Source organism: Ranitomeya variabilis, chromosome 2 (assembly GCF_051348905.1).
Source record: "Ranitomeya variabilis isolate aRanVar5 chromosome 2, aRanVar5.hap1, whole genome shotgun sequence".
Classification (NCBI taxonomy): domain Eukaryota; kingdom Metazoa; phylum Chordata; class Amphibia; order Anura; family Dendrobatidae; genus Ranitomeya; species Ranitomeya variabilis.
In genome coordinates this window covers 1,109,813,564-1,109,885,652 of record NC_135233.1, presented here as the reverse complement: position 1 = coordinate 1,109,885,652, position 72,089 = coordinate 1,109,813,564, and the positions used below count along the sequence as shown (strand labels likewise).

Sequence of the window (72,089 nt, the reverse complement as noted above, 5' to 3'; positions counted from 1 at the left end):
AGAGGTGTGGCCTAAAATTTGCCGCGGCGCACTGCGCGCGCCACTAACTTTGTCCCTCTTTCCCTTCCTCGAAAGTTGGGAGGTATGTAGGAGCTGTGGGACCATCATACTGTGTATATAGGAGCTGTGGGAACATCATACTGTGTATAGAGAAACTGTGGGACCATCATACTGTGTATAAGGGAGTTGTACATGGGTATCTCAGGGTACATTATTAAATGTTAGGTGGGCACTTAAACATTATTATAAAGAGGGGCACTCAGTATTGTGACCATCAAAGTTGCACATGGATTACATTATTACATTCTAAGGACAAAATGTGAAGGGCACATGCACAGGAAATTCATATTTTCTAAGGGGCAAATTTACCATCTAGAGAGCACAGAAGTGGCATTATTACTATGTGAGGGCACAGTGGTGGCAGTATTATGTGGGGCGGTAAGAGGAGCCGTTATTGTACCACCCCCGCCAGGGGGTGATGTTATGGCAGCTAAGATGGTATAACTTCCCACAGATGAAGTGTGTCCCCAGGGTTCCCGGTGTATAGATGAAGATGGTGAATGGTGCAGTAAAGAACGAGGACACAGGTTTGCAGTCTCTTTACCTGGTTTACTGGAGACTTCAGGTATCCACAGTCCAGGGCACCAGATCACAAGTACAGGCAGGGTTCTGCTGGTTTGGAAGCAAATTCAGAGTCCCCTTTACCAGGTGGAGATGAAAGCCTTCCTACCAGCACTTTGGTGTAGTCCCTTACTGCCTGTGGCTTCTATCAAGGTCCTCACAGTTCTCTCTGTCCTCTATAAAGGTGGGACACTAACCCTTATGATAGGTGGTATGAGCCTTTTTACAGGGTCTCTATCACAACCCGGGCTCTATTTGCCACTGTGTCTCCTGGGTATTAGGGCGGACAGGTTAAGTGTAGTCCAGCTGTCCTGCCTGTTTCTGCTGTAAGTCTTGGAACCCCTCACAACCTCGGTCTTCCGGCTGCCAGTATCTGTGCTCTGCCAGGGAGGTAGCCCAGTTGCAGCTGTCCTCCCCAGTTGTCACTCTCCTGTACTTTGCTCTTCTGCACGCTCACTAAATGTTGTTCTCCCTTCCGTACTCTCTCAATCCTGGAGCTGCAGCACCTATGGCTGCACAGCCCCTCACACGTCTCTCAGCCTCAGACTGTTCCAGTCTGCTGGCAGGCACTCACTATCTTTCCCTCCAGACCAGAATATATATATAGGGGAGCCACCCATAAGCAGGATCACAGCTCCCACTTCTGGCCTGGAGTGTGAACCTGTTGTGTGCTTTGTGATTACCTGATAAGATCTTCCTTCGCTTCCAAGCGTGACATCACTCTCCTCATGAGGAAAGCAATGCCACTGTGACAACCAGGACCCTGGGGTGTCACACTCCCCCTCCCGTTAAATCTAGTACTCCAGGACTGGGAAAAGAAGAACAATAATAAAAGGTTATTAAAAATGCAAATTGTCTCTTCAGAGAAAAAGAGGACTTAAACTCTATAGCGCCACCTGTTGGCACTAGCGATCCTACAAGTCACAATCAATATGACTTAGGGTAAAAGCCAAATCAGTATATCAATTAGCAGACACAGTGTTTTGGGCTGTTGGCTCTCGTCAGTGGGAAGCATGAAAACTGATTTGTCTAGGTGAGAGACTCTGGACTGGAGTCTAAGGGGTAAGGTTTCTCCTTGTGGAGAGTGACACACCAGCTCTGGCTTGCCAAGGTAAGGAGGCTTATTCGCCGTGCAATGCTCCTCTGGGAAATGTAATATGCAAATTGCCTCTTCAGAGAAATAGAGGACTTAATACTTAAACTCTATAGCGACACCTGTTGGAAGTAGTTCAGAGCCTCTCACCTAGCTAAATTAGTTCTCATGCTTTGCGCTCACAAGGGCCAACAGCCCGAAACACCGTGTCTACGAATTGAGATATTGGTTTGGCTTTTATCCTAAGTCATATTGCACGACTTGTTAAAGGGTTGGTTGTGACTTGTAGGATCGCTACTTCCAACAGGTGGCGCTATAGAGTTTAAGTTCCAGTCTGCTGTCTTGCACTCACTAACTCACTTTCCCTCCAGATCTGTTATGGACTGGTAATTTAGGAGCGACATGCGACTAGCTCTGAGCAGGTGGTAGCTATACACACTGCAGTTCCTGATCTTAACACAACACTAGAAGTAGCCGTGGGATGTTCCTGTCACTCCCTGGACACCTCGTCACAGCCGGAGAACTAGCTACCCCTAAAGGTAGAAACAGGAAAGCTATCTTGCCTCAGAGAAAATCCCCAAAGGATAGGATAGCCCCCCACAAATATTGACTGTGAGAGGAGAAGGAAATGACATACGTAGTATGAAACAAGATTTAGCAAAGGAGGCCACTTCTAGCTATATACATAGTAAGGAAAGAACACTGTGCGGTCAGTAATAAAAACTAGAAAAAGTCCACCGCACAGATATGCAAAAATCTCCACACCTGACTAAAGGTGTGGAGGGCAAAATCTGCAGCCCAGAGCTTCCAGCTTAGCTAAATAGATCCATACTGATAAGCTGGACAAATGAGCAAAACAAAGTAGGTGCTGAACAATAAAGTCCACAACAAATGGACTGCAAAAGGACAAGCAAGGACTTATCTTTGCTGAACTGGACAGAGTGTCAGGGAAATCCAAAAGAGCAGTGGCTCCAAGCAGGAACAATTGACAACTGGAATTGATTGAGGGCTAGGGCCAGATTAAAATAGCCGAGCCAGAAAGACGATCAGTGGAAGCAGCTGCTAAAGCTAAATCCAAGAAGCAGCTATACCACTCAAAACCACAGGAGGGAGCCCAAGAGCAGAATTCACAAAAATGCTACTTACAACCACCGGAGGGAGCCCAAGAGCGGAATTCACAACAAGACCAGAATATATACAGTACAGACCAAAAGTTTGGACACATGTCATTTAAAGATTTTTCTGTATTTTCATGACTATGAAAATTGTACATTCACACTGAAGGCATCAAAACTATGAATTAACACATGTGGAATTATATACTTAACAAAAAAGTGTGAAACAACTGAAGTTGTCTTATATTCTAGGTTCTTCAAAGTAGCCACCTTTTGCTTTGAAGACTGCTTTGCACACTCTTGGCATTCTCTTGATGAGCTTCAAGAGGTAGTCACTGGAAATGGTCTTCCAACAATCTTGAAGGAGTTCCCAGAGATGCTTAGCACTTGTTCGCCCTTTTGCCTTCATTCTGCGGTCCAGCTTACTCCAAACCATCTCGATTGGGTTCAGGTCTGGTGACTGTGGAGGCCAGGTCATCTGGCGTAGCATCCCATCACTCTCCTCCTTGGTCAAATTAGCCCTTACACAGCCTGGAGGTGTGTTTGGGGTCATTGTCCTGTTGAAAAATAAATGATGGTCCAACTAAATGCAAACCGGATGGAATAGCATGCCGCTGCAAGATGCTGTGGTAGCCATGCTGGTTCAGTATGCCTTCAATTTTGAATAAATCCCCAACAGTGTCACCAGCAAAGCCCCCCCACACCATCACACCTCCTCCTCCATGCTTCACAGTGGGAACCAGGCATGTAGAGTCCATCCGTTCACCTTTTCTGCGTAGCACAAAGACACGGTGGTTGGAACCAAAGATCTCAAATTTGGACTCATCAGACCAAAGCACAGATTTCCACTGGTCTAATGTCCATTCCCTGTGTTCTTTAGCCCAAACAAGTCTCTTCTGCTTGTTGCCTGTCCTCAGCAGTGGTTTCCTAGCAGCTACTTTACCATGAAGGCCTGCTGCACAAAGTCTCCTCTTAAAGGGAACCTGCCACCCCCAAATTCGAAGAGGAGTTAAGCTCACCAGCATCAGGGGCTTATCTACAGCATTCTGAAATGCTGTAGATAAGCCCCCGTTGTATCCTGAAAAATGAGAAAAAGAGGTTAGATTATACTCACCCAGGGGCGGTCCTGCTGCGGTTCGGTCTGATGGGCGTCAAGGTCTGGGCCTCCCATCTTCTTACGATGACGTCCTCTTCTTGTATTAATGCTGCGGCTCCGGCACAGGCGTACTTTGTCTGTCCTGTTGAGGGCAGAGCAAAGTGCTGCAGTGCGCAGGCGCCGGGAAAGGTCAAAGAGGCCCAGCACCTGCACCCTGCAGTACTTTGCTCTGCCCTCAACAGGACAGCGCCTGCGCCGGTGCTGCAGCGTGAAGACAAGAAGAGGACGTCATCGTATGAAGATAGGAGGCACCGGACCGCAACGCCCATCGGATTGGACCGCCCACCCAGGTGAGTAAAATCTAACCTCTTTTTCTCATCTTTCAGGATACATTGGGGGCTTATCTACAGCATTCCAGAATGCTGTAGATAAGCCCCTGATGTTGGTGGGCTTAGCTCATCTTCGATTTTGTGGGTGACAGGCTCCCTTTAACAGTTGTTGTAGAGATGTGTCTGCTGCTAGAACTCTGTGTGGCATTGACCTGGTCTCTAATCTGAGCTACTGTTAACCTGCGATTTCTGAGGCTGGTGACTCGGATAAACTTATCCTCAGAAGCAGAGGTGACTCTTGGTCTTCCTTTCCTGGGGCGGTCCTCATGTGAGCCAGTTTCTTTGTAGCGCTTGATGGTTTTTGCCACTGCACTTGGGGACACTTTCAAAGTTTTCCCAATTTTTCGGACTGACTGACCTTCATTTCTTAAAGTAATGATGGCCACTCGTTTTTCTTTACTTAGCTGCTTTTTTCTTGCCATATTACAAATTCTAACAGTCTATTCAGTAGGACTATCAGCTGTGTATCCACCAGACTTCTGCTCAGCACAACTGATGGTCCCAACCCCATTTATAAGGCAAGAAATCCCACTTATTAAACCTGACAGGGCACACCTGTGAAGTGAAGACCATTCCCGGTGACTACCTCTTGAAGCTCATCAAGAGAATGCCAAGAATGTGCAAAGCAGTCATCAAAGCAAAAGGTGGCTACTTTGAAGAACCTAGAATATAAGACATAATTTCAGTTGTTTCACACTTTTTTGTTAAGTATATAATTCCACATGTGTTATTGTGTGAATGTACAATTTTCATAGTCATGAAAATACAGAAAAATCTTTAAGTGAGAAGGTGTGTCCAAACTTTTGGTCTGTACTGTATGCAGCGCCCCAGAGTCCTGGTCGTTGCAGTACTGTGGCTCCGCCGCTAAGGGGGGCTATGGTACGTCTGATGGCACTGAAGGAGTTCACCTGACCAGGTATCACAGACACCAATACACTTCATAGTCTGGCCTCCAGGGGGAGCTAAGGGCGCTATGTATTAGGCCACTCCTCACAATCTGGTAAAACTGGGGGTTGGATAGAAAGTTAGACAGAAGCTGACTGGGTTGGAACCAGGCAACATCCTGTGGCAGAGGGTGTCGCAGGGGAAGATTCAGGGTGGTCCCTGTCAGGGGTGGGATCCTGACAGAGGCCTAGCGAAAAGGACAGAACGTTAAGGAACCGCGCCTGCACTACATCGCGGCGGTATCTCAAGAAAGGACAAGAAGCGAGGTTTATTGTGGAGAGTGAGAAACGAGATCAAAGCAAAAAGGAGATAACACCAGTAGGAGTCGTGCCGTGAGATCGGCAACTTCCTACTGAGGCGCGTAGCCGGTGGCCAGAACGCCGAGGAAGTATTGGGCTCCAAGCATTACTTCAAACCAACGGCAGGACAGTTAATTATAGGTTGGCTGTCTCACCTAAATCACCTAAGCAGACATAGGGGGCAACTGTGGGAGAGAGGCATCACTAGGGTCCCAGAAGAACTCCAGGCCTACCCATCATACGGGTGCGTCCTATCCATATCATCTGGGGGACGGAGAAGAACATCAGAACAGACATAAGTTGTGGGAAAGAACATCAGAAATAGACACAACAGTTGTGAGGACTATCCCGTGGTACTCAGCAGGGAAGAACTACAACACACAGGAGCTAGAAGGTAGGCACAGATTTCCACCTGCAAAGGGAACTCTGGAGGTGCCATCGGACCGGCCGGTCTCAGACCGTACTCTGGATTGAGGATCTTGAAGCCTTCAGTAAAGAGGTAAAGAGACTGCAACCCGGTGTCCTCGTTATTCATCGCGACCTGCACCACGCACCACCACCTACACCTTTCACTGGACGCCCCTTAGCAGGGTCACGGACTGGGTCTAGCCACCGTGACCACCCCAGGACTGAGACAGAGAGGCCCGGTACCGAGTACCCCACGGCCCTGCGTCTGGGGGCGCTCCAAACTTGGCGTCACGAACAGGATCTACTTAAGCCTGAAGAATCATGTCATGTGTGCCTTGGAACTGTGATTTATTGTGCTTGGACTGTGACTTATTGCAAGGACTGTGGATTGCCACTTGCCGCCAGAAGTTCCCGCCAAAACCGCCGCCATCGCAGCGCTAAGGGGAGCGCAGGAGAAGAAGAGGGGCGTGAAGTGGGCGTAGGCAAGTTGGAGAGCGCGAAAGACAATGGCCGCCCAGTCTAAATATTACTGCATCCTGAGGACGTGTCCGTCAGCGGCTGAGGTCTGCCTTCTTATCCTCTATGGAGGGTGGGGACAATGGAGACGGGACCGGCCCCGAAAGAGAGCGCGGGAAGGAGACATCGAGGAGGAGGCAAAGATGGCGACGTCGGAAGCACCGCATGGGGACGACCCGACCCAGCACGATGCTGCATCACCCGTAACCGTCCCGGATTCGCCATCGCTGCAGGGACTGGCCCTCACGGAGTCCCCGCTGGGAGGACTCAACTGGCCGCCATCTGAGGAGTGGGTGGCTGCAGCTGAGGCCCGGCGGTTAGCACGCCGCCGGGAGGCCGAAGACCGTGTGATCTCCCGGTTGGGCCAGCCTGTGGAGATCTGCCTGTCTCCAGTGTCCCCCGCCCTATCCATCCCGACCGCGGCAGAGCGTGAGCTGCAGACGCAGGGCCTGAGAATCCTGCCGGCGGCAGAACACCTGCGGCGCTTGATGACAGCGTGGAGGAATAGGCCCCAACCTGCGGCCCAGGTCGACCTGACAGGTGCTACAGAGGTCCCACCGTCGCACTGGGGTGTAGTGGTTTTCTTCAACTCCCGGGAAGGAAGGGGAGTTATCCAAGAGATTGGAGAGTCGCTGCAGGTCCGCGTTGACCGGAGGGAAGTGGAACCTTGCGGTGGAAAGTATGATGAGGACCGCGACTTGGAACCCGGAGACGCTGTGACCTATACCCGGTGGCGGCAGGAGGCCGGCTGGATGGCCCGGGGCGTTCAGCGGTGTGCCACTCTCCAAGTTGCTGCTGGGACTCCGGAAGTCGAACCCACTGCGGAAAAGGTAGCAGGATCCTCCGCTGCGGACCACCAGAATGTCCCGACCCACCGTGTGACTGTGGGTCGCACCCGTTCTCGGCCGAGACGGGTAACCCAGGAGGGGGCGCCACTGTTGCCTGGTCGGGGAGTGGGCTTTCCCAAACCACAGAGGGCCACTTGCCAGGTAAGGCCTAGGAGGAGGCCACCTCTTGATCAGCAAGAATGAACCTTAAAGTTCTGCATACTGTACATAGTTAACTGTTCGACTTCTGTGTTTGCTGCTGCTAGTACCCGACCAGGGTTGTTCTAAAAAAAAGGATCCCTTTGTTTACCCGGGATCCCTATTATTATTTTTATTTTTGCTTTTGTTTTCCTTTTTTTTTTTTTGCTCCGTTACACCCCCTTATTTTGAAAAGACTACCGAATCATGGACGGTGAATGATTCACAAACTGTAATGTAAATAGTTCGCACCCTATTAAGGGTGCCCCTTACTGGTTTTACAAGAAAAAGAACTCTTTGCGAAGAAACTGTTCCCGGAAACAGTACTGGAGTTCCTGCCCTACACAGACTTGCAACTTGAGCAGTTGCACTACCTCAAAGAGACGTGGTTCCCTCTTAAAGGGAATGTTCACCATTTGCCCTTAATGTACAATGTCGCTGTAAAAGAGAGTAAACAGTAATAATGTTTTACATAGAAAGTTATATGTAGTTAGTTAGTCATAGAAATTGTTTGATAATGTTGATAGAAATTGAGGACAGGAAGTGAACCCGTAGGGGTTAGTGGGTGAGTCCTCCTAGGAGCCATAGAGAAGATGGTTCAGTGTTCCTGTGCTAAGAAAAGAGGCAGTAGGCCTGGGCAGATAGACAGGCGGTCCTGCATAAGATGAATCAGAAATCAAGAAGAAAGTGTTGCACTTAGAAGAGAGAAATGAAGAAAAGTTAATTTATATTTTAGGAGTTTTATAGTAAGCCTTTAGTGGATCCAGCTTATACGTCCTTAGCGGCCAAGTTAAATTATTGTTCAGAATTTGCACTTAGTAGAATACCCGGCTGGGTAACAAAAGTTATTTATAGTGTGTTATTTAAAAATATTTAACCATGTTTTGTTTGTAACGTTCAAGTATCCTTACCTCCCATAAAGGGAAGCTCTGTTCAAATTTACTTGTTTATTGAATTTTCAAAATTTGTATGTCTTTTGCTGACATGTATTGTTGTTTTCTTCCCAGTCCGGGAGTACTGGATTTAACCGGGGGGGGGGAGTGCAGCGCCCCAGAGTCCTGGTCGTTGCAGTACTGATGCTCCGCCGCTAAGGGGAGTGATGGTACGTCTGATGGCACTGAAGGAGTTCACCTGACCAGGTATCACAGACACCAATACACTTCATAGTCTGGCCTCCAGGGGGAGCTAAGGGCGCTGTGTATTAGGCCACTCCTCACAATCTGGTAAAACTGGGGGTTGGATAGAAAGTTAGACAGAAGCTGACTGGGTTGGAACCAGGCAACATCCTGTGGCAGAGGGTGTTGCAGGGGAAGATTCAGGGTGGTCCCTGTCAGGGGTGGGATCCTGACAGAGGCCTAGCGAAAAGGACAGAACGTTAAGGAACCGCGCCTGCACTACATCGCGGCGGTATCTCGAGAAAGGACAAGAAGCAAGGTTTATTGTGGAGAGTGAGAAACGAGATCAAAGCAAAAAGGAGATAACACCAGTAGGAGTCGTGCTGTAAGATCGAGGCAACATCCTACTGAGGCGCGTAGCCGGTGGCCGGAACGCCGAGGAAGTATTGGGCTCCAAGCATTACTTCAAACCAACGGCAGGACAGTTAATTATAGGTTGGCTGTCTCACCTAAATCACCTAAGCAGACATAGGGGGCAACTGTGGGAGAGGGGCGTCACTAGGGTCCCGGAAGAACTCCAGGCCTACCCGTCATACGGGTGCGTCCTATCCATATCATCTGGGGGACGGAGAAGAACATCAGAACAGACATAAGTTGTGGGAAAGAACATCAGAAACAGACACAACAGTTGTGAGGACTATCCCGTGGTGCTCAGCAGGGAAGTACTACAACACACAGGCGCTAGAAGGTAGGCACAGATTTCCACCTGCAAAGGGAACTCTGGAGGTGCCATCGGACCGGCCGGTCTCAGACAGCCCTGTTAACCGTACTCTGGATTGAGGATCTTGAAGCCTTCAGTAAAGAGGTAAAGAGACTGCAACCCGGTGTCCTCGTTATTCATCGCGACCTGCACCACCTACACCTTTCATTGGACGCCCCTTAGCAGCGTCTGGGGGCGCTCCACTGCATACATAGGGAAGCCACCCATAAGCAGGATCAGAGCTCCCCCTTCTGGCCTGGAGTGTGAACATGTGTGCTTTGTCATTACCTGATAAGAAGATCTTCCTTCGCTCCCAAGGGTGACATCACTCTCCCCGTGAGGAAATTGTGACAACCAGGACCCTGGGGTGTCACACAGTAATAGGGACACATACGGTAGAGGCTCAGCATTGGGGTATAAGCAGAATGAGGGGTTTGTGCAGGAAATGTGAGAAGTCAGAGGTGTCGTTGTTGCAATCTCTGCAGACGAGTCCTGGGTGGAGAAGTTGTCATGTCGGTCTGGGCCAGATGGAAAAGACGGGAAAAGTGAACGACTCCATCAGAAAGAACATCAGCGGTAAGTCACCATCTGTAACTGTGCTGTGATCTCTAGATGTCCTGCAGCACTGGTACCTACCTGCTCTTTGTGATGAGATTTATTTTCAATAACAGTGCGGTCATCTCCTCAGGTTCCCCTTACCCACCATAGTTATAATCATGGTTACTGTCATGATTCTCAATGGCGAGAGAACATAGCCCAGCATATATGAGAACTAGCTCTTGGAAGATGGAAACTATACTGACCATGAACTAAACCTGCCGCACAACTAGAAGTGGCCGGGTAGCATGCCTACGTTCTTTTATCCCTAGATGCCCAGCGCCAGCCGGAGAACTACCTAATCCTAGCAGAGGAAAAGACAGTCCTGGCTCACCTCTAGAGAAATTTTCCCAAAAGGCAGACAGAGGCCCCCACATATATTGGCGGTGATTTTAGATGAAATGACAAACGTAGTATGAAAATAGGTTTAGCAAAAGTCGAGGTCCGCTTACTAGATAGCAAGAAGACAGAAAGGCACTTTCATGGTCAGCAGAAAACCCTATCAAAACACCATCCAGAAATTACTTTAAGACTCTAGCATTAACTCATAACACCAGAGTGGCAATTTCCGCTCACAAGAGCTTTCCAGACACAGTAACGAAACAGCAGCTGTGAACAGGAACAAAATGCAAAAACACACAAGGACAAAAGTCCAACTTAGCTGGGAGTTGTCTAGTAGCAGGAACATGCACAGAAAGGCTTCTGATTACATTGTTGACCGGCATGAAACTGACAGAGGAGCAAGGTTATATAGCGACTCCCACATCCTGATAGGAGCAGGTGAACAGAGGGGATGATGCACACAAGTACAATTCCACAAGTGGCCACCGGGGGAGCCCAGAATTCAATTTCACAACAGTACCCCCCCCTCAAGGAGGGGGCACCGAACCCTCACCAGAACCACCAGGGCGATCAGGATGAGCCCTATGAAAGGCACGGACAAGATCGGAGGCATGAACATCAGAGGCAGTGACCCAAGAATTATCCTCCTGACCGTATCCCTTCCATTTGACCAGATACTGGAGTTTCCGTCTGGAAACACGAGAGTCCAAGATCTTTTCCACAACGTACTCCAACTCACCCTCAACCAACACCGGAGCAGGAGGCTCAACGGAAGGCACAGCCGGTACCTCATACCTGCGCAACAATGACCGATGAAAAACATTATGAATCGAAAAGGATGCAGGGAGGTCCAAACGGAAGGACACAGGGTTAAGAATCTCCAATATCTTGTACGGGCCGATGAACCGAGGCTTAAACTTAGGAGAAGAAACCCTCATAGGGACAAAACGAGAAGACAACCACACCAAGTCCCCAACACAAAGCCGAGGACCAACACGACGACGGCGGTTGGCAAAAAGCTGAGTCTTCTCCTGGGACAACTTCAAATTGTCCACCACCTGCCCCCAAATCTGATGCAACCTCTCCACCACAGCATCCACTCCAGGACAATCCGAAGATTCCACTTGACCGGAGGAAAATCGAGGATGAAACCCCGAATTACAGAAAAACGGGGACACCAAGGTGGCAGAGCTGGCCCGATTATTGAGGGCGAACTCCGCCAAAGGCAAAAAAGCAACCCAATCATCCTGATCCGCAGACACAAAACACCTCAAATATGTCTCCAAGGTCTGATTCGTCCGCTCGGTCTGGCCATTAGTCTGAGGATGGAAAGCAGACGAAAAAGACAAATCTATGCCCATCCTAGCACAGAATGCCCGCCAAAATCTAGACACGAATTGGGTCCCTCTGTCAGAAACGATATTCTCCGGAATACCATGCAAACGAACAACATTTTGAAAAAACAGAGGAACCAACTCGGAAGAAGAAGGCAACTTAGGCAAGGGAACCAGATGGACCATCTTAGAGAAACGGTCACACACCACCCAGATGACAGACATCTTATGAGAAACAGGCAGATCCGAAATAAAATCCATCGAGATGTGCGTCCAAGGCCTCTTCGGGATAGGCAAGGGTAACAACAATCCACTAGCCCGAGAACAACAAGGCTTGGCCCGAGCACAAACGTCACAAGACTGCACAAAGCCTCGCACATCTCGTGACAGGGAAGGCCACCAGAAGGACCTTGCCACCAAATCCCTGGTACTAAAGATTCCAGGATGACCTGCCAACGCAGAAGAATGAACCTCAGAGATGACTCTACTGGTCCAATCATCAGGAACAAACAGTCTACCAGGTGGGCAACGATCAGGTCTATCCGCCTGAAACTCCTGCAAGGCCCGCCGCAGGTCTGGAGAAACGGCAGACAATATCACTCCATCTTTAAGGATACCTGTGGGCTCAGAATTACCAGGGGAGTCAGGCTCAAAACTCCTAGAAAGGGCATCCGCCTTAACATTCTTAGAACCCGGTAGGTAAGACACCACAAAATTAAACCGAGAGAAAAACAACGACCAGCGCGCCTGTCTAGGATTCAGGCGCCTGGCAGACTCAAGGTAAATTAAATTTTTGTGGTCAGTCAATACCACCACCTGATGTCTGGCCCCCTCAAGCCAGTGACGCCACTCCTCAAAAGCCCACTTCATGGCCAAAAGCTCCCGATTCCCAATATCATAATTCCGCTCGGCGGGCGAAAATTTACGGGAAAAAAAAGCACAAGGTTTCATCACGGAGCAGTCGGAACTTCTCTGCGACAACACCGCCCCAGCTCCGATTTCAGAAGCGTCGACCTCAACCTGAAAAGGAAGAGCAACATCAGGCTGACGCAACACTGGGGCGGAAGAAAAGCGGCGCTTGAGCTCCCGAAAGGCCTCCACAGCATCAGGGGACCAATCAGCAACATCAGCACCCTTCTTAGTCAAATCAGTCAATGGTTTTACAACATCAGAAAAACCAGCAATAAATCGACGATAAAAGTTAGCAAAGCCCAAAAATTTCTGAAGACTCTTAAGAGAAGAGGGTTGCGTCCAATCACCAATAGCCTGAACCTTGACAGGATCCATCTCGATGGAAGAGGGGGAAAAAATGTATCCCAAGAAGGAAATCTTTTGAACCCCAAAAACACACTTAGAACCCTTCACACACAAGGAATTAGACCGCAAAACCTGAAAAACCCTCCTGACCTGCTGGACATGAGAGTCCCAGTCATCCGAAAAAATCAGAATATCATCCAGATACACAATCATAAATTTGTCCAAATAATCGCGGAAAATGTCATGCATAAAGGACTGGAAGACTGAAGGGGCATTTGAAAGACCAAAAGGCATCACCAAATACTCAAAATGGCCCTTGGGCGTATTAAATGCGGTTTTCCACTCATCCCCCTGCTTGATTCGCACCAAATTATACGCCCCACGGAGATCAATCTTAGAGAACCACTTGGCCCCCTTTATACGAGCAAACAAATCAGTAAGCAGTGGTAACGGATATTGATATTTAACCGTGATTTTATTCAAAAGTCGATAATCAATACACGGCCTCAAAGAGCCGTCTTTCTTAGACACAAAGAAAAAACCGGCTCCTAAGGGAGATGACGAAGGACGAATATGTCCCTTTTCCAAGGACTCCTTTATATATTCTCGCATAGCCGCGTGTTCAGGCACAGACAGATTAAATAAACGACCCTTAGGGTATTTACTACCCGGGATCAAGTCTATGGCACAATCGCACTCCCGGTGCGGAGGTAGTGAACCAACCTTGGGTTCTTCAAAAACGTCACGAAAGTCAGACAAGAATTCAGGAATCTCAGAGGGAATAGATGATGAAATGGAAACCAAAGGTACGTCCCCATGAGTTCCTTTACATCCCCAGCTTAACACAGACATAGCTCTCCAGTCGAGGACTGGGTTATGAGATTGCAGCCATGGCAATCCCAGCACCAAAACATCATGTAGATTATACAGCACCAGAAAGCGAATAACCTCCTGGTGATCCGGATTAACACGCATAGTCACTTGTGTCCAGTATTGTGGTTTATTACTAGCCAATGGGGTGGAGTCAATCCCCTTCAGAGGTATAGGAGCTTCCAAAGGCTCCAAATCATACCCACAGCGTTTGGCAAAGGACCAATCCATAAGACTCAAAGCAGCGCCAGAGTCGACATAGGCGTCCGCGGTAATAGATGACAAAGAACAAATCAGGGTCACAGATAGAATAAACTTAGACTGTAAAGTGCTAATTGAAACAGACTTGTCAGGCTTCTTAGTACGCTTAAAGCATGCTGATATAACATGAGTAGAATCACCACAATAGAAGCACAACCCATTTTTTCGTCTAAAATTCTGCCGCTCGCTTCTGGACAGAATTCTATCACATTGCATATTTTCTGGCGTTTTCTCAGTAGACACCGCCAAATGGTGCACTGGTTTGCGCTCCCGCAGACGCCTATCGATCTGAATAGCCATCGTCATGGACTCATTCAGACCCGCAGGCACAGGGAACCCCACCATAACATCCTTAATGGCATCAGAGAGACCTTCTCTGAAAATCGCCGCCAGGGCGCACTCATTCCACTGAGTAAGCACAGACCATTTGCGGAATTTTTGGCAGTATATTTCAGCTTCATCTTGCCCCTGAGACAAGGACATCAAGGCCTTTTCCGCCTGAAGCTCTAAATGAGGTTCCTCATAAAGCAACCCCAAGGCCAGAAAAAACGCATCCACATTGAGCAACGCAGGATCCCCTGGTGCCAATGCAAAAGCCCAGTCTTGAGGGTCGCCCCGGAGCAAGGAAATCACAATCCTGACCTGCTGTGCAGGGTCTCCGGCAGAGCGAGACTTCAGGGACAAAAACAATTTGCAATTATTTTTAAAATTTTGAAAGTGAGATCTATTCCCCGAGAAGAATTCAGGCAAAGGAATTCTAGGCTCAGACATAGGTGCATGAACAACAAAATCTTGCAAATTTTGTACCTTTGTGGCGAGATTATTCAAACCTGTAGCTACACTCTGAAGATCCATTTGAAACAGGTGAACACAGAGCCATTCAAGGATAAGAAGGAGAGAAAGAGAGGAAGGCTGCAGTATAGGCAGACTAGCAAGTGATTCAATTAAGAGCACACTCAGAACTAGAGGGAAAAAAAAAAAAAAAAAAAAAATTGTAGCAGACTTCTTTTTTCTCTCCTTTCTCAGCCAGTAATTTAACCCTTTTTTTTGGCCGGTCAAACTGTCATGATTCTCAATGGCGAGAGAACATAGCCCAGCATATATGAGAACTAGCTCTTGGAAGATGGAAACTATACTGACCATGAACTAAACCTGCCGCACAACTAGAAGTGGCCGGGTAGCATGCCTACGTTCTTTTATCCCTAGATGCCCAGCGCCAGCCGGAGAACTACCTAATCCTAGCAGAGGAAAAGACAGTCCTGGCTCACCTCTAGAGAAATTTTCCCAAAAGGCAGACAGAGGCCCCCACATATATTGGCGGTGATTTTAGATGAAATGACAAACGTAGTATGAAAATAGGTTTAGCAAAAGTCGAGGTCCGCTTACTAGATAGCAAGAAGACAGAAAGGCACTTTCATGGTCAGCAGAAAACCCTATCAAAACACCATCCAGAAATTACTTTAAGACTCTAGCATTAACTCATAACACCAGAGTGGCAATTTCCGCTCACAAGAGCTTTCCAGACACAGTAACGAAACAGCAGCTGTGAACAGGAACAAAATGCAAAAACACACAAGGACAAAAGTCCAACTTAGCTGGGAGTTGTCTAGTAGCAGGAACATGCACAGAAAGGCTTCTGATTACATTGTTGACCGGCATGAAACTGACAGAGGAGCAAGGTTATATAGCGACTCCCACATCCTGATAGGAGCAGGTGAACAGAGGGGATGATGCACACAAGTACAATTCCACAAGTGGCCACCGGGGGAGCCCAGAATCCAATTTCACAACAGGTTACCTGGTTAGGGGCCACAGGTGGACACAGATAGAAAAGGGCTCATGTGCAAGAACAATATATGGGCTTTTTGCAGCCCATGAGCTCCTAAAAATGCAAAATTGCACCTTCTTTAGAGGTAGAAATGGGCCCCCTTATCTCTTGGACCCATGTGCGGCTGCACAGGTTGCACCGATGATTTGTCCGCCTGTTAGGGGCCCACTTGCATGTTTCGCCCCCTGAGCTGAACCCTTAGCTACACCTCTGATTCATATGGAGTCTGCAAATCTCAACAGGGCTTAAACCCAGCTGCACCCTTGTGTTGTAAAATGCCATCTTATGTACCGATATGCTAATGAGCTGATTGGTGCACTTGGGTTGTGGCCCAGTGGTTCCGTACATCTTGGGTATGGCTGAGCGCGTCGGTGGACCCTGCCTCGATATACATTGCAGAAATACTGCCTAAGTAATAAGTGACCATTGTCAGCTTCAGGGAGCTGGGCTGTGAAGGAACAGTATATAGGACGTCCGTCCGGATTCCGGATCCTGGTCATTGTGAACGATCAGGCTGCCACAGAATCCACCTGATTCTCCATCACGTGAGTCTCCACATGAAATGGATTCATCAGAACATTTTATTTCCGCATGAAGTCATCAGGTTTGGTAAAGAAGCCCATTTCTGACAATTAGCATGACCAGCTTTATTGCATACAAGGACAAGGTACAACTCAGCCTGTGGTGGGATGTGTTACAGCTCTGGGGGGCTACGACGACAACGAATAAACAGGATCTGGGTCCAGGTCCGGGAGATAGCTCATCCCATGGTCATTGGTTTCCATATTACCTGTATGTCTATGGTGGTATGGTGCAGCCAGGGTCAAACTCAAGCTCCTTCTGACCTGTAGAAAGACATTACTCTGCTAGTACCCAATTATCTGTGGGGTTTATGGTGGCCCCTAAATTGCACCATCTCTCAGCCTGCACCATCTCTGACTCTCTACATTGTCCTCCTGGAGACGTCACCATTCCCCTCACTCTGCTCTTATTGATTCTTCACGTTCCCCATTGGGGATCCCACCGACATCTGGCTCCCTGTGTGACTACTGGTTGAATTTGTCGTGGGTGGTGGGTCTTGGGCTTGTGACCTTGGCTGCCTATTGTGAGGACACAGATGATCATTATGACCAGAATTGGCATCACTCATGGTGGGCACGAGCCTGAGGAAAACACAAAGATAATTGGAGACTGATGAAATCAGGAAAAGTTCATATTTGGAGACCCATACAGAAAGGATAACCCCAATCATGCCTCCCCCAGGCCCATCAGTCTGTGGTGTCCAGAGCCCACCCTACCACCATATAGACACAGGTCACTGCGGGGTATTGCACCTCCCGTGGTTGGACATTTGGGGAACGCTTCTTCTAGTTTGGGTAGTGGATTCACATCAGTTATTTCCCTACTGAGTCAAATATGATGCGGTTCTGTTCTGCCTGATGCTTCTGGTTCTGAGTCTTTGCTATGTCGATCATATGCCGGAGTATATGATAAGTCAAGTCTATGGAGATTGGAGGGTCTTCTCTCTTAAGGCGGTCAGAAAACACTTCCAGGAAGGTCCTTGCTGATTCCTCTGGCCTAAACTCCTGGAAGACTGTCCTGAGGATGCTGAACATGGAGGCCAGGTCCTGGGATGGTATCTCGTGCTCTGTGGAGAGGGAACCCTTGCTCACCCTCAGCTGCACTTGGGGGTCTCCAAGCTCCATCTGTGGCACTCTTTCTCTTATAAAATACAACAAAGCCTGAGCGCTCTCATCACTTAACAATCCATCCAGACTGAGCCTTGGACCCTCAAAAAAGCTCCTTTCCAAGGGCCGAGTTCCTGCCTGTCCGGTGAGGATCAGAAAGCAGGCAAGTAGGGTGACGGATGATGGTGATGCAGACTTCATGGTGCAGAGACCTAGGAGTTAAGGAGACGGAAGAGGTGGTCAACGTCATGACATCTTACAACAATGAAGCCGAGAAACATAAACTATGAATCCATTTCCTAAAATTTCTGGATCGGCTCTAAGCTTCATAGGACCTCACGAGACTCATCTCTACTTCATGTAATCCTTACCAGCCAGAGATGGACAAGAGAGCTGTGGACTAAGACTGAGCATCTTCAGTTGTATTCTATCCCTAGATTCTAGTAGAAGGGTTCCTCGGGGGCGTGTCCTTAGACAGACACTAGTTATTCGTCGCTTTAAAGCAGATGCAAAGAGGAGCAATGTGTGATTACAAACTGTTTGTCCAAGGAAGGTACCCGGGATGGAGGCTGTAAGGGCGGTGTAGTTCATGCGGCCTTACTGATAGCTTCTCTACAAGGGATTGGTGGAAGAAATTGATGTCTAAATGGATCCTATTATCTTCAGTGGGATCCATTCTAAGGTTTCGTCCTACGGGGATCAGACCACTGATGCAGGCACAAGACAACAATCTGTGTCTGATCTGAGTTGTGAATTAAATAAAACACCCGTTATACATTCCTAGGAAAGACCCCAGCACCCTCAACGAGGCCGGGCCCTAAAAGGATGGAGCTTGAAATAGCACTGAAGAGGCCAGTCCAGAAAAAGTCCTAATTCTCACAGATTGTCCCACATTAATAATCATATTACCTATACACAGAAATAATCCAATAATCTGTAGAGATCCGAATATTAACGATATATAATCTACAGAGATCTCACGATTATGAGTAATAATCTATAGAGAGCTCAGGATTATCAGTAATAATCTATAGAGATCAGGATTATCAGTAATAATCTATAGAGAGCTCAGGATTATCAGTAATAATCTATAGAGAGCTCAGGAATATCAGCAATATTCTATAGAGACATCAGAATTATCAGTAATAATCTATAGAGATCAGGATTATCAGTAATAATCTATAGAGATCTCAGGATTATCAGTAATAATCTATAGAGATCTCAGGATTATTAGTAATAATCTATAGGGAGCTCAGGATTATCAGTAATAATCTATAGAGAGCTCAGGATTATCAGTAATAATCTATAGGGAGCTCAGGATTATCAGTAATAATCTATAGAGAGCTCAGGATTATCAGTAATAATCTATAGAGACATCAGAATAATCAGTAATAATCTATAGACAGCTCAAGATTATCACTAATAATCTATAGAGATCTCAGGATTATCAGTAATAATCTATAGAGAGCTCAGGATTATCAGTAATAATCTATAGAGACATCAGAATAATCAGTAATAATCTATAGACAGCTCAAGATTATCACTAATAATCTATAGAGATCTCAGGATTATCAGTAATAATCTATAGAGAGCTCAGGATTATTAGTAATAATCTATAGAGATCTCAGGATTATCAGTAATAATCTATAGAGATCAGGATTATCAGTAATAATCTATAGGGAGCTCAGGATTATCAGTAATAATCTATAGAGATCTCAGGATTATCAGTAATAATGCACAGAGATCAGGATTATCAGTAATAATCTATAGAGATCTCAGGATAATCAGTAATAATCTATAGAGAGCTCAGGATTATAAGTAATAATCTATAGAGATCTCAGGATTATCAGTAATAATCTATAGAGATCTCAGGATTATCAGTAATAATCTATAGAGAGCTCAGGAATATCAGCAATAATCTATGGAGATCAGGATTATCAGTAATAATCTATAGAGAGCTCAGGATTATCAGTAATAACCTATAGAGATCAGGATTATCAGTAATAATCTATAGGGAGCTCAGGATTATCAGTAATAATCTATAGAGATCTCAGGATTATCAGTAATAATCTATAGAGATCTCAGGATTATCAGTAATAATGCACAGAGATCAGGATTATCAGTAATAATCTATAGAGATCTCAGGATAATCAGTAATAATCTATAGAGAGCTCAGGATTATAAGTAATCATCTATAGAGATCTCAGGATTATCAGTAATAACCTATAGAGATCAGGATTATCAGTAATAATCTATAGGGAGCTCAGGATTATCAGCAATAATCTATAGAGATCTCAGGATTATCAGTAATAATCTATAGAGAGCTCAGGATTATCAGTAATAATCTATAGAGAGCTCAGGATTATCAGTAATAATCTATAGAGATCTCCGGATTATCAGTAATAATCTATAGAGAGCTCAGGATTATAAGTAATAATCTATAGAGATCTCAGGATTATCAGTAATAACCTATAGAGATCAGGATTATCAGTAATAATCTATAGGGAGCTCAGGATTATCAGTAATAATCTATAGAGAGCTCAGGATTATAAGTAATAATCTATAGAGATCTCAGGATTATCAGTAATAACCTATAGAGATCAGGATTATCAGTAATAATCTATAGGGAGCTCAGGATTATCAGTAATAATCTATAGAGATCTCAGGATTATCAGTAATAATCTATAGAGAGCTCAGGATTATCAGTAATAATCTATAGAGAGCTAAGGATTATCAGTAATAATCTATAGAGAGCTCAGGATTATCAGTAATAATCTAAAGAGAGATCAGGATTATTAGTAATAATCTATAGAGAGCTCAGGATTATCAGTAATAATCTATAGAGAGCTCAGGATTATCAGTAATAATCTATAGAGAGCTCAGGATTATCAGTAATAATCTATAGCGAGCTCAGGATTATTAGTAATAATCTATAGAGATCTCAGGATTATCAGTAATAATCTATAGAGATCAGGATTATCAGTAATAATCTATAGAGATCAGGATTATCAGTAATAATCTATAGAGACATCAGGATTATCAGTAATAATCTATAGCAAGCTCAGGATTATCAGTAATAATCTATAGAGACATCAGGATTATCAGTAACAATCTATAGAGGGCTCAGGATTATCAGTAATAATCTATAGCGAGCTCAGGATTATCAGTAATAATCTATAGAGATCTCAGGATTATCAGTAATAATCTATAGATAGCTCAGGATTATCAGCAATAATCTATGGAGATCAGGATTATCAGTAATAATCTATAGAGATCAGGATTATTAGTAATAATCTATAAAGAGCTCAGGATTATCAGTAATAATCTATAGAGATCAGGATTATCAGTAATAATCTATAGAGATCTCAGGATTATCAGTAATAATCTATATTGAGCTCAGGATTATCAGTAATAATCTATAGAGAGCTCAGGATTATCAGTAATAATCTATAGAGATCAGGATTATCAGTAAGAATCTATAGAGATCAGGATTATCAGTAATAATCTATAGAGAGCTCAAGATTATGAGTAATAATCTATAGAGAGATCAGGATTATCAGTAATAATCTATAGAGATCAGGATTATCAGTAATAATCTATAGAGATCAGGATTATCAGTAATAATCTATAGAGAGCACAGGATTATCAGTAATAATCTATGGAGATCAGGATTATCAGTAATAATCTATAGAGAGCTCAGGATTATTAGTAATAATCTATAGAGAGCTCAGGATTATCAGTAATAATCTATAGAGAGCTCAGGATTATGAGTAATAATCTATAGAGAGCTCAGGATTATCAGTAATAATCTATAGAGATCAGGATTATCAGTAATAATCTATAGAGATCAGGATTATCAGTAATAATCTATAGAGAGCTCAAGATTATCAGTAATAATCTATAGAGAGATCAGGATTATCAGTAATAATCTATAGAGATCAGGATTATCAGTAATAATCTATAGAGAGCACAGGATTATCAGTAATAATCTATGGAGATCAGGATTATCAGTAATAATCTATAGAGAGCTCAAGATTATCAGTAATAATCCATAGAGAGCTCAGGATTATCAGTAATAATGTATAGAGATCAAGATTATCAGTAATAATCTATAGAGAACTCAAGATTATCAGTAATAATCTATAGAGAGCACAGGATTATCAGTAATAATCTATAGAGATCTCAGGATTATCAGTAATAATCTATAGAGATCTCAGGATTATCAGTAATAATCTATAGAGATCTCAGGATTATCAGTAATAATCTATAGAGATCAGGATTATCAGTAATAATCTATAGAGATCTCAGGATCATCAGTAATAATCTATAGAGAACTCAGGATTATCAGAAATAATCTATAGAGAGATCAGGATTATCAGTAATAATCTATACAGAGCTCAGGATTATCAGTAATAATCTATAGAGAGCTCAGGATTATCAGTAATAATCTATAGAGATCAGGATTATCCGTAATAATCTATAGCTAGCTCAAGATTATCAGTAATAATCTATAGAGATCTCAGGATTATCAGTAATAATCTATAGAGAGATCAGGATTATCAGTAATAATCTATAGAGATCAGGATTATCAGTAATAATCTATAGAGATATCAGGATTATCAGTAATAATCTATAGAGATCTCAGGATCATCAGTAATAATCTATAGAGATCAGGATTATCAGTAATAATCTATAGAGATATTAGGATTATCAGTAATATTCTATAGAGATCTCAGGATTATCAGTAATAATCTATAGAAAGATCAGGATTATCTGCAATAATCTATAGAGTGCTCAGGATTATCAGTAATAATCTATTGGGAGCTCAGGATTATCAGTAATTATCTATAGGGAGCTCAGGATTATCAGTAATAATCTATAGAGAGCTCAGGATTATCAGTAATAATCTATAGAAATCTCAGGATTATCAGTAATATTCTATAGAGAGCTCAGGATTATCAGCAATAATCTATGGAGACCAGGATTATCAGTAATAATCTATAGAAAGCTCAGGATTATTAGTAATAATCTATAGAGAGCTCAGGATTATCAGTAATAATCTATAGAGAGCTCAGGATTATCAGTAATAATCTATAGAGACCTCAGGATTATCAGTAATAATATATAGAGATCTCAGGATTATCAGTAATAATCTATAGAGATCAGGATTATCAGTAATAATCTATAGAGAGCTCAGGATTGTCAGTAATAATCTATAGAGATCTCAGGATTAGCAGTAATAATCTATAGAGAGCTCAGGATTATCAGTAATAATCTATAGAGAGCTCAGGATTATTAGTAATAATCTATAGAGAGCTCAGGATTATCAGTAATAATCTATAAAGAGCTCAGGATTATTAGTAATAATCTATAGAGAGCTCAGGATTATCAGTAATAATCTATAGGGACATCAGGATTATCAGTAATAATCTATAGAGATCTCAGGATTATCAGTAAGAATCTATAGAGAGCTCAGGATTATCAGTAATAATCTATAGAGATCAGGTTTATCAGTAATAATCTATAGAGACATCAGGATTATCAGTAATAATCTATAGAGGGCTCAGGATTATCAGTAATAATCTATAGTGAGCTCAGGATTATCAGTAATAATCTATAGAGATCTCAGGATTATCAGCAATAATCTATGGAGATCGGATTATCAGTAATAATCTATAGAGAGCTCAGGATTATCAGTAATAATCTATAGAGAGCTCAGGATTATTATTAATAATCTATAGAGAGCTCAGGATTATCAGTAATAATCTATAGAGATCAGGATTATCAGTAATAATCTATAGAGATCAGGATTATCAGTAATAATCTATAGAGAGCTCAGGATTATCAGTAATAATCTATAGAGATCTCAGGATTATCAGTAATAATCTATAGAGATCTCAGGATTATCAGTAATAATCTATAGAGAGCTCAGGATTATCAGCAATAATCTATAGAGATCAGGATTATCAGTAATAATCTACAGAGATCAGGATTATCAGTAATAATCTATAGAGAGCTCAGGATTATCAGTAATAATCTATAGATATCAGGAATATCAGCAATATTCTATAGAGCTCAGGATTATCAGTAATAATCTATAGAGAGCTCAGGATTATCAGTAATAATCTATAGAGACATCAGGATTATCAGTAATAATCTATAGAGATCAGGATTATCAGTAATAATCTATAGAGATCTCAGGATTATCAGTAATAATCTATAGAGAGCTCAGGAATATCAGCAATAATCTATGGAGATCAGGATTATCAGTAATAATCTATAGATATCTCAGGATTATCAGTAATTATCTATAGAGATATCAGGATTATCAGTAATAATCTATAGAGATCTCAGGATTATCCGTAATAATCTATAGAAAGATCAGGATTATCTGCAATAATCTATAGAGAGCTCAGGATTATCAGTAATAATCTATTGGGAGTTCAGGATTATCAGTAATTATCTATAGGGAGCTCAGGATTATCAGTAATAATCTATAGAGAGCTCAGGATTATCAGTAATAATCTATAGAAATCTCAGGATTATCAGTAATATTCTATAGAGAGCTCAGGATTATCAGCAATAATCTATGGAGACCAGGATTATCAGTAATAATCTATAGAAAGCTCAGGATTATTAGTAATAATCTATAGAGAGCTCAGGATTATCAGTAATAATCTATAGAGAGCTCAGGATTATCAGTAATAATCTATAGAGACCTCAGGATTATCAGTAATAATATATAGAGATCTCAGGATTATCAGTAATAATCTATAGAGATCAGGATTATCAGTAATAATCTATAGAGAGCTCAGGATTGTCAGTAATAATCTATAGAGATCTCAGGATTAGCAGTAATAATCTATAGAGAGCTCAGGATTATCAGTAATAATCTATAGAGAGCTCAGGATTATTAGTAATAATCTATAGAGAGCTCAGGATTATCAGTAATAATCTATAAAGAGCTCAGGATTATTAGTAATAATCTATAGAGAGCTCAGGATTATCAGTAATAATCTATAGGGACATCAGGATTATCAGTAATAATCTATAGAGATCTCAGGATTATCAGTAAGAATCTATAGAGAGCTCAGGATTATCAGTAATAATCTATAGAGATCAGGTTTATCAGTAATAATCTATAGAGACATCAGGATTATCAGTAATAATCTATAGAGGGCTCAGGATTATCAGTAATAATCTATAGTGAGCTCAGGATTATCAGTAATAATCTATAGAGATCTCAGGATTATCAGCAATAATCTATGGAGATCGGATTATCAGTAATAATCTATAGAGAGCTCAGGATTATCAGTAATAATCTATAGAGAGCTCAGGATTATTATTAATAATCTATAGAGAGCTCAGGATTATCAGTAATAATCTATAGAGATCAGGATTATCAGTAATAATCTATAGAGATCAGGATTATCAGTAATAATCTATAGAGAGCTCAGGATTATCAGTAATAATCTATAGAGATCTCAGGATTATCAGTAATAATCTATAGAGATCTCAGGATTATCAGTAATAATCTATAGAGAGCTCAGGATTATCAGCAATAATCTATAGAGATCAGGATTATCAGTAATAATCTACAGAGATCAGGATTATCAGTAATAATCTATAGAGAGCTCAGGATTATCAGTAATAATCTATAGATATCAGGAATATCAGCAATATTCTATAGAGCTCAGGATTATCAGTAATAATCTATAGAGAGCTCAGGATTATCAGTAATAATCTATAGAGACATCAGGATTATCAGTAATAATCTATAGAGATCAGGATTATCAGTAATAATCTATAGAGATCTCAGGATTATCAGTAATAATCTATAGAGAGCTCAGGAATATCAGCAATAATCTATGGAGATCAGGATTATCAGTAATAATCTATAGATATCTCAGGATTATCAGTAATTATCTATAGAGATATCAGGATTATCAGTAATAATCTATAGAGATCTCAGGATTATCCGTAATAATCTATAGAAAGATCAGGATTATCTGCAATAATCTATAGAGAGCTCAGGATTATCAGTAATAATCTATTGGGAGTTCAGGATTATCAGTAATTATCTATAGGGAGCTCAGGATTATCAGTAATAATCTATAGAGAGCTCAGGATTATCAGTAATAATCTATAGAAATCTCAGGATTATCAGTAATATTCTATAGAGAGCTCAGGATTATCAGCAATAATCTATGGAGACCAGGATTATCAGTAATAATCTATAGAAAGCTCAGGATTATTAGTAATAATCTATAGAGAGCTCAGGATTATCAGTAATAATCTATAGAGAGCTCAAGATTATCAGTAATAATCTATAGAGAGCTCAGGATTATCAGTAATAATCTATAGAGATCAGGATTATCAGTAATAATCTATAGAGAGCTCAGGATTATCAGTAATAATCTATAGAGATCAGGATTATCAGTAATAATCTATAGAGAGCTCAGGATTATCAGTAATAATATATAGAGATCTCAGGATTAGCAGTAATAATCTATAGAGAGCTCAGGATTATCAGTAATAATCTATAGAGAGCTCAGGATTATTAGTAATAATCTATAGAGAGCTCAGGATTATCAGTAATAATCTATAAAGAGCTCAAGATTATTAGTAATAATCTATAGAGAGCTCAGGATTATCAGTAATAATCTATAGGGACATCAGGATTATCAGTAATAATCTATAGAGATCTCAGGATTATCAGTAAGAATCTATAGAGAGCTCAGGATTATCAGTAATAATCTATAGAGACATCAGGATTATCAGTAATAATCTATAGAGGGCTCAGGATTATCAGTAATAATCTATAGCGAGCTCAGGATTATCAGTAATAATCTATAGAGATCTCAGGATTATCAGCAATAATCTATGGAGATCGGATTATCAGTAATAATCTATAGAGAGCTCAGGATTATCAGTAATAATCTATAGAGAGCTCAGGATTATCAGTAATAATCTATAGAGATCTCAGGATTATCAGTAATAATCTATAGGGACATCAGGATTATCAGTAATAATCCATAGAGATCTCAGGATTATCAGTAAGAATCTATAGAGAGCTCAGGATTATCAGTAATAATCTATAGAGATCAGGTTTATCAGTAATAATCTATAGAGACATCAGGATTATCAGTAATAATCTATAGAGGGCTCAGGATTATCAGTAATAATCTATAGCGAGCTCAGGATTATCAGTAATAATCTATAGAGATCTCAGGATTATCAGCAATAATCTATGGAGATCGGATTATCAGTAATAATCTATAGAGAGCTCAGGATTATCAGTAATAATTTATAGAGAGCTCAGGATTATCAGCAATAATCTATAGAGATCAGGATTATCAGTAATAATCTACAGAGATCAGGATTATCAGTAATAATCTATAGAGAGCTCAGGATTATCAGTAATAATCTATAGATATCAGGAATATCAGCAATATTCTATAGAGCTCAGGATTATCAGTAATAATCTATAGAGAGCTCAGGATTATCAGTAATAATCTATAGAGACATCAGGATTATCAGTAATAATCTATAGAGATCAGGATTATCAGTAATAATCTATAGAGATCTCAGGATTATCAGTAATAATCTATAGAGAGCTCAGGAATATCAGCAATAATCTATAGAGAGCTCAGGATTATCAGTAATAATCTATAGAGAGCTCAGGAATATCAGCAATAATCTATGGAGATCAGGATTATCAGTAATAATCTATAGAGAGCTCAGGATTATCAGTAATAATATATAGAGAGCTCAGGATTATCAGTAATAATCTATAGAGATCTCAGGATTAGCAGTAATAATCTATAGAGATCTCAGGATTATCAGTAATAATCTATAGAGATCAGGATTATCAGTAATAATCTATAGAGAGCTCAGGATTATCAGTAATAATCTAAAGAGATCAGGATTATCAGTAATAATCTATAGAGAGCTCAGGATTATCAGTAATAATCTATAGAGAGCACAGGAATATCAGCAAAAATCTATGGAGATCAGGATTATCAGTAATAATCTATAGATATCTCAGGATTATCAGTAATAATCTATAGAGATCAGGATTATCAGTAATAATCTATAGAGAGCTCAGGATTATCAGTAATAATCTAAAGAGATCAGGATTATCAGTAATAATCTATAGAGAGCTCAGGATTATCAGTAATAATCTATAGAGAGCACAGGAATATCAGCAAAAATCTATGGAGATCAGGATTATCAGTAATAATCTATAGATATCTCAGGATTATCAGTAATAATCTATAGAGATCAGGATTATCAGTAATAATCTATAGAGAGCTCAGGATTATCAGTAATAATCTATAGAGATCAGGATTATCAGTAATAATCTATAGAGATCTCAGGATTATCAGTAATAATCTATAGAGAGCTCAGGAATATCAGCAATAATCTATGGAGATCAGGATTATCAGTAATAATCTATAGAGATCTCAGGATTATCAGTAATATTCTATAGAGAGCTCAGGAATATCAGCAATAATCTATGGAGATCAGGATTATCAGTAATAATCTATAGAGAGCTCAGGATTATCAGTAATAATCTATAGAGAGCTCAGGATTATCAGTAATAATCTATAGAGATCTCAGGATTAGCAGTAATAATCTATAGAGACATCAGGATTATCAGTAATAATCTATAGAGACATCAGGATTATCAGTAATAATCTATAGAGATCAGGATTATCAGTAATAATCTATAGAGATCTCAGGATTATCAGTAATAATCTATAGAGAGCTCAGGAATATCAGCAATAATCTATGGAGATCAGGATTATCAGTAATAATCTATAGATATCTCAGGATTATCAGTAATAATCTATAGAGATCAGGATTATCAGTAATAATCTATAGAGAGCTCAGGATTATCAGTAATAATCTAAAGAGATCAGGATTATCAGTAATAATCTATAGAGAGCTCAGGATTATCAGTAATAATCTATAGAGAGCACAGGAATATCAGCAAAAATCTATGGAGATCAGGATTATCAGTAATAATCTATAGATATCTCAGGATTATCAGTAATAATCTATAGAGATCAGGATTATCAGTAATAATCTATAGAGAGCTCAGGATTATCAGTAATAATCTATAGAGATCAGGATTATCAGTAATAATCTATAGAGATCTCAGGATTATCAGTAATAATCTATAGAGAGCTCAGGAATATCAGCAATAATCTATGGAGATCAGGATTATCAGTAATAATCTATAGAGATCTCAGGATTATCAGTAATATTCTATAGAGAGCTCAGGAATATCAGCAATAATCTATGGAGATCAGGATTATCAGTAATAATCTATAGAGAGCTCAGGATTATCAGTAATAATCTATAGAGAGCTCAGGATTATCAGTAATAATCTATAGAGATCTCAGGATTAGCAGTAATAATCTATAGAGACATCAGGATTATCAGTAATAATCTATAGAGCTCAGGATTATCAGTAATAATCTATAGAGATCTCAGGATTAGCAGTAATAATCTATAGAGACATCAGGATTATCAGCAATAATCTATAGAGACATCAGGATTATCAGTAATAATCTATAGAGATCAGGATTATCAGTAATAATCTATAGAGATCTCAGGATTATCAGTAATAATCTATAGAGAGCTCAGGAATATCATCAATATTCTATAGAGCTCAGGATTATCAGTAATAATCTATAGAGATCAGGATTATCAGTAATAATCTATAGCGAGCTCAGGATTATCAGTAATAATCTATAGAGAGCTCAGGAATATCAGTAATAATCTATAGAGAGATCAGGATTATTAGTAATAATCTATAGCGAGCTCAGGATTATCAGTAATAATCTATAGATATCTCAGGATTATCAGTAATAATCTAAAGAGATCAGGATTATCAGTAATTATCTAAAGAGGCACAGAGGATATAAGGATCTCCCAGCAGCACAGATGATATAAGGATCTCCCAGCAGCACAGAGGATATAAGGATCTCCCAGCGGCACAGAGGATATAAGGATCCCCCAGCAGCACAGAGGATATAAGGATCCCCCAACAGCGCAGAGGATCTAAGGATCCTCCAGTAGCACAGAGGATATAAAGATCCCCCAGCAGCACAGAGGATATAAGGATCCCCCACAGCACAGAGGATATAAGGATCCCCCAGCAGCGCAGAGGATCTAAGGATCCTCCCGCAGCACAGAGGATATAAAGATCCCCCAGCAGCACAGAGGATATAAGGATCCCCCAGCAGCGCAGAGGATATAAGGATCCCCCAGCAGCACAGAGGATATAAGGATCCCCCACAGCACAGAGGATATAAGGATCCCCCAGCAGCCCAGAGGATATAAGGATCCCCCAGCAGCACAGAGGATATAAGGATCCCCCAGCAGCGCAGAGGATATAAGGATCCCCCAACAGCGCAGAGGATATAAGGATCCCCCAGCAGCACAGAGGATATAAGGATCTCCCAGCAGAGCAGACGATATAAGGATCCCCAGCAGCACAGAAGATATAAGGATCCCCCACAGCACAGAGGATATAAGGATCTCCCAGCAGCAAAGAGGATATAAGGATCCCCAGCAGCACAGAGGATATAAGGATCTCCCAGCAGCAGAGAGGATATAAGGATCCCCAGCAGCACAGAGGATATAAGGATCTCCCAGCAGCACAGAGGATATAAGGATCCCCCAAAAGCCCAGAGGATATAAGGATCCCCCAGCAGCAGAGGATATAAGGATCTTCCAGCAGCGCAGAGGATATAAGGATCCCCCAGCAGCACAGAGGATATAAGGATCCCCAGCAGCAAAGAGGATATAAGGATCCCCCAGCAGCACAGAGGATATAAGGATCCCCCACAGCACAGAGGATATAAGGATCCCCCAGCAGCACAGAGGATATAAGGATCCCACAGCAGCACAGAGGATATAAAGATCCCCCAGCAGCACAGAGGATATAAGGATCTCCCAGCAGCACAGAGGATATAAGGATCCCCAGCAGCAAAGAGGATATAAGGATCCCCAGCAGCAAAGAGGATATAAGGATCCCCCAGCAGCACAGAGGATATAAGGATCCCCCACAGCACAGAGGATATAAGGATCCCCCAGCAGCACAGAGGATATAAGGATCTCCCAGCAGCAGAGGATATAAGGATCCCCAGCAGCACAGAGCATATAAGGATCCCCCACAGCACAGAGGATATAAAGATCTCTCAGCAGCACAGAGGATATAAGGATCCCCCAACATTGCAGAGGATATAAGGATCCCCCAGAAGCACAGAGGATATAAGGATCCTCCAGCAGCACAGAGGATATAAAGATCCCCCAGCAGCACAGAGGATATAAGGATCTCCCAGCAGCACAGAGGATATAAGGATCTCCCAGCAGCACAGAGGATATAAGGACCCCCAGCAGCACAGAAGATATAAGGATCCCCCAGCAGCAGAGAGGATATAAGGATCTCCCAGCAGCACAGAGGATATAAGGATCTCCCAGCAGCACAGAGGATATAAGGACCCCCAGCAGCACAGAGCATATAAGGATCCCCCAGCAGCGCAGAGGATATAAGGATCCCCCAGCAGCACAGAGGATATAAAGATCCCCCACAGCACAGAGGATATAAGGATCCCCCAGCAGCACAGAGGATATAAGGATCTCCCAGCAGCACAGAGGATATAAGGACCCCCAGCAGCACAGAGCATATAAGGATCCCCCAGCAGCACAGAGGATATAAGGATCCCCCAGCAGCACAGAGGATATAAGGATCTCCCAGCAGCACAGAGGATATAAGGATCTCCCAGCAGCACAGAGGATATAAGGATCTCCCAGCAGCACAGAAGATATAAGGATCCCCAGCAGCACAGAGGATATAAGGATCCCCCAGCAGCACAGAGGATATAAGGATCCCCCAGCAGCACAGAAGATATAAGGATCCCCCAGCAGCAGAGAGGATATAAGGATCTCCCAGCAGCACAGAGGATATAAGGATCTCCCAGCAGCACAGAAGATATAAGGATCCCCAGCAGCACAGAGGATATAAGGATCCCCCAGCAGCACAGAGGATATAAGGATCCCCCAGCAGCACAGAGGATATAAGGATCTCCCAGCAGCACAGAGGATATAAGGATCTCCCAGCAGCACAGAGGATATAAGGATCCCCCAGCAGCACAGAGGATATAAGGATCCCCCACAGCACAGAGGATATAAAGATCTCTCAGCAGCACAGAGGATATAAGGATCCCCCAACATTGCAGAGGATATAAGGATCCCCCAGAAGCACAGAGGATATAAGGATCCTCCAGCAGCACAGAGGATATAAAGATCCCCCACAGCACAGAGGATATAAGGATCTCCCAGCAGCACAGAAGATATAAGGATCCCCAGCAGCACAGAGGATATAAGGATCCCCCAACATCGCAGAGGATATAAGGATCCTCCAGCAGCACAGAGGATATAAGGATCCCCCACAGCACAGAGGATATAAGGATCCCCCAGCAGCGCAGAGGATATAAGGATCCCCCACAGCACAGAGGATATAAGGATCCCCAGCAGCACAGAAGATATAAGGATCCCCAGCAGCACAGAGGATATAAGGATCCCCCAACATCGCAGAGGATATAAGGATCTCCCAGCAGCACAGAAGATATAAGGATCCCCAGCAGCACAGAGGATATAAGGACCCCCCAACATCGCAGAGGATATAAGGATCCTCCAGCAGCACAGAGGATATAAAGATCCCCCAGCAGCACAGAGGATATAAGGATCCCCCACAGCACAGAGGATATAAGGATCCCCCAGCAGCGCAGAGGATATAAGGATCCCCCAACAGCGCAGAGGATATAAGGATCCTCCAGCAGCACAGAGGATATAAAGATCCCCCAGCAGCACAGAGGATATAAGGATCCCCCAGCAGCACAGAGGATATAAGGATCCCCCAGCAGCGCAGAGGATATAAGGATCCCCCAGCAGCACAGAAGATATAAGGATCCCCAGCAGCACAGAGGATATAAGGATCCCCCAGCAGCACAGAGGATATAAGGATCCCCCACAGCACAGAGGATATAAAGATCTCTCAGCAGCACAGAGGATATAAGGATCCCCCAACATTGCAGAGGATATAAGGATCCCCCAGAAGCACAGAGGATATAAGGATCCTCCAGCAGCACAGAGGATATAAAGATCCCCCACAGCACAGAGGATATAAGGATCTCCCAGCAGCACAGAAGATATAAGGATCCCCAGCAGCACAGAGGATATAAGGATCCCCCAACATCGCAGAGGATATAAGGATCCTCCAGCAGCACAGAGGATATAAGGATCCCCCACAGCACAGAGGATATAAGGATCCCCCAGCAGCGCAGAGGATATAAGGATCCCCCACAGCACAGAGGATATAAGGATCCCCCAGCAGCGCAGAGGATATAAGGATCCCCCAACAGCGCAGAGGATATAAGGATCCCCAGCAGCACAGAAGATATAAGGATCCCCAGCAGCACAGAGGATATAAGGATCCCCCAACATCGCAGAGGATATAAGGATCTCCCAGCAGCACAGAAGATATAAGGATCCCCAGCAGCACAGAGGATATAAGGACCCCCCAACATCGCAGAGGATATAAGGATCCTCCAGCAGCACAGAGGATATAAAGATCCCCCAGCAGCACAGAGGATATAAGGATCCCCCACAGCACAGAGGATATAAGGATCCCCCAGCAGCGCAGAGGATATAAGGATCCCCCAACAGCGCAGAGGATATAAGGATCCTCCAGCAGCACAGAGGATATAAAGATCCCCCAGCAGCACAGAGGATATAAGGATCCCCCAGCAGCACAGAGGATATAAGGATCCCCCAGCAGCGCAGAGGATATAAGGAGCCCCCAACAGCGCAGAGGATATAAGGATCCCCAGCAGCACAGAGGATATAAGGATCCCCCAGCAGCACAGAGGATATAAGGATCCCCCAGCAGCACAGAGGATATAAGGATCCCCCAACAGCGCAGAGGATCTAAGGATCCTCCAGTAGCACAGAGGATATAAAGATCCCCCAGCAGCACAGAGGATATAAGGATCCCCCACAGCACAGAGGATATAAGGATCCCCAGCAGCACAGAAGATATAAGGATCTCCCAGCACAGAGGATATAAGGATCCCCCAGCAGCACAGAGGATATAAGGATCTCCCAGCAGCACAGAAGATATAAGGATCCCCCAGCAGCACAGAGGATATAAGGATCCCCCAGCAGCACAGAGGATATAAGGATCTCCCAGCAGCACAGAAGATATAAGGATCCCCCAGCAGCACAGAGGATATAAAGATCCCCCAGCAGCACAGAGGATATAAGGATCCCCCACAGCACAGAGGATATAAGGATCCCCAGCAGCACAGAAGATATAAGGATCTCCCAGCACAGAGGATATAAGGATCCCCCAGCAGCACAGAGGATATAAGGATCTCCCAGCAGCACAGAAGATATAAGGATCCCCCAGCAGCACAGAGGATATAAGGATCCCCAGTATATATATTTATATATATATTCCTTTCAGCAGTACAGAGTGTTTCAGGAGCTGCTCTTACCTGGCTGAGCTGCCGCGGTGCAGAGTCCTCTGTCCTCCTCTGTGTTTGCACCTTATATCTCAGTCCTGAGTGACATCAGCAGAGACAGGAGGAGACATCAGAGGCAGAGGAGAGATGACGTCACTGGTCACACTGTGACCTCAAGAGTGAGACCCCCATGGGGAGTCAGAAGGAGGGAAACAGCGGGAGGTGAGGTGAAAGACCCTGGGGGGGGGGGGGGGAGGTGAGGGGCGCAGACCCCCGGTATCTCCCCCGCTCTGATCTATAATAGTATTCCAAGTCACTGCTGAGTCTGAGAGCTGAGAAACCGATCAACAGTAACCCTGCCTGTCTCTGTATATCCCCCTGCCTGTCTCTGTATATCCTCCCTGCTCGTCTCTGTATATCCTCCCTGCTCGTCTCTGTATATCCCCCTGCCCGTCTCTGTATATCCACCTGCTCATCTCTGTATATCCCCCCTGCCCTTCTCTGTATATCCCCCTGCCTGTCTCTGTATATCCCCCCTGCTCGTCTCTGTATATCCTCCCTGCTCGTCTCTGTATATCCCCCTGCCCGTCTCTGTATATCCACCTGCTCATCTCTGTATATCCCCCCTGCCCTTCTCTGTATATCCCCCTGCCTGTCTCTGTATATCCCCCCTGCTCGTCTCTGTATATCCCCCTGCCCGTCTCAGTATATCCCCCCTGCCCTTCTCTGTATACCCCCCTGCCCGTCTCTCTATATCCCCCCTGCCCTTCTCTGTATATCCCCCTGCCTGTCTCTGTATATCCCCCCTGCTCGTCTCTGTATATCCCCCTGCCCGTCTCTGTATATCCCCCCTGCCCTTCTCTGTATACCCCCCTGCCCGTCTCTCTATATCCCCCCTGCCCGTCTCTGTATATCCCCCCTGCCCTTCTCTGTATATCCCCCTGCCCATCTCTGTATATCCCCCCTGCCCGTCTCTGTATATCCCCCCTGCCCGTCTCTGTATATCCCCCCTGCCCTTCTCTGTATATCCCCCTGCCTGTCTCTGTATATCCCCCTGCCTGTCTCTGTATATCCCCCCTGCTCGTCTCTGTATATCCCCCTGCCCATCTCTGTATATCCCCCCTGCCCTTCTCTGTATACCCCCCTGCCCGTCTCTCTATATCCCCCCTGCCCATCTCTGTATATCCCCCTGCCCGTCTCTGTATATCCCCCCTGCTCTTCTCTGTATATCCCCCTGCCCGTCTCTGTATATCCCCCCTGCCGGTCTCTGTATATCCCCCTGCACGTCTCTGTATATCCCCCCTGCCCGTCTCTGTATATCCCCCCTGCCCGTCTCTGTATATCCCCCCTGCCCGTCTCTGTATATACCCCCGCCCGTTTCTGTATATCCCCCCGCCCATCTATTTATATCCCCCTGCCCGTCTCTGTATATCCCCCCTGCCCGTCTATGTATATATGCCACCTGCCTTACACACTTTCTCTCCTGTGACACCCCCTCCCTTATCATGGGTGATTTCAACATCCCCATTGCTTCTCCCCATCTGCTTCTCACCTTTTATCTCTAACCTCCTCTTTCAGCCTCTCGCAGCATAGTAACTCTCCAACGCATGAAGACGGAAACTCCCTTGACTTGGTCTTCTCCCGGCTTTGCTCAGTGGATGATTTCACAAACTCCCCTCTCCCGCTCTCTGACCACAACCTTCTTTCATTCTCTATCAAGAACTGCCACCCCTCTCAGGTCACCCCTACTTTCCACAGATATAGAAATATACAGGCCATTAACACCCAGAAACTTATGCAGAACCTGCAGTCCTCACTGGCCCCAATCTCCTCCATCTCATGTCCTGATTCTGCTCTGAAGCATTACAATGAAACCCTGCAAAGTGCCCTGGATGAAATTGCACCTCCTATACATAGGACAACTCGGCACAGACTGCGACAACCTTGGCACATGATGGAAACACGTTTCCTACAGTGGTGCTCAAGGTGCGCCGAACGTCTGTGGAGAAAATCTAATCTACCCGAAGATTTCATCCATTATAAGTATTTTAACACCCTTATCACCTCACTGTCCAATAACCCGAAACGTCTCTTTGACACTTTCCAGTCCCTACTCAACCCAAGAGTGCAGGCCCCAACCACGGATCTCTGCGCTGACGATCTGGCCGACTACAAATAAAAAATTTACCATATTCGACAGGAAATTATCTCCCAATCCCCTCATACCATGCACTGTCCTCCCTCCCCCACTGCATCTAGTTCACTCTCTGACTTTGAACCAGTTACAGAAGAAGAAGTAATCAGGCTCCTTGCATCTTCTCGCCCGACCACTTGCACCAGTGACCCCATTCCGTCACATCTCCTCCAGTCCCTTTCCCCGGCTGTCACCTCTCACCTAACAAAAATATTCAACCTTTCTCTCACTTCCGGTATTTTTCCCTCCTCATTTAAGCATGCCATCATACATCCATTACTTAAAAAACCCTCCCTCGACCAAAATTGTGCTGCTAATTATAGACCTGTCTCTAATCTCCCCTTCATCTCTAAACTCTTCGAACGCCTGGTCCACTCCCGTCTTACCCGCTATCTCTCAGATAACTCTCTTCTCGACCCTCTTCAATCTGGCTTCCGCTCTTTACACTCTACTGAAACTGCCCTCACTAAAGTCTCTAATGACCTACTAACAGCTAAATCTAATGGTCACTACTCCATGCTAATTCTCTTGGATCTCTCCGCAGCATTCGACACTGTGGATCATCAGCTCCTCCTCACTATGCTCCGCTCCATCGGCCTCAAGGACACCTTTCTCTCCTGGTTCTCCTCCTATCTCTCTGACCGCTCCTTCACTGTATCTTTTGCTGGTTCCTCCTCCTCTCACCTTCCCCTTACTGTTGGGGTTCCTCAAGGATCAGTCCTAGGCCCCCTCCTCTTCTATTTGTATACTGCCCCTATTGGACAATCAGTAGATTTGGTTTCCAGTACCATCTCTATGCTGACGACACCCAATTATACACCTCTTCTCCTGATATCACGGCTGCCTTTTTAGAAAACACCAGTGATTGTCTTACCGCTGTCTCTAACATCATGTCCTCCCTCTATCTGAAACTGAACCTGTCTAAAACTGAACTCCTCGTGTTCTCTCCCTCTACTAACCTACCTTTGCCTGACATTGCCATCTCCGTGTGTGGTTCCACCATTACTCCCAAGCAACATGTCCACTGCCTTGGGGTCATACTTGATTCCGAGCTTTCCTTCACCCCCCATATCCGATCATTGGCTCGCTCTTATCTGCATCTCAAAAACATTTCTAGAATTTGCCCTTTTCTTACTTTCGACACTGCAAAAACTCTTACTGTTTCTCTTATTCATTCTCGTCTTGACTATTGTAACTCTCTCTTAATCGGCCTCCCTCTTACCAAACTCTCCCCGCTCCAATCTATCCTGAATGCTGCAGCCAGGATCATATTCCTCACCAACCGTTACACCGATGCCTCTACCCTGTGCCAGTCATTACACTGGTTACCCATCCACTCCAGAATCCAGTACAAAACTATTACCCTCATTCACAAAGCACTCCATGGCTCAGCACCACCCTACATGGTCCCTCTGGTCTCAGCCTACCACCCTACCCGTGCCCTCCGCTCTGCTAATGACCTCAGGTTAGCATCCTCAATAATCAGAACCTCCCACTCCCGTCTCCAAAACTTTTCACGTGCTGCGCCAATTCTTTGGAATGCACTACCTAGGTTAATAAGATTAATCCCCAATCCCCACAGTTTTTAGCGTGCCCTAAACACGCATTTGTTCAGACTGGCCTACCGCCTCAACGCATTAACCTAACTATCCCTGTGTGGCCCATTAAAAAAAAAAAAACACATAATCAGGTTCCTCCCATCATGTTCTCATACACTTTATGCAGTTAATAGCCTCTGTGTCTGTACTGCTACATACTTAGGCTGATAACTGGTTCATGCAGCTTTACATGAACACCCGAGCCTTACACTATGGCTGGTCCGAACAACGAAAGCAATTGTCACCATCCACCTCTCGTGTCTCCCCTTTTCCTCATAGATTGTAGCTTGTGAGCAGCAGGACCCTCATTCCTCTTGGTATCTGTTTTGATCTGTGATTATTGTTATGCTGTAATGTCTATTGCCTGTACAAATGCATGTAGAAAAGCCGCGGAGACACCATCACGTGTTTCTCAATGCAAGCAATGAATAGCCAGGTCTTTCACCGGGAAGGAACAACCACGGGAAGGGCAGCATCCAATAAAGGAAAACCACCTATGCCAAAACATGGTATCCATCAACAGACAGCTGTTTTGGGGTATTTGCCCCTCATCAGTGTGGAGTAGGAAACTGGCTATTAGGAGCAGTGCCTAGTGAAAAGGCTATAAACATAAGGATGAATGACCTCGGGGAGATCAAAACATCCCACACCGCGGAGACACCATCACGTGTTTCTCAACGCAGTGATCCAGAAACACGGTGTCTCCCTGATGAGGGGCAAATACCCCGAAACAGCTGTCTGTGGATGGATACCATGTTTTGGCATAGGTGGTTTTCCTTTATTGGATGCTGCCCTTCCCGTGGTTGTTCCTTCCCAGTGAAAGACCTGGCTATTCATTGCTTGTGTTGAGAAACACGTGATGGTGTCTCCGCGGCTTTTCTACATGCATTTGCATATTTCCCACAAGGGATGGGGGCAGTGTTCTGGATTACTGCGTTGAGAAACACGTGATGGTGTCTCCGCGGTGTGGGATGTTTTGATCTCCCCGAGGTCATTCACCCTTATGTTTATTGCCTGTACAAGCCCCCTCTATAATGTAAAGCGCTGCGGAATATGTTGGCGCTATATAAATAAAATTATTATTATTTTTATCCCCCCTGGCCATCTCTGTATATCCCCCCTGCTCATCTCTGTATATCCCCCCTGCCCGTCTCTGTATATCCCCCTGCTCATCTCTGTATATCCCCCCTGCCCGTCTCTGTATATCCCCCTGCTCGTCTCTGTATATCCCCCCTGCCCGTCTCTGTATATCCCCCTGCCCATCTCTGTATATCCCCCCTGTCCGTCTCTGTATATCCCCCTGCCCATCTCTGTATATCCCCCCTGCCCATCTCTGTATATCCCCCCTGCCCGTCTCTGTATATCCCCCCTGCCTGTCTCTGTATATCCCCCTGCTCGTCTCTGTATATCCCCCCTGCCCGTCTCTGTATATCCCCCTGCCCGTCTCTATATATCCCCCCTGCCTGTCTCTGTATATCCTCCCTGCCCATCTCTGTATATCCCCCTGCCCGTCTCTGTATTTCCCCCCTGCCCGTCTCTGTATATCCCCCCTGCCCGTCTCTGTATATCCCCCCTGCCCGTCTCTGTATATCCCCCCTGCCCGTCTCTGTATATCCCCCCTGCCTGTCTCTGTATATCCCCCTGCCCGTCTCTGTATATCCCCCTGCCCGTCTCTGTATATCCCCCCTGCCTTTCTCTGTATATCCCCCCTGCCTGTCTCTGTATATCCCCCCTGCTCATCTCTGTATATCCCCCCTGCCCGTCTCTGTATATCCCCCTGCTCATCTCTGTATATCCCCCCTGCCTGTCTCTGTATATCCCCCCTGCCCGTCTCTGTATATCCCCCCTGCCCGTCTCTGTATATCCCTCTGCCCGTCTCTGTATATCCCCCTGCCCGTCTCTGTATATCCCCCTGCTCGTCTCTGTATATCCCCCCTGCCCGTCTCTGTATATCCCCCTGCCCATCTCTGTATATCCCCCCTGCCCGTCTCTGTATATCCTCCCTGCCCGTCTCTGTATATCCCCCTGCTCGTCTCTGTATATCCCCCCTGCCTGTCTCTGTATATCCCCCTGCCCGTCTCTGTATATCCCCCCTGCCTGTCTCTGTATATCCTCCCTGCCCATCTCTGTATATCCCCCTGCCCGTCTCTGTATATCCCCCCTGCCCGTCTCTGTATATCCCCCCTGCCCGTCTCTGTATATCCCCCCTGCCCGTCTCTGTATATCCCCCCTGCCTGTCTCTGTATATCCCCCCTGCCCGTCTCTGTATATCCCCCCTGCCCGTCTCTGTATATCCCCCCTGCCTTTCTCTGTATATCCCCCCTGCCTGTCTCTGTATATCCCCCTGCCCGTCTCTGTATATCCCCCTGCCCGTCTCTGTATATCCCCCCTGCCCGTCTCTGTATATCCCCCTGCCCGTCTCTGTATATCCCCCTGCCCGTCTCTGTATATCCCCCTGCCCGTCTCTGTATTGTTGTGGAAACCCCTCTGTGTGGAGAGCTTTATGGGGAGACACAAGGGATCTCAGCTTGTTGCCGCTGTTGTTACAAATCAGAGCAGGTGATCACTGGGTAGATGAAGAAGAAATCCTGCGTCTGTCTGTGTAGAAAGCCGGTCTGCCGGGCCCTAAGACAAGCGTGCGTTATATTACCCACATAGAAAAGGAAGAAACTGACAGCGACACCATGAAAGCTATAACATAACTGCAGCGAGGATGTAGTCCAGTAACTGACACCTACGGCACGAGGCTAACACCGTGCTCAAAATCAGCAAAACCTACACACTGTCCTTCTTTATGATCTACAATTTATCCCTCAGCTACTTCTCCATGAAAAGACAGTCTGGACACAGACGGACATCTTGTCTGTAACTCATCATATGCAGAGGGTGAAATAAGTATTGAACTCGTCACCAATTTTCTAAGTAAATCTATTTCTGATGAGAAATTACACCGGGATCAAGTGCTGAACATATGAAGAAAGAGAGGAGCAAAAAGCCCTGGAAAGTCTTGACACCTTCTGAGATCTATTAGTAATTAGGAAGCAATCCTGCTACTTAGTGACAAATAATATCAGCTGAGTCACCTGATGGCTGATAAAAAGGCGTCTTATTACCATGGGGCCACACAGGAAACATTTCATGATAGCGAAAACCAGTGAGCTCTCTCAAGACCTTCACAACCTTATTGTTGCAAAACCTACTGATGACACTGGTTACAAAATAATTTCTAAACTACTGAAGACTCCAGTGTGCGCTGCTGGGGCCATAATCCAGAAGTGGAAATAACATCACTTCACCATAAACTGGCCACGATCAGGTGCTCCCCGCAAGATTTCACCATAAACCGGCGACGACCAGGTGCTCCCGGCAAGATTTCACCATAAGCTAACCACGACTGGGTGATCCCTGCAAGATTTCACCATAAGCTGACCACAACCAGGTGCTCCCCGCAAGATTTCACCATAAACCAGCCACGACCAGGTGCTCCCCGAAAGATTTCACCATAAGCTGACGACGACTGGGTGCTCCCCACAAGATTTTACCATAAGCTGACGACGACTGGGTGCTCCCCACAAGATTTTACCATAAGCTGACCACAACCAGGTGCTCCCTGCAAGATTTCACCATAAGCTGACGACGACTAGGTGCTTCCTGCAAGATTCATGCACAGGATTGAAAATAATTATCAGAAGAGTTGTCTAAGAGCCAAGGACCACCTGTGGAGAACTACAGAAAGACCTGGAATCAGCAGGTAAAATTGTTTCACAGAAAACTATAAGTAATGCACTCAACCTCCATGTCCTGTATGCACACTCACCACACAACCTCCATGTCCTGTATGCACACTCACCACACAACCTCCATGTCCTGTATGCAGTCACCACTAAACCTCCATGGCCTGGATGCACGCTCACCACACAACCTCCATGGCCTGTATGCACGCCCACCACACAACCTCCATGGCCTGTATGCACGCTCACCACACAACCTCCATGGCCTGTATGCACGCTCACCACACAACATCCATGGCCTGTATGCACGCCCACCACACAACCTCCATGGCCTGTATGTGGAGCGCCCCCACACCGCCACAGGGCCTAGGGGTACCCGGAGCCGGGCCTCTGGGTCTCAGTCCTGGGGTTGTCACGGTGGCTAGACCCGGTCCGTGGCCCTGTCTGTCAGTGGGGGACGTCCGGTGCAATAAGTGATGATGATGGTGCAGTAACGGTGGTGTAGCGGTGCAGTTGTGGGGTGCAGGTCGCGGTAAATAATGAGGACACCAGGTTGCAGTCTCTTTACCTCTTTACTGAAGATCTCTGGGTCCTCAGTCCAGAATACGGCTCACCAGGCTGCGCAAGTCCGGCCGGTCCAATGACACTTCCAGAGTTGTCTTCACAGGAGGAAATCTGTGCCTTCCCCCTAGCGCTATGTGTTGTAGTCCTTCCCTGCTGTGCTTACGGAAAGTACCCCACAACTGTTGTGTCTGTTTCTGATGTTCCCTCACAACTCGACTAGATGATGTTCTGCTAATCTTCCGTCCCTCCCTGAGGTTCGGGTAGGAACGGCACCCGTTTGACGGGTAGGCCTGGAGTTCTTCCGGGACCCTAGAGACGCCCCTCTCCCGCAATTGCCTCCCAAGACTTCATAGGTGATTTGAGTTAGACAGCCCGCCTGAGACTGACTGCCCTGCCGCTGTTTGGAGTATGGCTTGAAGCTGAATGTTATTCTACTCCCTCGGCGTTCCGGCCACCGGTAGTGCGCCTCAGTAGGATGTTGCTTCGGTCTTACAGCACGACTCCTACTGGTATTCTCCTTTGCGTGATCCCGTTTCTCACTCAGCACAATCTATCTCTCTTCTAATCCTTTCTTGGGCACCGCCGCTACCCGGAGCAGGCACGGTCCCGTTACGTTCGTTCTCGTTGCCAAGCCTCTGTCAGGATCCCACCCCTGACAGAGACCCTACTGTATCTTCCCCTACAACACCCTCTGCCACAAGGTGTTGCCTGGTTCCAACCCAGTCAGCTTTCTGATCTAACTTCCTGCCTGACCCCCAGTTTACCCACTATGGTGGGGAGTGGCCTAATGAATAGCACCCTTAGCTCCCCCCGGAGGCCCGACTGTGAAATGTATTGGTGTCTGTGATACCTGATCAGATGAACTCCTTCAGTGCCATCGGACGCACCATAGCTCCCCATAGTGGCGGAGCCACAGTACTGCAACGACCAGGACTCTGGGGCGCTGCATATGCACGCTCACCACACAACCTCCATGGCCTGTATGCACGCCCACCACACAACCTCCATGGCCTGTATGCACGCTCACCACACAACATCCATGGCCTGTATGCACGCTCACCACACAACCCCCATGGCCTGCATGCATGCTCACCACACAACCTCTGTGGCCTGTATGCATGCCCACCACACAACCTTATTTGGCCTGTATGCATGCTCACCAAACAACCTCTATGGCCTGTATGCACGCCCACCACACAACTTCCATGTCCTGTATGCACGCTCACCACACAACTTCCATGGTCTGGATGCAAGCCCACCGCACAACCTCCATGTCCTGTATGCACGCTCACCACACAACCTCCATGGCCTGGATGCATGCTCACCACACAACCTACATGGCCTGTATGCATGCTCACCACACAACCCCCATGGCCTGTATGCATGCTCACCACACAACCTCCATGTCCTGTATGCACGCTCACCACACAACATCCATGGCCTGTATGCACGCTCACCACACAACCTCCATGGCCTGTATGCACGCTCACCATACAACATCCATGGCCTGTATGCACGCTCACCACACAACCCCCATGGCCTGTATGCACACTCACCTCACAACCTCTGTGGCTTGTATGCACGCCCACCACACAACCTCCATGGCCTGTATGCACGCTCACCACACAACATCCATGGCCTGTATGCACGCTCACCACACAACCCCCATGGCCTGTATGCACGCTCACCAAACAACCTCTATGGCCTGTATGCACGCCCACCACATAACCTGCATGTCCTGTATGCACGCCCACCTCACAACCTCCATGGCCTATATGCACGCCAACCACATAACCTGCATGTCCTGTATGCACGCCCACCTCACAACCTCCATGGCCTGTATGCACGCCCACCACATAACCTGCATGTCCTGTATGAACGCCCACCTCACAACCTCCATGGCCTGTATGCACGCCCACCACCCAACATCCATGTCCTGTATGCACGCTCACCACACAACCTCAATGGCCTGGATGCATGCTCACCACACAACCCCCATGGCCTGCATGCATGCTCACCACACAACCTCTATGGCCTGTATGCACGCCCACCACACAACCCCCATGGCCTGCATGCATGCTCACCACACAACCCCCATGGCCTGCATGCATGCTCACCACACAACATCCATGGCCTGTATGCACGCCCACCACACAACCCCCATGGCCTGCATGCATGCTCACCACACAACCTCTATGGCCTGTATGCACGCCCACCACACAACTTCCATGTCCTGTATGCACGCTCACCACACAACTTCCATGGTCTGGATGCAAGCCCACCGCACAACCTCCATGTCCTGTATGCACGCTCACCACACAACCTCCATGGCCTGGATGCATGCTCACCACACAACCTACATGGCCTGTATGCATGCTCACCACACAACCCCCATGGCCTGTATGCATGCTCACCACACAACCTCCATGTCCTGTATGCACGCTCACCACACAACATCCATGGCCTGTATGCACGCTCACCACACAACCTCCATGGCCTGTATGCACGCTCACCATACAACATCCATGGCCTGTATGCACGCTCACCACACAACCCCCATGGCCTGTATGCACACTCACCTCACAACCTCTGTGGCTTGTATGCACGCCCACCACACAACCTCCATGGCCTGTATGCACGCTCACCACACAACATCCATGGCCTGTATGCACGCTCACCACACAACCCCCATGGCCTGTATGCACGCTCACCAAACAACCTCTATGGCCTGTATGCACGCCCACCACATAACCTGCATGTCCTGTATGCACGCCCACCTCACAACCTCCATGGCCTATATGCACGCCAACCACATAACCTGCATGTCCTGTATGCACGCCCACCTCACAACCTCCATGGCCTGTATGCACGCCCACCACATAACCTGCATGTCCTGTATGAACGCCCACCTCACAACCTCCATGGCCTGTATGCACGCCCACCACCGAACATCCATGTCCTGTATGCACGCTCACCACACAACCTCAATGGCCTGGATGCACACTCACCACACAACATCCATGGCCTGTATGCACGCTCACCACACAACCCCCATGGCCTGTATGCACACTCACCAAACAACCTCTATGGCCTGTATGCACGCCCACCACATAACCTGCATGTCCTGTATGCACGCCCACCTCACAACCTCCATGGCCTGTATGCACGCCCACCACATAACCTGCATGTCCTGTATGCACGCCCACCTCACAACCTCCATGGCCTGTATGCACGCCCACCACCCAACATCCATGTCCTGTATGCACGCTCACCACACAACCTCCATGTCCTGTATGCACGCTCACCACACAACCTCCATGTCCTGTATGCACGCTCACCACTCAACCTTTATAGCCTGTATGCACGCTCACCACACAAGACTCCATTGCTAAACAAAAAGCATGTTACAGCGGGTCTATAGATTACTCAGCAACATTTAGACAAGCCTGTGAAATACTGATAGAATAAAGACTGGTCGGATGAGACCAAAGTTCAACTCTTTGGATGCAATAATACACACCGAGCAAAAGGCACAGGTCAAAAGGCACTGCATGTCACCCCCAAAACACCATACCAACAGTGAAGTCTGGAGGTGGGAACATCATGGTGTGGTGTAGGTTTTTCAGCCTAAGTTACTGGCAAACTTCATATAATTGAAGGATGAATGGACGAATATACCGAGACATTCCTGATAAAAATCTGCTGCCATCTACAAGGATGATGAAGAAACAAGGTTGGTCATTTCAGCAAGGCAATGATCCTGAACACACTGCCAAGGAAACTCAATTGGTTTCAGAGAAAGAAAATATAGCTGCTAGAATGGCCGAGCCGATCACCGGACCTGAATCCTATAGGAAATGTATGGAAGGAACTAAAGTTCAGAGGTCATAGAAGAAGCCACAGAAGTTCCAGGTTGTGACGAGTCTTTGTGTGTAAGTATAGGCCAAAATCCCACCTGAGCAATGCCTGCGACTTGTTTCTCCATACAGGAGGCGTCTTAAAGCTGTCATCCGCAACAAAGGTTTTGCACACAGTGTTACATTTCAGTAAGCGTGTTCAATACTTTTTCCCTAATGATAATTTTCCCTATAATATTTTGCAGGCTAGTAAAGCTTGATCTTCCGTGTCACCTTCCATATTTTCATCATGGCAAATATACCAATCCTGGCAGCTACATACATTAGTAGTACCAGCATTCCTGTCTGTAAGATGCCTTGCAGAATGCCCATCAGCCACCCATGAAACAATTGGCAGGTTAAGGAATGAGAAGGTGTTGCTCCACCAGGAATCCTTGTTTTCATGGTGTCCTTGCAAGCATTCTCTATTTCATTACTTATTTCTATCTTGGCCTTTACTTGTAACTTCTTTGCAGGGTCTATGTAGCACAATGGTGTGTTGATTAGTGACTACAATTAGCTGTTTTTGTATAACATTAGCGGCCTTTAGAACATCAAGGACTTGGAAGATCTGGTCATCTAGGTGATACTAGCTTGTCCCACAGCTGGGTTATGAAAACGGAAACAAACATGCTGCTTACAGTCTTATTTGCCACCTCCATTTCTAAAGGTACCTTCACACTGAGCAACTTTCCAACGAGAACGACAGCGATCCGTGACGTTGCAGCGTCCTGGATAGCGAGCTCGTTGTGTTTGACACGCAGCAGCGATCTGGATCCCGCTGTGATATCGCTGGTCGGAGCTAGAAGGCCAGAACTTTATTTCGTCGCTGATCACCCGCTGTCATCGCTGGATCGGCGTGTGTGACGCCGATCCAGCGATGTGTTCACTTGTAACCAGGGTAAACATCGGGTTACTAAGCGCAGGGCCGCACTTAGTAACCCAATATTTACCCTGGTTACCATTGTAAAAGTTAAAAAAAAACCACTACATACTCACATTCTGATGTCTGTCACGTCCCCCGGCGTCCACAGGGTTAAACTGCTTTCGGCAGGAGCGCTGCTAATGCTGCGCTGCTGCCGAGAGCTTCCTGCACTGACTGTGTCAGGGCCGGCCATAAAGCAGAGCACAGCGGTGACGTCACCGCTGTTACTGCCGGCACTGACACATTCAGTGCAGGGAAGCTCTCGGCAGCAGCGCGTGCATATTAGCAGCGCTCCTGCCAAAAGCAGTTTAACCCTGTGGACGCCGGCGGGGGACGTGACAGGCATCAGAATGTGAGTATGTAGTGTTTTTTTTTTTTTTTTACTTTTACAATGGTAACAAGGGTAAATATCAAGTTAATAAGCGCGGCCCTGCACTTAGTAACCCAATGTTTACCCTGGTTACCCGGGTGCTGCAGGGGGACTTCGGCATCGTTGAAGACAGTTTCAACGATGCTGAAGTCGTTCCCCTGATCGTTGGTCGCTGGAGAGAGCTGTCTGTGTGACAGCTCCCCAGCGACCACACAACGAATTACCAACGATCACGGCCAGGTCGTATCGCTGGTCGTGATCGTTGGTAAGTCGTTTAGTGTAACGGTACCTTAAGATGGGGCTTACCATTGGGTCTGGAATTGTCTGCAGCTCGTCTGTACAATGTGTGTCTAGGGATTGTGTCACGGGTTTATTGTGACAGCCCCTATCTGTCCCCTCCCCCACCCAAGGAAGTGGAGAGTTGTGTGTATGAATACACAAACCAGACTAACAGGGGAAGACATACAAGGATAAATGAAAATACCAATTATACAAATATGCACTCACAAACAACAGAGTGGAACATCAGGAAGTAAATGAAGGAAAACCAAATAGGAGAGGATGGGGATATGCACACAGACAAATCACCAAGTAACAGTCTCTTGAACAACACTTTGAATGCCTCCTCAAACAATCTACACCTCAAACTCCAGAACCAGGCAGTATCAAACTAACTCTGGCAATGTCAGCTTGCCAGAGGCAAGTATATAGCAGAGAGGAGTGGCCAACGCTGAACAGCTGAGACCATCAAAGGAGAAAAGCTCCAGGAGCTATGAACTGAACAGATTAACCCCTGCACTGCTAGAAGAAACCTGCATTGTTTAATATTAAGGTGAAGTGCTTCTAATCAGTGAAAGAGTAAAAGAAATCAGACATTCAGGAGCTCAGTAAGGCACTTGGCCCTAGTGTCTTCTCCATCAGAAGTAATCTGTATAGGAGGGATTGCTAGGGTGCCTGTTGTGAATTTGGATTCTGGGCTCCCCCGGTGGCTACTGGTGGAATTGAACTGGTGTCTTCATCTTCTCTGTTCACCTGTTCCCATCAAGATGTGGGAGTCGCTATATAACCTTGCTGCTCTGTTAGTTGCTTGCCGGTCAACAATGTTATCAGAAGCCTCTCTGTGCTTGTTCCTGCTCCTAGACAACTACTAGATAAGTTGGACTCTTGTCCATGTTTGTTTTTGCATTTTGTTCCAGTTCACAGCTGTAGTTTCGTTACTGTGTCTGGAAAGCTCTTGTGAACGGGAATTGCCACTCTGGTGTTATGAGTTAATGCCAGAGTTTTAAAGTAATTTCTGGATGGTGTTTTTGATAGGGTTTTCAGCTGACCATGAAAGTGTCCTTTCTGTCTTCTGCTATGTAGTAAGTGGACCTCAAATTTGCTAAACCTATTTTCATACTACGTTTGTTATTTCATCTCAACTCACCGCCAATACATGTGGGGGGCCTCTGTCTCCTTTCGGGGTATTTCTCTAGAGGTGAGCTAGGACTAATATTTTCCTCTGCTAGCTTTATTTAGTCCTCCGGCTGGGCTGGGCATCTAGAATCAACGTAGGCATGCTACCCGGCCACTGCTAGTTGTGCGTTAGGTTTAGTTCATGGTCAGCTCAGTTCCCATCTTCCAAGAGCTAGTTCCTATATATGCTTATGCTATGTTCTCTTGCCATTGAGATCATGACAGTTTGACCGGCCCGCAAAGTGTTAATTGTTTGGGCTGAAGCAGGAGAAAAAGAAGTGTTGAAGGGAAATTTTTTTTTTCCCCCCTCAGAGTTTTGCTGCCTAGCCCTTAATTGCTGTCTAGCTGCTTCTTACCTCCTCTTAACCCTTGAATGGCTCTGTGTCCACCTCTTTGTAATGGATCTTCAGAGTGTAACTGCAGGTTTGAATAATCTCGCCACGAAGGTACAAAATTTGCAAGATTTTGTTTGTCATGCACCTGTATCTGAGCCGAGAATTCCTTTGCCGGAATTTTTCTCGGGGAATAGATCCGGGTTTCAGAATTTTCGAAATAATTGCAAATTATTTTTGTCTCTGAAATCTCGCTCTGCCGGAGACCCTGCACAGCAGGTCAGGATTGTGATTTCCTTGCTCCGGGGCGACCCTCAAGACTGGGCTTTTTCATTGACACCAGGGGATCCTGCGTTGCTCAATGTGGATGCGTTTTTTCTGGCCTTGGGGTTGCTTTATGACGAACCTCATTTGGAGCTTCAGGCAGAAAAAACTTTGATGTCCCTATCTCAGGGGCAAGATGAAGCGGAAATTTACTGCCAAAGATTCCGTAAATGGTCTGTGCTTACTCAGTGGAATGAGTGCGCCCTGGCGGCGACTTTCAGAGAGGGTCTCTCTGATGCCATTAAGGATGTTATGGTGGGTTTCCCTGTGCCTGCGGGTCTGAATGAGTCCATGACAATGGCTATTCAGATCGATAGGCGTTTGCGGGAGCGCAAACCAGTGCACCATCTGGCGGTGTCCACTGAGAAGTCGCCAGAGAGTATGCAGTGTGATAGAATTCTGTCCCGAAGCGAGCGGCAGAATTTTAGATGGAAAAATGGGTTGTGTTTCTATTGTGGTGATTCTACTCATGTTATATCAGCATGCTCTAAGCGCACTAAAAAGCTTGGTAAATCTGTTTCCATTTGCACCTTACCGTCTAAATTTATTCTATCTGTGACCCTGATTTGCTCTTTGTCATCTATTACCACGGACGCCTATGTCGACTCTGGCGCCGCTTTGAGTCTTATGGATTGGTCCTTTGCCAAACGCTGTGGGTATGATTTAGAGCCTTTGGAGACTTCTATTCCTCTGAAGGGGATTGACTCCACCCCATTGGCTAATAATAAACCACAATACTGGACACAAGTAACTATGTGTATTAATCCGGATCACCAGGAGATTATTCGCTTTCTGGTGCTGTATAATCTACATGATGATTTGGTGCTAGGATTGCCTTGGCTGCAATCTCACAACCCAGTCCTCGACTGGAGAGCTATGTCTGTGTTGAGCTGGGGATGTAAGGGGGCTCATGGGGATGTACCTGTGGTTTCCATTTCATCATCCATTCCCTCTGAAATTCCTGAGTTCCTGTCTGACTATCGTGACGTCTTTGAAGAATCCAAGCTTGGTTCGTTACCTCCGCACCGAGAGTGCGATTGTGCCATAGATTTAATCCCGGGTAGTAAATACCCAAAGGGTCGTTTATTTAATCTGTCTGTGCCTGAACATGCTGCTATGCGAGAATATATAAAGGAGTCCTTGGAAAAGGGACATATTCGTCCATCGTCATCTCCCTTAGGAGCCGGTTTTTTCTTTGTGTCAAAAAAAAGACGGCTCTTTGAGACCATGTATTGATTATCGGCTTTTGAATAAAATCACTGTTAAATATCAATACCCATTGCCGTTGCTGACTGATTTGTTTGCTCGCATAAAGGGGGCCAAGTGGTTCTCTAAGATTGACCTTCGTGGGGCGTATAATTTGGTGCGAATCAGGCAGGGGGATGAGTGGAAAACCGCATTTAATACGCCCGAGGGCCACTTTGAGTATTTAGTGATGCCTTTTGGTCTTTCAAATGCTCCGTCAGTTTTCCAGTCCTTTATGCATGATATTTTTCGCGATTATTTGGATAAATTTATGATTGTGTATCTGGATGATATTCTGATTTTTTCGGATGACTGGGACTCTCATGTCCAGCAAGTCAGGAGGGTTTTCCAGGTTTTGCGGTCTAATTCTTTGTGTGTGAAGGGTTCTAAGTGTGTTTTTGGGGTACAGAGGATTTCCTTTTTGGGATATATTTTTTCCCCCTCTTCCATTGAAATGGATCCTGTCAAGGTTCAAGCTATTTGTGATTGGACGCAGCCCTCTTCTCTTAAGAGTCTTCAGAAATTTTTGGGCTTTGCTAACTTTTATCGTCGATTTATTGCTGGTTTTTCGGATATTGCTAAGCCATTGACCGATTTGACTAAGAAGGGTGCTGATGTTGCTGATTGGTCCCCTGATGCTGTGGAGGCCTTTCGGGAGCTTAAGCGCCGTTTTTCCTCTGCCCCTGTGTTGCGTCAGCCTGATGTTGCTCTACCTTTTCAGGTTGAGGTCGACGCTTCTGAGATCGGAGCTGGGGCAGTGTTGTCGCAGAAAAGTTCTGACTGCTCCGTGATGAGGCCTTGTGCCTTCTTTTCCCGTAAATTTTCGCCCGCTGAGCGGAATTATGATGTTGGGAATCGGGAGCTTTTGGCCATGAAGTGGGCTTTTGAGGAGTGGCGCCATTGGCTTGAGGGGGCCAGACATCAGGTGGTGGTATTGACTGACCACAAAAATTTGATTTATCTTGAGACCGCCAGGCGCCTGAATCCTAGACAGGCGCGCTGGTCATTATTTTTCTCTCGGTTTAATTTTGTGGTGTCATACCTACCGGGTTCTAAGAATGTTAAGGCGGATGCCCTTTCTAGGAGTTTTGAGCCTGACTCGCCTGGTAACTCTGAGCCCACAGGTATCCTTAAGGATGGAGTGGTATTGTCAGCCGTTTCTCCAGACCTGCGGCGGGCCTTGCAGGAGTTTCAGGCGGAGAGACCTGATCGTTGCCCACCTGATAAACTGTTTGTTCCTGATGATTGGACCAGTAGAGTCATCTCTGAGGTTCATTCTTCTGCGTTGGCAGGTCATCCTGGCATTTTTGGTACCAGGGATTTGGTGGCAAGGTCCTTCTGGTGGCCTTCCCTGTCACGAGATGTGCGAGGCTTTGTGCAGTCTTGTGACGTTTGTGCTCGGGCCAAGCCTTGTTGTTCTCGGGCTAGTGGATTATTGTTGCCCTTGCCTATTCCTAAGAGGCCTTGGACGCACATCTCGATGGATTTTATTTCAGATCTGCCTGTTTCTCAGAAGATGTCTGTCATCTGGGTGGTGTGTGACCGTTTTTCTAAGATGGTCCATTTGGTTCCTCTGCCCAAGTTACCTTCTTCTTCCGAGTTGGTTCCTCTGTTTTTTCAAAATGTTGTTCGTTTGCATGGTATTCCTGAGAATATCGTTTCTGACAGAGGGACCCAGTTCGTGTCTAGATTTTGGCGGGCATTCTGTGCTAGGATGGGCATAGATTTATCTTTTTCGTCCGCTTTCCATCCTCAGACGAATGGCCAGACCGAGCGGATTAATCAGACCCTGGAGACATATCTGAGGTGTTTTGTGTCTGCTGACCAGGATGATTGGGTTGCTTTTTTGCCATTGGCGGAGTTCGCTCTCAATAATCGGGCCAGCTCTGCCACTTTGGTGTCCCCGTTTTTCTGTAATTCGGGGTTTCATCCTCGATTTTCCTCTGGTCAGGTGGAATCTTCGGATTGTCCTGGAGTGGATGCTGTGGTGGAGAGATTGCATCAGATCTGGGGGCAGGTGGTGGACAATTTGAGGTTGTCCCAGGAGAAGACTCAGCTTTTTGCCAACCGCCACCGTCGTGTTGGTCCTCAGCTTTCTGTTGGGGATTTGGTGTGGTTGTCTTCTCGTTTTGTCCCTATGAGGGTCTCTTCTCCTAAGTTTAAGCCTCGGTTTATCGGCCCGTATAAGATATTGGAGATTCTTAACCCTGTTTCCTTCCGTTTGGACCTCCCTGCATCCTTTTCTATTCATAACGTTTTTCATCGGTCATTATTGCGCAGGTATGAGGTACCGGTTGTGCCTTCCGTTGAGCCTCCTGCTCCGGTGTTGGTTGAGGGTGAGTTGGAGTACGTTGTGGAGAAAATCTTGGACTCTCGTGTTTCCAGACGGAGACTCCAGTATCTGGTCAAGTGGAAGGGATACGGCCAGGAGGATAATTCTTGGGTGAATGCATCTGATGTTCATGCCTCCGATCTGGTTCGTGCCTTTCATAGGGCCCATCCTGATCGCCCTGGTGGTTCTGGTGAGGGTTCGGTGCCCCCTCCTTGAGGGGGGGGTACTGTTGTGAATTTGGATTCTGGGCTCCCCCGGTGGCTACTGGTGGAATTGAACTGGTGTCTTCATCTTCTCTGTTCACCTGTTCCCATCAAGATGTGGGAGTCGCTATATAACCTTGCTGCTCTGTTAGTTGCTTGCCGGTCAACAATGTTATCAGAAGCCTCTCTGTGCTTGTTCCTGCTCCTAGACAACTACTAGATAAGTTGGACTCTTGTCCATGTTTGTTTTTGCATTTTGTTCCAGTTCACAGCTGTAGTTTCGTTACTGTGTCTGGAAAGCTCTTGTGAACGGGAATTGCCACTCTGGTGTTATGAGTTAATGCCAGAGTTTTAAAGTAATTTCTGGATGGTGTTTTTGATAGGGTTTTCAGCTGACCATGAAAGTGTCCTTTCTGTCTTCTGCTATGTAGTAAGTGGACCTCAAATTTGCTAAACCTATTTTCATACTACGTTTGTTATTTCATCTCAACTCACCGCCAATACATGTGGGGGGCCTCTGTCTCCTTTCGGGGTATTTCTCTAGAGGTGAGCTAGGACTAATATTTTCCTCTGCTAGCTTTATTTAGTCCTCCGGCTGGTGCTGGGCATCTAGAATCAACGTAGGCATGCTACCCGGCCACTGCTAGTTGTGCGTTAGGTTTAGTTCATGGTCAGCTCAGTTCCCATCTTCCAAGAGCTAGTTCCTATATATGCTTATGCTATGTTCTCTTGCCATTGAGATCATGACAGGTGCCCCTAGCTTTAGGGATAGTAAAGGAGCCCCTAGCACCGGGACATCTTACAATTGTGACGTGACAGATTAACAATTACTCTGGTGTAAGGTTCTGTAAAGGTTTATGGGGTCAGGATGGCAAGTGAGCAGACCCCTGTAAAATTGTGGGGTAACTACTTGTAAAGCTGATGTCCACATACAATACACAAACGCTCATGTGCTCCCACGACAGTGTTACTGAATAGACTAGTAATCCATTTAAACAGCGAGGTGGTGCTTAATAAGTCCATCATCTTTCCCTGGTGTTGGGTGTCATTTGAGGTAAAATCTGATATTAGAATTTGCAAGGTGACATTTACACAGTGAAGCTTGAGATTGAGAAGGGCATCAACTGCCACACGCTGTGTAATGGTGGCAGTGGAGCCATTACACTGAATAGTCACCTGTAGAGAAAGGAACTCCTGTTGATCTCATCTGGATGCAGCTGCAAGAGGTGAAGTTCTGGAAACAGGAGAGGTCAACACGACTGAAAGCCCAAGGTATTCTTGTCTACCGTAGAGGCAGGCCACTCCTGTTAAACAGCGTCTGTGACTCTGTCACCCATGCAGCTACAGGCAGCCCTCGCTTTTCAGTTGCTATATAGTTTAGTAGGAAAAGTATGATTACTTACTGTCAGTGGAACATTTTTTTCAAAGTCACTGGAATGGCTTGATGAGGCATAGTATTAGAGGATATTGGGCTATGGGTGGATATTAAGCAGTTCTTAGGATGGTCTTTGGAGTTCATGTCTCGGAGCAAGACTTGGAGATGCTTTATCAGTTTATTGCCCCAGTTTCCTGGGGTACAGTAGCTATCAACATGGTCTAAAGGAGCAGGGTAATCATCTTTGGTGCTGCCAGGGTTTTGGACCTTTTTGCACTGCTTGGTGTAGATTCAAGTGTCTTTGCCTTGGAGCTTGACAGAAGTGACAGTAGTTCGTAGTAATGGCTCACTGTGTCTGGGTTCTAGTGGTCTCCTTATATGCCACTGGGGAGATATGGGGGGTCGGTGGGCACCCAGGTCCGCTAGCTGAAACTGCATGGACCTCAGATCGTCCCACTGCACGCCTGCTCTCCCTTTAACATGGACAAAACACTACTCAGACAACACAGGGTGAGGGTAAAACTGTGGCAATACTTAATTGAACCACAAAACAGGCAGATAACACGCAGCACAGTCTCAGAAAAATACCCCAAGATGGTGCACATTACAAAGTCTCACATTCCGCCGACCTGCCGGGATAAGAGCAGCTGTGACTTCAGATCTTCCAGGGCTGACTACTCCTGTGGCACGCACACAGAGAGAAGGTAATGACAAGTGTAGGAAGATGACAGTCCATTCAGGTACAAAGGCCAGTTGACCGAAGGGTCACAACCTGGCTTCTCTGAACATATTCATGGTGCCAGGTGACCTGATGGTCCCAACCTGGTTTCTCCAAGCAAATCTATGGGATCCATGTGACTGGATGGTCCCAACCTGGGATTCACAAATGTATCCATAGTTCAGCGATGATCCATGGAGCAGATCTGTATTCTTCCAACCGAGTGTGAGGTCCCCTAAGCTAGCATCCCGTAGAATAACAAATCACAGCTGTCAAGAAACCCAACTACCATTACTCCAATTGCCACCGCACCAGGGCAATCGGGACGAGGTGGTCAAAGGGACAGGATTGGCGCATCTAATGTGATGTTCCACTTCTGAAGCGGTAGCGGGCTGGAATTTTTAGGCTGGGAAGGGTTCAATAACAGCAACCTTCCCAGCCTGATAATATCAGTTCCCAGCTGTCTGCTTATCAAAAATAGGGGGGGGGGCCCTCATCGTTTTTTTTCATTTATTTACTAGGTTTATCCATGTATAGTAAACTACACATGCACGACCCTAATGATATAATTCACAGATATTTTTATTTCTATCCGTCTACCCCATATCTATATCTTTGCACATCATACCAAACATCATACTGAGGTGCGCGATTCATGTGGAAATTCAGCTGCATGAAAGCCTGAACACACACTAATTGTGGGAACGCACCCTAACAGACGCAAAACATGTGGGGCGTGGACTTTGACGCGCTTGAGCGCCAGCGATACTCGATCAAGTAAAGAGCGTACCCAAGCACCCCACTGTTCCATCAAGTAATGAGCGTACCCAAGCACCCCGATACTCAATTCAGTAACGAGCGTACCCGAGGACCCCACTGTTCAATCAAGTAATGAGCGTACCCAAGCACCCCACTGTTCCATCAAGTAATGAGCGTACCCAAGCACCCCGATACTCAATTCAGTAACGAGCGTACCCGAGCACCCCACTGTTCCATCAAGTAATGAGCGTACCCAAGCACCCCGATACTCAATTCAGTAACGAGCGTACCCGAGCACCCCACTGTTCCATCAAGTAATGAGCGTACCCAAGCACCCCGATACTCAATTCAGTAATGAGCGTACCCGAGGACCCCACTGTTCAATCAAGTAATGAGCGTACCCGAGCACCCTGATACTCAATCCAGTAACGAGCATACCCGAGCACCCCGATACTCAATTCAGTAACGAGCGTACCCGAGGACCCCACTGTTCAATCAAGTAATGAGCGTACCCAAGCACCCCGATACTCAATTCAGTAACGAGCGTACCCGAGTACCCCACTGTTCCATCAAGTAATGAGCATACCCAAGCACCCCGATACTCAATTCAGTAACGAGCGTACCCGAGGACCCCACTGTTCAATCAAGTAATGAGCGTACCCGAGCACCCTGATACTCAATCCAGTAACGAGCATACCCGAGCACCCCGATACTCAATTCAGTAACGAGCGTACCCGAGGACCCCACTGTTCAATCAAGTAATGAGCGTACCCGAGCACCCTGATACTCAATCCAGTAACGAGCATACCCGAGCACCCCGATACTCAATTCAGTAACGAGCGTACCCGAGGACCCCACTGTTCAATCAAGTAATGAGCGTACCCGAGCACCCTGATACTCAATCCAGTAACGAGCATACCCGAGCACCCCGATACTCAATTCAGTAACGAGCGTACCCGAGGACCCCACTGTTCAATCCAGTAATGAGCGTACCCGAGCACCCTGATACTCAATCCACTAACGAGCGTACCCGAGCACCCTGATACTCAATCCACTAACGAGCGTACCCGAGCACCCCAGTGTTCAATTCAGTAACGGGCGTACCCGAGCACCCTGATACTCAATTCAGTAACGAGCGTACCCGAGCACCCTGATACTCAATTCAGTAACGAGCGTACCCGAGCACCCTGATACTCATTTCAGTAACGAGCGTGCCCGAGCACCCCGATACTCAATTCAGTAATGGGCGTACCCGAGCACCCTGATACTCAATTCAGTAACGGGCGTACCCGAGCACCCCAGTGTTCCATCAAGTATCGAGCAGTGGCGAGCATGTTCGCTCATCACTAGGAAACCTACACACTGTAGCGATATTTTTACAATTGAAACTTCTGCTGAGCATACAAATATGGAAACCAAAGTTATTAATGCTAAATATATAGTAATAAATTGTTTAAATGATAATCAAAGTAAGCTATAAAATATTAACAATAACAGTATATACCCCTGCCTGTCTATGTATATATGCTCCTGCTTATCTCTATATACCGTGGTATGTAAAAGTTTGGACACCCCTGCTTAAAATTACTGTTATTGTGAACAGTTCAGCAAATTGAAGATTAAATGATCTAAAAGGCCTAAAGTTACAGATGACACATTTCCTTTATATTTTAGGCAAAAAAAATCATCTTTTAATTTTAAAAATTACAAAAACGAAAATGTGTTGATGCAAAAGTTTGTGCACCCTGCATGGTTAGTACCTAGTAGCACCCCCCTTTTGTAAGTATCACCACTTGTAAACGCTTTTTGTAGCCAGACAAGAATCTTTCAATTCTTCTATGAAGGATTTTCCTCCATTCTTCCTTGGAGAATTTCTCTCGTTTTGTGAGATTCCACTGGCGGGAGTATGCTGTATACAGATTTTTACTTTCACCACTAGGGGGAGCTCACTATATACAGATTTATACAGCCACCATTAGAGAGAGCTCACTGCGTACAGATTTATACAATCGCTACTAGGGGGAGCTCACTACATACAGATCTATACATTCACCACTAGAGAGAGCTCACTGCATACAGATCTATACAGTCACCACTAGAGGGAGCTCACTGCATACAGATCTATACAGTCACCACTAGAGGGAGCTCATTACATATAGGTTTATACAGTCACCACTAGGGGGAGCTCACTACCTACAGATTTATTTAGTTGCCACTAGAGGGGGCTCAATATGTACAGATTTATATAGCCACCACTGGGGTGAGCTCACTACATACAGTACAGACCAAAAGTTTGGACACACCTCATTTAAAGATTTTTCTGTATTTTCATGACACCATCAGTACATGAATGCAACACCATAACCACCGTCAGTACATGAATGCAGCGCCATAACCACCGTCAGTACATGAATGCAGCGCCATAACCACCGTCAGTACATGAATGCAGCACCATAACCGTCAGAACATGAATGCAGTGCCAGAACCACCATCAGTACATGAATGCAGCACCATAACCACCGTCAGTACATGAATGCAGCGCCATAACCACCGTCAGTACATGAATGCAGCACCATAACCGTCAGTACATGAATGCAGCGCCATAACCACCGTCAGTACATGAATGCAGCACCATAACCGTCAGTACATGAATGCAGTGCCAGAACCACCATCAGTACATGAATGCAGCGCCATAACCACCGTCAGTACATGAATGCAGCGCCATAACCACCGTCAGTACATGAATGCAGCACCATAACCGTCAGTACATGAATGCAGTGCCAGAACCACCATCAGTACATGAATGCAGTGCCAGAACCACCGTCATTACATGAATGCAGCACCATAACCGTCAGTACATGAATGCAGTGCCAGAACCACCATCAGTACATGAATGCAGTGCCATAACCACCGTCAGTACATGAATGCATCGCCATAACCACCATCAGTACATGAATGCAGCGCCATAACCACCGTCAGTACATGAATGCATCGCCATAACCACCGTCAGTACATGAATGCAGCGCCATAACCACCGTCAGTACATGAATGCAGCACCATAACCGTCAGTACATGAATGCAGTGCCAGAACCACCGTCAGTACATGAATGCAGTGCCAGAACCACCGTCATTACATGAATGCAGTGCCAGAACCACCGTCAGTACATGAATGCAGTGCCAGAACCACCGTCATTACATGAATGTAGTGCCAGAACCACCGTCAGTGCATGAATAAATCAACAAGCTTAGTATAGCGATCAACTGCAATGTAAGATCAGCCCCATATGCAACTGCATGATATAAACTTACAACTCCCAGTATGTCTTTAAGAATGGTAAGGAGATACAGGGAGTTGTTATTGGTCATCATCGGACTGTAGACCATTCAGGAAACACAGCACTGATGAGGCACAGGCAGTATCACAAATAGACATTTACACCCAGGTACCTTATAGGTGACATCCTCTTTGATTGAAGTTGTTCCCATTCCATTTATCTCCATGTAGCACAGAGATTTCATGCCCAGAGCTTCTTATCTGTGCAGATTTCCTTCTTCAACTTCAGTAGCATTTCCTGACATGGTGAGCTCCCCCTAGTGGTGACTGTATAAATCTATATGTAGTTTGCTCCCCCTAGTGGTGACTGTATAAATCTGTATGTAGTTTGCTCCCCCTAGTGGTGACTGTATAAATCTATATGTAGCTTGCTCCCCCTAGTGGTGACTGTATAAATCTATATGTAGTTTGCTCCCCGTAATGGTGACTGTATAAATCTATATGTAGTTTGCTCCCCCTAGTGGTGACTGTATAAATCTATATGTAGCTTGCTCCCCCTAGTGGTGGCTGTATAAATCTATATGTAGTTTGCTCCCCCTAGTGGTGACTGTATAAATCTATATGTAGTTTGCTCCCCCTAGTGGTGGCTGTATAAATCTATATGTAGCTTGCTCCCCCTAGTGGTGACTGTATAAATCTATATGTACAGGGGCGTAACTACCGCGGTCGCAGGGGTCGCAATTGCGACGGGGCCCGCAGTGCTTAGGGGCCCACCCAGTCCAGCAGACTGGGCGGGCTCCTAAGAACTCTAAGCTACAAAATGGGCCGCCGGCCCTTTAAATAATTCTTCCTTACAGGCCCTGCTGCGCGTGCACTCGCGATCACGGGTGGGACTGCACTTGACCCGCAGCAGAGCCCCTCCACCGCAGAGAGCCGCACACCACTACTATAGCTGCCACTGCTCTGTGCGCACAGGACCTGTGATGAGGTCACAGGAGGGGAGGAGTTGGAGTCACATGATCAAGGGCTTCCGTGTAGTGCAGGACAGTAGTGCAGTGCTGTTTGTCATCATGCTGGAGGAGGGTAAGCTTTTGTGTGAGGTCAGGAGGGGTTTGGGTGGATGTAGCAGAGCAGTGTGTGTATGAGGTGTACAGAGCGGAGCCGGGTGTGTATGAGGTGTACGGAGCAGAGCCGGGTGTGCATGAGGTGTACGGAGCGGAGCCGGGTGTGTATGAGGTGTACGGAGCGGAGCCGTGTGTGTATGAGGTGTACAGAGCGGAGCCGGGTGTGTATGAGGTGTACGGAGCAGAGCCGGGTGTGCATGAGGTGTACGGAGCGGAGCCGGGTGTGTATGAGGTGTACGGAGCGGAGCCGTGTGTGTATGAGGTGTACAGAGCGGAGCCGGGTGTGTATGAGGTGTATGGAGCGGAGCCGGGTGTGTATGAGGTGTACGGAGCGGAGCCGGGTGTGTATGAGGTGTACGGAGCAGAGCTGGGTGTGCATGAGGTGTACGGAGCAGAGCTGGGTGTGCATGAGGTGTACGGAGCGGAGCCGGGTGTGTATGAGGTGTACGGAGCAGAGCTGGGTGTGCATGAGGTGTACGGAGCAGAGCTGGGTGTGCATGAGGTGTACGGAGCAGAGCCGGGTGTGTATGAGGTGTACGGAGCGGAGCCGAGTGTGCATGAGGTGTACGGAGCAGAGCCGGGTGTGCATGAGGTGTACGGAGCAGAGCCGGGTGTGCATGAGGTGTACGGAGCAGAGCTGGGTGTGTATGAGGTGTACGGAGCAGAGCCGGGTGTGTACGAGGTGTACGGAGCGGAGCCGTGTGTGTACGAGGTGTATGGAGCGGAGCCGTGTGTGTACGAGGTGTACGGAGCGGAGCCGTGTGTGTACGAGGTGTACGGAGCGGAGCCGTGTGTGTACGAGGTGTACGGAGCGGAGCCGTGTGTGTACAAGGTGTATGGAGCGGAGCCGTGTGTGTACGAGGTGTACGGAGCGGAGCCGTGTGTGTACGAGGTGTACGGAGCGGAGTCGGGGGTGTACGGAGCGGAGTCGGGTGTGTACGAGGTGTCGCATCTCTGCTTCAGGAAAATGGCCGCCGCGATCTCCATCTGGGCACGCGCGGCATCCTGCGGCCATTTTCCTGAAGCCGCGGCCAGCAGAGCGCCGCTTCTGCGCACGCGCGGCCAAAGGAAGATGGCCGCCCCCACCGATCACCAATGAAATGTCGCACATCACGCTATTTTCACTCCCCTGTGCAGTGGATTCGGGACCTTGGGCATGCGCACACCACTACGCCACCAACGGAAAACTAAGCAAGATCTGGGGGAAGACACCACGCCCATCTGACCAGACCAGCCTGATTGACAGGCGAAAACGACTACTTTGGTAACGTATTTCTGCAGCATAGTTGGGGAATCGGGGTCCACAAAATACACTGTTGCAATGCACAGCTCAGGCCCTATTTAACAGTATTTTTATCTCATACGGAAAAAACGGGGTGACAGGTTCCCTTTAACAGAAAGCCAAAATAACCCCGGGACAGAAGGCGAGAGCAGGGGGGAGGTGCGGGACAGAGCCGCTTTAGGCTAGTTTCACACTAGCGTTAACTGCAATACGTCGCAAATGCGTCGTTTTGCCGAAAATACGCATCCAGCAAAAGTTCTTGCTGGATACGTTTTTTCGTCATAGACTAACATTAGCGACGCATTTGCGACGCATTGCCAAACGTCGCGTCCGTTTTGCGACGCTTGGGCGTGTGGTAGTGGACCGTCGGGAGAAAAAAACCTTACATGTAACGTTTTTTGCTCCCGACGGTCCACTTTTTCCGACCGCGCATGCGCGGCCGGAACTCCGCCCCCACCTCCCCGCACTTCCCCGCACCTCACAATGGGGCAGCGGATGCGTGGGAAAAATGCATCCGCTGCCCCCGTTGTGCGGCGGAGACCACACTAGCGTCGGGAACGTCGGCCCGACGCACAGCGACGGGTTGTTCCCGACGCTAGTGTGAAACTAGCCTTAGTCAGGAGAAGCTGAGGAGCTGCAGCCGGTTTACATCAGCCACCCCTGTACCAGAGGGGAGATTGTGAGTTGTGTATATGAGCTGGTATCTCTGGTGTGTGTGTGTGTGTGTGTGTGTGGTATCTGTAGTGTGTGTGTGATAACTGTAGTATGTGTGTGATATCTGTAGTATGATGTTGTGTGTGTGTGATATCTGTAGTGTGTGTATGTGTGTGTGATATCTGTAGTGTGTGTGTGTGTGTGTGTGTGTGTGTGTGTGTGTGATATCTGTAGTGTGTGTGTGTGTGTTATCTGTAGTGTGTGTGTGTGTGTGATATCTGTAGTATGATGTGTGTGTGTGTGTGTGTGATATCTGTAGTATGTCTGTGTGTGTGTGTGATATCTGTAGTGTGTGTGTGTGATAACTGTAGTGTGTGTGTGATATCTGTAGTGTGTGTAATAACTGATGTGTGTGTGTGTGTGTGTGATATCTGTAGTATGATGTGTGTGTGTGATATCTGTAGTGTGTGTGTGATATCTGTAGTATGTGTGTGTGTGAGGCAGCGGCGTAACTACTACGGTCGCAGCTGCAAGCGGCTCTGGCAGGTCAGGGGGCCGTGAGTCCCCTTGAGCCTGTCTCCCTTATGCTTGTGTCCCCATGTGCCAGTCTCCCTTGCCCATTAGTCCCTGTGTGTCCCCATGTGCCTGTCTCCCTTGTCCCCTTATGCTTGTGTCCCTTGTCCCCGTGTGCCAGTCTCCCTTGCCCATTAGTCCCTGTGTGTCCCCTTGAGCCTGTCTCCCTTATGCTTGTGTCCCCGTGTGCCAGTCTCCCTTGCCCATTAGTCCCTGTGTGTCCCCATGTGCCTGTCTCCTATGTCCCCTTGTGCTTGTGTCAGTCTCCTTTGTCCCCTTGTGCTTGTGTCAGTCTCCTTTGCCCACTAGTCCCTGTGTGTCAGTCTCCCTTTCCCACTTGTCCCTGTGTGTCCCCTTGTGCTTGTATCCCTTGTCCCCTTGTGTCAGTCTCTTGCTCACTAGTCCCTATGTGTCCCCTTGTGCCTGTCTCCCTTGTCCTTGTCCCCGTGTGTCAGTCTCCATTGCCCACTAGTCCCCTTGTATCAGTCTCCCTTGCCCACTATTCCCCGTGTGTCAGTCTCCATTGCCCACTATTCCCCGTGTGTCAGTCTCCCTTGCCCACTAGTCCGTGTCCCCGTGTGCCAGTCTCTCTTGTCCACTAGTCCCCGTGTGCCCTTTGTGTCAGTCTCCCTTGCCCACTTGTGTCAGTCTCCCTTGCCCACTAGACCCCTTGTATCCTTCTCCCCTGCCTCCTAGCCCCCATGTGTCCCCTAGTGCCTGTCTTCCTTGCCCCCTTGTTCCCTCTCCTCTGCCCCCTCGTCACCATTTGCTCGTGTCTTTGTCACTGCCCCTGTATGGAGGGGCTGCATTATACTATGAGGGGGGCTGCATTGTATTCTATGGGGCTTACATTGAATTTTATGGCGGGGGGGGCCCCATTTGGAAGTTCGCACCGGGGCCCATAACTTTGTAGTTACGCCACTGTATATGTAGTTTGCTCCCCCTAGTGGTGACTGTATAAATCTATATGTAGCTTGCTCCCCCTAGTGGTGACTGTATAAATCTATATGTAGCTTGCTCCCCCTAGTGGTGACTGTATAAATCTATATGTAGCTTGCTCCCCCTAGTGGTGGCTGTATAAATCTATATGTAGTTTGCTCCCCCTAGTGGTGACTGTATAAATCTATATGTAGTTTGCTCCCCCTAGTGGTGGCTGTATAAATCTATATGTAGCTTGCTCCCCCTAGTGGTGACTGTATAAATCTATATGTAGTTTGCTCCCCCTAGTGGTGACTGTATAAATCTATATGTAGCTTGCTCCCCCTAGTGGTGACTGTATAAATCTATATGTAGCTTGCTCCCCCTAGTGGTGGCTGTATAAATCTATATGTAGTTTGCTCCCCCTAGTGGTGACTGTATAAATCTGTATGTATTGAGCTCCTCCTAGTGGTGACTGTATAAATCTATATGTAGCTTGCTCCCCCTAGTGGTGACTGTATAAATCTATATGTAGCTTGCTCCCCCTAGTGGTGGCTGTATAAATCTATATGTAGCTTGCTCCCCCTAGTGGTGGCTGTATAAATCTATATGTAGCTTGCTCCCCCTAGTGGTGACTGTATAAATCTATATGTAGTTTGCTCCCCCTAGTGGTGGCTGTATAAATCTATATGTAGCTTGCTCCCCCTAGTGGTGACTGTATAAATCTATATGTAGCTTGCTCCCCCTAGTGGTGGCTGTATAAATCTATATGTAGTTTGCTCCCCCTAGTGGTGACTGTATAAATCTATATGTAGCTTGCTCCCCCTAGTGGTGGCTGTATAAATCTATATGTAGTTTGCTCCCCCTAGTGGTGACTGTATAAATCTATATGTAGCTTGCTCCCCCTAGTGGTGACTGTATAAATCTATATGTAGTTTGCTCCCCCTAGTGGTGGCTGTATAAATCTATATGTAGTTTGCTCCCCCTAGTGGTGACTGTATAAATCTATATGTAGTTTGCTCCCCCTAGTGGTGGCTGTATAAATCTATATGTAGCTTGCTCCCCCTAGTGGTGCCTGTATAAATCTATATGTAGCTTGCTCCCCCTAGTGGTGGCTGTATAAATCTATATGTAGTTTGCTCCCCCTAGTGGTGACTGTATAAATCTATATGTAGCTTGCTCCCCCTAGTGGTGACTGTATAAATCTATATGTAGTTTGCTCCCCCTAGTGGTGACTGTATAAATCTATATGTAGTTTGCTCCCCCTAGTGGTGACTGTATAAATCTATATGTAGTTTGCTCCCCCTAGTGGTGACTGTATAAATCTATATGTAGCTTGCTCCCCCTAGTGGTGACTGTATAAATCTATATGTAGCTTGCTCCCCCTAGTGGTGACTGTATAAATCTATATGTAGTTTGCTCCCCCTAGTGGTGGCTGTATAAATCTATATGTAGTTTGCTCCCCCTAGTGGTGACTGTATAAATCTATATGTAGCTTGCTCCCCCTAGTGGTGACTGTATAAATCTATATGTAGTTTGCTCCCCCTAGTGGTGACTGTATAAATCTATATGTAGTTTGCTCCCCCTAGTGGTGACTGTATAAATCTATATGTAGTTTGCTCCCCCTAGTGGTGACTGTATAAATCTATATGTAGTTTGCTCCCCCTAGTGGTGGCTGTATAAATCTATATGTAGTTTGCTCCCCCTAGTGGTGGCTGTATAAATCTATATGTAGTTTGCTCCCCCTAGTGGTGGCTGTATAAATCTATATGTAGCTTGCTCCCCCTAGTGGTGGCTGTATAAATCTATATGTAGTTTGCTCCCCCTAGTGGTGGCTGTATAAATCTATATGTAGTTTGCTCCCCCTAGTGGTGGCTGTATAAATCTATATGTAGTTTGCTCCCCCTAGTGGTGACTGTATAAATCTATATGTAGTTTGCTCCCCCTAGTGGTGGCTGTATAAATCTATATGTAGTTTGCTCCCCCTAGTGGTGGCTGTATAAATCTATATGTAGTTTGCTCCCCCTAGTGGTGGCTGTATAAATCTATATGTAGTTTGCTCCCCCTAGTGGTGACTGTATAAATCTATATGTAGTTTGCTCCCCCTAGTGGTGGCTGTATAAATCTATATGTAGCTTGCTCCCTCTAGTGGTGATTGTATAAATCTATATGTAGTTTGCTCCCCCTAGTGGTGGCTGTATAAATCTATATGTAGCTTGCTCCCCCTAGTGGTGGCTGTATAAATCTATATGTAGTTTGCTCCCCCTAGTGGTGACTGTATAAATCTATATGTAGTTTGCTCCCCCTAGTGGTGACTGTATAAATCTATATGTAGTTTGCTCCCCCTAGTGGTGGCTGTATAAATCTATATGTAGTTTGCTCCCCCTAGTGGTGGCTGTATAAATCTATATGTAGTTTGCTCCCCCTAGTGGTGGCTGTATAAATCTATATGTAGTTTGCTCCCCCTAGTGGTGACTGTATAAATCTATATGTAGTTTGCTCCCCCTAGTGGTGGCTGTATAAATCTATATGTAGTTTGCTCCCCCTAGTGGTGGCTGTATAAATCTATATGTAGTTTGCTCCCCCTAGTGGTGACTGTATAAATCTGTATGTAGTTTGCTCCCCCTAGTGGTGACTGTATAAATCTATATGTAGTTTGCTCCCCCTAGTGGTGACTGTATAAATCTATATGTAGTTTGCTCCCCCTAGTGGTGACTGTATAAATCTATATGTAGTTTGCTCCCCCTAGTGGTGGCTGTATAAATCTATATGTAGTTTGCTCCCCCTAGTGGTGACTGTATAAATCTATATGTAGTTTGCTCCCCCTAGTGGTGGCTGTATAAATCTATATGTAGTTTGCTCCCCCTAGTGGTGACTGTATAAATCTATATGTAGTTTGCTCCCCCTAGTGGTGACTGTATAAATCTATATGTAGTTTGCTCCCCCTAGTGGTGACTGTATAAATCTATATGTAGTTTGCTCCCCCTAGTGGTGACTGTATAAATCTATATGTAGTTTGCTCCCCCTAGTGGTGGCTGTATAAATCTATATGTAGTTTGCTCCCCCTAGTGGTGGCTGTATAAATCTATATGTAGTTTGCTCCCCCTAGTGGTGACTGTATAAATCTATATGTAGTTTGCTCCCCCTAGTGGTGGCTGTATAAATATGTACAGTACAGACCAAAAGTTTGGACACACCTTCTCATTTAAAGATTTTTCTGTGTTTTCATGACTATGAATATTGTACATTCACACTGAAGGCATCAAAACTATGAATTATCACATGTGGAATTATATACTTAACAAAAAAGTGTGAAACAGCTGAAATTATGTCTTATATTCTAGGTTCTTCACAGTAGCCACCTTTTGCTTTGATGACTGCTTTGCACAGGCTTGGCATTCTCTTGATGAGCTTCACATGTGCATTGGAGTTCCCACATATTAGCATGACTTTGTTATAATCGGTATATATTTGCTCTGCTTATATTGCATTCCCAATGTTTTTTGCCCGCTCCTTACGATAGTTTATTTCAAGCAGTCACTTGTAGGAATACGGATCATTTTTTGAATAATTTGTGAACAATATTTATATTAGGTGACTGTCACCAATATTGTCATGAAATGACTGTAGGGGCAGTAAAGGATGATTTGGTCCCAATTCTTTTTGATACTTATGCCCACGGCTCAGCTGACCTTTCAGAGATAGTAGTCATTGCTTTGGAGGTTCTAGTTTATTGTTGTGTGCACTTTTAAAATGTGCAAATAAAGGTTGATTTTTTATGAAATAAAATTAATGACACTTCTTGATTTAATGGCCAAATGGTCAGTATGTTTACTTGTATACATTTAGCAAGCCAAAACATGCTTCATGGCTATGTTACAACTTCAAAATCCTCAAAACTTAGTTTTGAGATTATGATGAGGATTTAGTGAGATTCTACTCAGTTTATGTTCCAAAAACTTAAGTTAGCATATATCAGAGCAGAATCTCTGAGAATCCTCCTCAAATACTCAAAACTGGGTTCTGGTGATGTATTCATGTACTGAGAGTGGTTTTGATTATGTATTCATGTAAGTACCCCTTTACATTTGTTTGCAGCCCTTGCACCAAAAATGTTATGCACCCCTGGTTTAGATCAAAACATACTGATGTGTGTGAACGACCCAAAAGACTGCAGAGAAAGGAGGGAGAGACAGACCCCAAAAGACTGCAGAGAAAGGAGGAGAGACAGACCCCAAAAGACTGCAGAGAAAGGAGGAGAGACAGACCCCAAAAGACTGCAGAGAAAGGAGGAGAGACAGACCTCAAAAGACTACAGAGAAAGGTGGAGAGACAGACCCCAAAAGACTGCAGAGAAAGCAGGAGAGACAGACCCCAAAAGACTGCAGAGAAAGGTGGAGAGACAGACACCAAAAGACTGCAGAGAAAGGTGGATAGACAGACCCCAAAAGACTGCAGGGAAAGGTGGAGAGACAGACCCCAAAAGACTGCAGAGAAAGCAGGAGAGACAGACCCCAAAAGACTGCAGAGAAAGGTGGAGAGACAGACCCCAAAAGACTGCAGAGAAAGGTGGATAGACAGACCCCAAAAGACTGCAGAGAAAGGAGGAGAGACAGACCCCAAAAGACTGCAGAGAAAGGAGGAGAGACAGACCCCAAAAGACTGCAGGGAAAGGTGGAGAGACAGACCCCAAAAGACTGCAGAGAAAGGAGGAGAGACAGACCCCAAAAGACTGCAGAGAAAGGTGGAGAGACAGACCCCAAAAGACTGCAGAGAAAGGTGGAGAGACAGACCCCAAAAGACTGCAGAGAAAGGAGGAGAGACAGACCCCAAAATACTGCAGAGAAAGGTGGAGAGAGAGACCCCAAAAGACTGCAGAGAAAGGTGGAGAGACAGACCCCAAAAGACTGCAGAGAAAGGAGAGACAGACCCCAAAAGACTGCAGAGAAAGGTGGGAGAGACAGACCCCAAAAGACTGCAGAGAAAGGTGGAGACAGACCCCAAAAGACTGCAGAGAAAGGAGGAGAGACAGACCCCAAAAGACTGCAGGGAAAGGTGGAGAGACAGACCCCAAAAGACTGCAGAGAAAGGAGGAGACAGACCCCAAAAGACTGCAGGGAAAGGTGGAGAGACAGACCCCAAAAGACTGCAGGGAAAGGTGGAGAGACAGACCCCAAAAGACTGCAGGGAAAGGTGGAGAGACAGACCCCAAAAGACTGCAGAGAAAGGAGAGACAGACCCCAAAAGACTGCAGCAGTGACTGTAGCAAAAAGTGATCCTACAAAATACTAACTTGGGATGAAGTCTAATGCACCTTACAATTTTCAGTTTTATATTTTTATAGTTAGAATACAAAGTATCATTTCCTTCACAATTCACAGATATTTGGTACTTGGGAGCATTATGCCACTAATGCTGTTTTCTTATAAAACACAAGGGAATTTTTCACTTGGTACTAGGTTCGTTTCGTCCCGTTGCCTTACCATGCATAGATTTCCTATTCCTTGTGCTGTATTATATGGCTCAGTCTCCAATGCGCATGCGCGGTGCGCTCTGTTACCAGTCCACCTTGACGCGGACATAGGAACCCAGTGTGCACGCACCGTCTCCTTGACGGCCGCGGTAATCTTGCGTTTCGGGGCTGCCGAGCAGTGGATACTTCCGAGTGACGGCAGACTACGCTCATGCGCCGTATAAGGAGCGTTCTTTCACTAGCGCCATCCAGTCTTCCTCCATAGCTATGACGTGATCTGCATCACATGATGTGATTAACACGACCTGACCTACACAGCTCTGCAATGGGTCTCTGCTAGGCTTACTCACACTATACAACTCCATCCATTCCTCTCCAACACGCACATCCTGATGAAGTAGCAACGAAACGTGCGTTGGGGCAGCGGGGCGCAGACTGACTTCACCACCCTGTAAGTATCATATACTTTCCCTTCATTTTCCATACTCATGTAATACTCCTCCACTTTTTAAAGCTACGGTAGATTAATTGCTGCTCTTTACCACAGGCTACACCTTTGTTTGGCTGCATTCAGCCTCTCTGTTGTTAACGCCTAGATTTTTGGTGATTTCCTGCACTTCTTTTTTTTAGTTTTTTTCCAGGCATTTTGTATGATGGATTTATTGTATTATTTGGCACAAATATTTATATTGTCATGGAGGCCTCTCCTATAATACACGAGATGGAGGCCTCTCCTATATTGCACGAGATGGAGGACTCTCCCATATTACACGGGAAGGAGGCCTCCCCTATATTACATTATATTATATTGTTGGGTGTTTGTGAATATATACAGCTCCCACCAGCCGTGGGAGGACTATGGGCTGGTGGGAGGTGAGGAAGATAAATGTCCCTTAGTAAGATCTCATAGAAATACTCCAATCTCCATTGAGTATTGTAAAAAAAATAATTACAAAAATAAAGATACACTACCGTTCCAAAGTTTAGGGTCACCCAGACAATTTTGTGTTTTCCATGAAAACTCATACTTTTATTAATCAAATGAGATGCCAAATGAATGTAAAATCTAGTCCAGACATTGACAAGGTATATCAGTATAGCTAAAGGATCAGCAGGTTGTGTAGTCAAGAATAGCCAGAGGTCGGTACACAGGAGCAGCAGTTTAGTTAAAGGATCAGCAGATAGCGTAGTCAGGAATAGCCAGAGTTTGGTACACGGAGCAGCAGTATAGTTAAAGGATCAGCAGGTTGTGTAGTCAAAAATAGCTAGAGGTCGGTACACAGGAGCAGCAGTATAGTTAAAGGATCAGCAGGTATCATAGTCAGAAATAGCCAGAGGTCAGTACACAGAAGCAGCAGTATAGTTAAAGGATCAGCAGATAGCGTAGTTAGGGTATAGCCAGAGGTCGGTACACAGGAGCAGCAGTTTAGTTAAAGGATCAGCAGATAGCGTAGTCAGGAATAGCCAGAGTTTGGTACACGGAGCAGCAGTATAGTTAAAGGATCAGCAGGTACCATAGTCAGAAATAGCCAGAGGTCGGTACACAGAAGCAGCAGTATAGTTAAAGGATCAGCAGATAGCGTAGTTAGGGTATAGCCAGAGTTTGGTACACAGAGCAGCAGTACAGTTAAAGGATCAGCAGGTTGAGTAGTCAGGAATAGCCAGAGGTCGGTACACGGAAGCAGCAGTATAGTTAAAGGATCAGCAGGTACCATAGTCAGGAATAGCCAGAGGTCGGTACACAGAGGCAGCAGTATAGTTAAAGGATCAGCAGATAGCGTAGTCAGGGTATAGCCAGAGTTTGGTACACAGAGCAGCAGTACAGTTAAGGGATTAGCAGGTTGAGTAGTCAGGAATAGCCAGAGGTCGGTACACGGAAGCAGCAGTATAGTTAAAGGATCAGCAGGTTGCATAGTCAAGAATAGCAAGATTTATGCAAACACGAGATCTAAACTACATTGTTGTTGTATAAAATGTACTTACAAAAATGAAGGTTCTTCGCTGTCACGAAAAGTGGGGGTGACATTCGGCCGACACACGGCTATCACATGTGTAGGTGGGCTTATCTTAGTTATCCCTCCACTGCTAACAATGTGGTGAAACACAAAGAAGGCTATTGACCTATTTTAGATATCCCACTGCTGCTACAATATATCTCGAACTGCAGGGATTTATGTATATCCCGCTTTCCAGTTCCGTTTTGGAACTTGCAGCTCTCTGGCACCCCCCTTTACCCTCAGGTCAGGTACTGCACCTAGGGTAACTAGTTGCCAGAGAGGCTGCCTGCTACGTACTGGCTATTCGGCACGCTACAGTAAGGGCGATATAACTACTCCCACACAGGCGGGAACAATAATTATCAATGCTGCCGGTCGCTGCAAAGAAGCCCAATTGCACAGGACAAAGTCGCTGCTACCAGCTCCAATTTTCACAAGGATTAACGGGTCCGGAGTCAACCCAAATTAGTAGAGTAATTAACTTCTTGCAGGGTCCTATTGCAGCAGCTGCCCAGGTAAGAATGAAGGCTGGGCTGAGTGCAGTGACTTATACTTCTGGGCTTGTGACATCACTTAAGGGGTTGAGTTACCACCACCATCGCCTTTCCTCAGAGTTACAGATTTGCTAGCAATACCTATAATTATCATAACTTGGCTTGAGAGCCTAGCAGAA

The 72,089-nt window shown here is 45.9% G+C and overlaps 1 protein-coding gene across 4 annotated transcripts; it reads right to left on the bottom strand.

Annotated features, from left to right (window-relative positions):
* Positions 1-16,467: 16,467 nt before the first annotated feature.
* On the bottom strand, positions 16,468-69,984 carry UCN (urocortin). Of its 4 annotated transcripts, none has more exons than XM_077293120.1 (2): positions 69,430-69,657; positions 16,468-17,771 (listed from the first exon to the last, which is right to left on the bottom strand). In XM_077293120.1, the coding sequence occupies exons 1-2, from the start codon at positions 69,434-69,436 to the stop codon at positions 17,266-17,268; spliced, it is 513 nt and encodes a 170-aa protein (XP_077149235.1). In that variant the 5' UTR covers positions 69,437-69,657; the 3' UTR covers positions 16,468-17,265. The 4 variants fall into 4 exon arrangements, with proteins under 4 accessions (XP_077149235.1, XP_077149238.1, XP_077149237.1 ...); XM_077293123.1 differs by lacking the exon at positions 69,430-69,657 and adding an exon at positions 54,673-54,995; XM_077293122.1 differs by lacking the exon at positions 69,430-69,657 and adding an exon at positions 34,134-34,151.
* Between the last annotated feature and the right edge of the window lie 2,105 nt (positions 69,985-72,089).